Raw genomic sequence first — 68,071 nt, forward strand, 5'->3', positions numbered from 1 at the left:
AGTGCAGTGGCGCAATCTTGGCTCACTCCAACCTCTTGGCGGGGTACAGTGTCTCAAGCCTATAATCCCAGCGCTTTGGGAGGCTGAAGTGGGTGGATCACTTGAGACCAGGAGTTCAAGATCAGTCTGGCCAACATGGCAAAATGCCGTCTCTACTAAAAATACAAAAATTAGCAGGGCATGGTGGTACACACCTGTAGTCCCAGCTACTTGTGGGGCTGAGGTGAGAGGATCGCTTGAATACAGGAGGTGGAGGTTGCAATGAGCCAAGACTGCACCACTGCACTCCAGCCTGGGTGATGGAGTGAGGCTGTCTCAAAAAAAAAAAAAAAAAAAAGGCAAGAGAGAGAGAGACGAAAGAAAGAAAGAAAGAAAGAAAGAAAGAAAGAAAGAAAGAAAGAAAGAAAGAAAGAAAGAAAGAAAGAAAGAGAGAAAGAGAAAGAGGAAGAAAGGAAGGAAGGAAGGAGAGAGATCGAAAATAGAAAAACAATAGAGAAAAATTCAACAAAATGAAAAGTTCATTCTTTGAAAAGATTAGCAAAGTTGACAAACTCTTAACTAGACTGACTAAGAAAAAAAAAAGAGAAAGAGTCCAATTAAATCAGGAATGAAAGAGGGGACATCATTACTGCTCTTACAGAAATAGAGAGGATTATAAGGAAATATTGTCTTCTAATAAGTCCAACATCTGAGCTTTCTCAGAGTTCTCAGAGAAACAAGCCCATTGATTGCTTTCTTTCTTTTTTTTTTTTTTTTAATTGAGACAGAGTCCCGCTCTGTCACCCAGGCTGGAGTGCAGTGGCATGATCTCGGCTCACTGCAGCCTCTACCTCCCAGGCTCAAGTGATTCTCTTGCCTCAGCCTCCCAAGTAGCTGGGATTACAGGCACATGCCACCATGCTCAGCTGATTTTTTTGTATTTTTAGTAGAGACAGGGTTTTGCCATGTTGGCAGGCTGGTCTCAAACTCCTGACCTCAGGTGATCCGCCCACCTCGGCCTCCCAAAGTGCTGGGATTACAGGTGTGAGCCACCGCTCCTGGCCAACATTTTATTTTCTAATCATACTGTATTATCTTTGACTAAATGCAAAGACCTTTCCAACATGTCACCTAGAGACCATTTTACCCACTGCTCTGTTTGACCATCAATCAGTCTCTTGTCCCTCTCTTTGACAATGGTGAGGTGGATACATTTTCCTTAGGGAAGAGAAATCTATGGTTTGTTGCCTTTGCCAGTAACAAAAATGTTGGACAGCTGGATGGCAAAGCTGTTGCCACTGGCATCTTTCACAGGAACCACAATTTTTTTTTATTATTACTTTATGTTCTAGGGTACATGTGCACAATGTGTAGGTTTGTTACTATGTATACATGTGCCATGTTGGTGTGCTGCACCCATTAACTTATCATTTACATTAGGTATATCTCCTAATGCTATCCCTCCCCCCTCCCCCACCCCACAACCAGCCCCAGTGTGTGATGTTACCCTTCCTGTGTCCAAGTGATCTGATTGTTCAATTCCCACCTGTGAGTGAGAACATGTGGTGTTTGGTTTTCTGTTCTTGCGATAGTTTGCTGAGAATGATGGTTTCCAGCTGCATCCATGTCCCTACAAAGGACATGAACTCATCCTTTTTTATGGCTGCATAGTATTCCATGGTGTATATGTGCCACATTTTCTTAATCCAGTCTATCATTGATGGGGATTTGGGTTGGTTCCAAGTCTTTCCTGTTGTGAATAGTGCCGCAATAAACATACGTGTGCATGTGTCTTTATAGCAGCATGATTTATAATTCTTTGGGTATATACCCAGTAATGGGATGGCTGGGTCAAATGGTATTTCTAGTTCTAGATCCTTGAGGAATCGCCACACTGTCTTCCACAATGGTTGAACTAGTTTACAGTCCCACCAACAGTGTAAAAGTGTTCCTATTTCTCCACATCCTCTCCAGCACCTGTTGTTCCCTGACATTTTAATGATCGCCATTCTAACTGGTGTGAGATGGTATCTCATTGTGGTTTTGATTTGCATTTCTCTGATGTCGAGTGATGATGAGCATTTTTTCATGTGTCTGTTGGCTGCATAAGTGTCTTCTTTTGAGAAGTGTCTGTTCATATCTTTTGCCCACTTTTTGATGGGGTTGTTTGTTTTTTCCTTGTAAATTTGTTTGAGTTCTTTGTAGGGAACCACAGTATTTTAAGTAATACACTGTGGCAACTTCGGAAAGCAGATTCCTACTCCCTCAGGACTTTTTGTTGTTGCTGTTTGTTGTGGCTGCTGCTGCTGCTATTGCTGCTCTCGTGTGTGTGTTTGTTTAGTGACTTTCCTGGACTAAGTCTGTAAATTTTGTATTCTTTGTCATGTGTGTCAGCTTGGTTAGCTTAGCAGTCAGCTACTGCTGAAACAGAGATTTCCTTAAATGCCTTTGACCATTAAATCTCCCACCCTTTGTTGAGGGGCATGTGTGTGCGTGTGCGTGTGTGTGTGTGTGCATGATGCCTTCAATACTCCAGCAGTTCATTAATCTGACCTAGCCTTCACTTGCTGCTTGCACAGGGCTTTAAGGTGAGCCAGAAGTGAGAAGTGCACAACCTTGCGCATGTGTGTTGCCTTCTAGACCCCCAGGAATAAGTGAGAGATTTGCAAGTTCCCTATGAACATCCCCAGATTTTCTCTGTAAGATTTTGGCCAGCCTGATTTTGCCCCAGTGTGTATCACTATCTCAGGCAACTGCAATTTGTAAATTGCCACTAATTATTTGACCAGTGCCCTGGGGAAAGGGCTTTCCTCAGTGACCAAATAAAGATAAGCCCTATGAATGAGGCTTTCCCAGGGATCTTCTAGACAGGTCGAATAGTGACAATTCTCTGGCAACCGGGTCTTTGGGGATCTTGAAACCCACTCTACCACGTCCAATGGCTGCTAGGCCTCTGGTTTTCAGTGACTATGGTTCCAAGGCTGCTGGTTTCAAGGCCACCATAGAGCTAGGAAGAAGGGGTGGAAATAGGACAAGTTAAAACACCACAAAGCTCACCGTTCTTATGAAAGCCAACGCTTTTCTTGAAAAAACTCTTCAGATTGCTGTAAGCCTTTGGTTAATTTCTAGAGTTCTGAAAAACTTGATATTGACAACTTTTGCCGATGTTCTTGCTGCTGTTACAGAAGAGCAGATTTTCAGAAGTGTTTATTCCACCATTCCAGAAGTGCTTTCTCCTGATATTATGTTTTAACCACACTTCCTTAAGAGTCCCCTAGGGCCTCAGGAGAGAGTGAGTCCTGAAGAAACAACCCAATAATCAAATATAAATTGGTGTAGGCATTATGGAAAACAGTAAGGAGGTTCCTAAAGAATTAAAAACAGAGCTATCTGCAGGGTGCAGTGGCTCATGCCTGTGATCCCAGACTCTTGGGAGGTTAAGGTAGAAGGACTGCTTAAGGTCTGGAGTTCAAGACCAGCCTAGGCAACCCCCTCTCTATTTCTTAATTAAAAAAAAAAATACAACTACCATCTCCTCTGGGTCTTTGTAGTCAGGGAAAAAAAAAAAATTTTCAGGATCTTTAACTTTATTACCGGCTACTGAGCTACAGAATAAAACCAACCAAAAACATTAAAGAAAGGCTGCTTGAAACAGGTATGTACAGGTGTACTACACGGACGCGAAAGCTGTAGCATCCAATCCCAAAGCCACCCCTATGGGGAAGGATGACCTTAGCTAAGGGCCAAAGGAGGTCAGAAGTTACAACATCAGAGTCCCATCCATCCAGAAAAGCAGTGAACAACTATAGCCGCATGGGCACCAAAAATTTATCTGAGATTAGGTTTGTTTGCTTGTTTGTTGGTTGGTTGGTTGGTTGGTTTGTTGTGAGATGGAGTCTCACTCTGTCTCCCAGGCTGGAGTGCAGTGAGGCAATCTCGGCTCACTGCAAGCTCCGCCTCCAGGGTTCACACTATTCTCCTGCCTCAGCCTCCCGAGTAGCTGGGACTACAGGCGCCCGCCACCACACCCAGCTAATTTTTTGTATTTTTAGTAGAGACGGGGTTTCCCCGTGTTAGCCAGGATGTTCTCAATCTCCTGACCTTGTGATCCGCCGGCCTCGGCTTCCCAAAGTGCTGGGATTAAGGCGTGAGCCACCACGCCGGCCCTGAGATTAGTTTTAAAGGTTTAAAGGTTCCATGAATCAAAATTTTCAAATGAAAATAGGTGCCCGTCTTTTCCTGTAGGCTTTCCAGCTCACCACCCAAAAGACTTGAGTACTTCTATTAAGGCAGCTGGAAGCCTACCCTAGACTTGAATGGCAACTTGTCCTTTCTCAGCCAGTAATGCAATCCAACAGAATATGGTACAGGGAAAACAGGAATTTCCACAATGCTGCCCTCCGGTAAAAGGGAAACACAGCACTCAAAGCCAAAGGCCACAGAGGGCTCCCTGAGAATCCAGTACAACTAAGCGAGGCCTTCAACCGTCCAGACAAACTTTGGAAGTGGATCCCGGTGGGACTGTGCCCTGCGGCGAGGAGCAGTGTATATGCCAATGAGAGGGTCCAGCTTCCAGGAACCATTACAATGGCGTCCTGAGTCATTTTCTCTCTTCCACTTGCATTCGAGAGTGAGAAAACACCCACCATGGCCTTGACTGTCACTCACCACAATCCCCCTGTACAGAGGGGTTTGTTTCTAAGTTTGGAACCTCAACACGAGGCTGGGATGCTTCATGACGTGCTCTCTCCCACTGTCCAGCCATCTTTGGTGGTCTCCCCGCAGTGCTCCCCCATCCTCTCACGCTCCTGTGGAGGCACCGTGGGACGGGTCCGGAGGAAACTTGGGATCACTCTGACAGGAAACGGACAAGCACAGCTGCCAGCTGCTCCGGCCTCAGTCTCCAGTTGTTAGTCTCAGGATCAACAGAGAACTGGAAAGATCTCTGGGTCTTTGTAGTCAGGAAAAAAAATTTTTTTTAAGAAAAAAAATAGAACTACCATAAGACCTAGCAATCTGTCTCCTGGGTATATATCCAAATGAAATGAAATCACTACCACATAAAGATATCTGCACTCCCACATTCACTGCAGCATCATGCACAATAGCCAAGATATGGAAACAAGGTACAAGTCCATCAACAAACGAATGGAGAGGGGGAGTCGGAGGAGGCAGCAGTGCTGGAGCTCCTCCTGCGGACCAGCTACCCGGGGAGCAAGCACATTGCTCCGCACCGCTCTTCCTCCAGCCGCTGAGCAGTCCCTTCTCGCCATGTCCCAGAGCAGGTACCCGCCGAGGCTCTGCCGCTGGAGCGCGAGGACAGTGGGACCTTCAGTTTGGGGAAGATGATAACAGCTATGCCAGGGAAAACACCGATTCAGGTATTACACGAATACGGCATGAAGACCAAGAACATCCCGGTTTATGAATGTGAAAGATCGATGTGCAAATACACGTGCCCACTTTCACCTTCAGAGTAACCGTTGGTGACATAACCTGCAGAGGTGAAGGTACAGGTAAGAAGCTGGTGAAACATAGAGCTGCAGAGGCTGCCATAAACATTTTGAAAGACAATGCAAGTATTTGCTTTGCAGTTCCTGACCCCTTAATGTCTGACCCTTCCAAGCAACCAAAGAACCAGCTCAATCCTGTTGGTTCTTTACAGGAATTGGCTTTTCATCATGGCTGGAGACGTCCTGAATATACCCTTTCCCAGGAGGGAGGACCTGCTCATAAGAGAGAATATACCACAGTTTGCAGGCTAGAGGCATTTATGGAAACTGGAAAGGGGGCATCAAAAAAGCAAGCCAAAAGGAATGCTGCTGAGAAATTTCTTGCCAAATTTAGTAATATTTCTCCAGAGAACCACATTTCTTTAACAAATGTAGTGGGACATTCTTTAGGATGTACTTGGCATTCCTTGAGGAATTCTCCTGGTGAAAAGATCAACTTACTGAAAAGAAGCCTCCTTAGTATTCCAAATACAGATTACATCCAGCCGCTTAGTGAAATTGCCAAGGAACAAGGTTTTAATATAACATATTTGGATATAGATAAACTGAGCGCCAATGGACAGTATCAATGTCTTGCTGAACTGTCCACCAACCCCATCACGGTCTGTCATGGCTCCGGTATCTCCTGCGGCAATGCATAAAGTGATGCAGCTCACAATACTTTGCAGTATTTAAAGATAATAGCAGAAAGAAAGTAAATTTGGAGCAACTTTAAAAATCTTTCAGTAGCACATAAAAAGTTCCCCTCTGGCCCCCTCCCAAGTAAAACTTTTACCATAGTGTTTGAGTTTATGTCTTGTTTCTAAATCTCTTCATAGATTCCATCAGCACTCCAGATGTAATTGTCTCCTCGTGGTTGTTATTAAGCTCTTTTTAATGGCTTCAACTTTGTATCGGTATATTGTATTTATAAACTTTGTACCACAAGACAGAGTGTAGCACCCATTTTACAGTGCCATGCACATCAGAGAAAGAAACTGCATGTTTGTTGTTGACGATGAAATAAAAATGCTAGCAACAGTCTTTCTTACTGGTGCTTAAGCTCTTTGCACAAAGCTTTATAAAGGGAATTCAAAGGAAGCCCTTTAGAATTAGAGTCTTGAGAGACAGCACTAACAGGCCTTTAAGTATGATTGTTAAATTTCAGGGAACATGATTGGTCTGCTGTGTATTTGAATTCATGTAACAAAGAACTGTCATGATGGGATTCTGCTTATTTTATTAAAAAGTTACTGACTTGAGAAAAAAAAAAAAAAAAAAAAAAGCATGGATAAAGAAACTATGGTGGCCAGGCACAGTGGCTCACACCTGTAATCCCAACACTTTGGGAGGCCAAGGCAGGTGGATGGATTGCTTGAGCCTAGAGTTCAAAACCAGCCTGAGAAACATGGTGAAACCCCGTCCCTATAAAAATAAAAATAAAAAATTAGCCAGGCGTGATGGCATGTGCCTGTGGTCTCAGCTGCTTGGGAGGTTGAAGTGGGAAGATCACTTGAGCCTGGAAGGTCGAGGCTGCAGTGAGCCATGATTGTGTTACCAATGGAGAGAGTCCAGATTCTTGACATCTTGAACAAAGAATTGGACAAAATGCACAAACAAGGCAAGGAAAAAATGAAGCAACAAAAGCAGAGATTTATTGAAAATGAAAGTACACTCCACAGGGTGGGAGCAGACCTGAGCATAGGGATTCAAGAGCCCCATTACAGAATTTTCTGGGGTTTAAATGCCCTCTAGAGGTTTCCACTGGTTACTTGAGGTATGCTCTATGTAAAATGAAGAGAATGAAGTAAAGTTACAAAGTCATTTACTCAGCGTACACCCTATGTAAATGGAGAGGATATTTCCTAACATAGCTGAAGTGTTTCCATCTGATTTAGTTCAAGGAAGTCAGCATGAATTGGCCTTATGTTCCCTGCCTCCAGACTCTATTCTCCTGCCTCAATTGTACCACTGCACTCCAGCCTGGGCAACAGAGCAAGACCCTGTCTCAAAAAAACAAAGATTAAAAAGTAATAATAATAATAAACACAGGCCGGGCGCGGTGGCTCAAGCTTGTAATCCCAGAACTTTGGGAGGCCGAGACGGGCAGATCACGAGTTCAGGAGATCGAGACCATCCTGGCTAACACGGTGAAACCCCGTCTCTACTAAAATACAAAAAAAAATTAGCCGGGCGAGGTGGTGGGCGCCTGTACTCCCAGCTACTCGGGAGGCTGAGGCAGGAGAATGGCGTGAACCCGGGAGGCGGGGCTTGCAGTGAGCTGAGATCCGGCCATTGCACTCCAGCCTGGGCAACAGAGCTAGACTCCGTCTCAAAAAATAAATAAATAAATAAATAATAATAATAATAATAAACACAATAGAGTACTATACAGCCTTTTAAAAAGGAGATCCTGTCATTTGCCACAACATGGCAGAACCTGGAGGACATTATGCTATGTAAAATGAGCCAGACATAGAAAGAAAAATATTACATGATCTCACTTACATGTGAAATCTATAAAAGTGGTCAGGCTAGGCGTGGTGGCCCACACCTGTAATCAATCCCAGCACTTTGGGAGGCCAAGGCAGGGAGATCACCTGAGGTTGGGAGTTCGAGACCTGTCGGACCAACATGGAGAAGTCCCATCTCCACTAAAAATACAAAATTAGCCGGGTGTGGTGGCGCATGCTTGTAATCCCAGCTTCTCAGGAGGCTGAGGCAGGAGAATCGCTTGAACCTGGGAGGCGGAGGTTGCAGTGAGCCGAGATTGTACCACTGCACTCCAGCCTGGGCAACAAGAGCAAAACTCCATCTCAAAAAAAAAAAAAGAAAGAAAGAAAGAAAGAAAGAAAGAAAGAAAGAGAGAAAGAAAGAAAGAAAGAAAGAAAGAAAGAAAGAAAGAAAGAAAAGAAGGGGAGAATGTCATTTTCACACTGTTTCAAAGCATACAGAACCATGAGTAACTTTCTGCAACTGTCGTAGCTGATTTCACTTTCTACCTATCACCTGGGTGCAGCAAGCAGGGCTACTCAGAGGGATGGAGGTAGGAGGCAGGACTTGACTTCAGAGTGGGGGCTCAGACACTGAACCACATTGAGTAGGGCTAAAATAGGGACGGGTGGAAGCAGCTTTCCTTAAGACACGCCCACCCGTGTGCCTTGTCAGTTTACCACTAACATGGCAACACTCGGGATTTACTGCTCCTTCCCATGGCAATGACCTGATGACCCAGAGGTTTCTACCGTTTCTCTAGAAATTTCTGCATAAATCACCCCTTAATCTGCATGCAGTTAAAAGTAGGTGTAAACATGACTGCAGAACTGCCCTGAGCTGTTAGTCTCAGCACACTGCCAATGGAGAAGCCCTGCTCTGCAGAAGCAGTCACGGAGTTGCAACACCGCCTAGGCTGTAACACTGCCACTTCAATAAAGCTGTTCTCTTCTATTACAGGCTCACCCTTGAGTGTTTTCCTGGGAGAAGCAAAGAATCCTCCCAAGCTAAACCCCAATCTGGGGCTCGCCTGCCATGTATCAAGAGGACTAGACTTCTAGTTTTCAGCCTCTGGGTATATTTTAAAATGAAGAAATGCCAGAAATGAGTCAATATAACAGTGATATGATTTAAATGTTTGTTTTTAACCAACCAAAACTTTGAGTTCAACCAATAAATACAATGACAGTGTGATCTTATATGGCAATAATAGCAAAGGCCCTTCATGAATACCAGGCCCAGGCCATGGTCCTTCTGCTTCCCTGAGTGATAATAAGACCCTTCCTTTCCTTCCTACTGGGAGTTCTTGACTCTCCTATGGACAGAAGGGAATGAGAATTCAGATAAATCAGCCTTATGTTCTCTCTTGCTAGGAGAGCCACTTGCAGCTCAGTAGATCAAAAGTTGGCCCCTCCTAGCAAACCCAAGGTGATGGGGAGAGGGGCATCCCCTCCCTAACCACGGCCATCGTATCTCAGCCCCTGCCACCATCCTCTTGCCTCTCCAGGCTTCCTCAGGGAGAAAAAAAAAAAATCACTCTCACTGCTTTAGTGGATCTACACTATTTTATTTCCTGTCACACCAGGGAACTATTACAGAGAATTGTAGAGTAAAAGGACTAGAAGTTGCTGATTTATTTAAATAACTAATTCCCAGGCCAGGCGTGGTGGCTCCTGCCTGTAATGCCAGCACTTTTGGGAGGCCGAGGTGGGTGGATCATTTAAGACTAGCCTGACCAACATGGTGAAACCCCATCTCTACTAAAAATACAAAAATTATCTGGGCGTGATGGCAGGTGCCTGTAATCCCAGCTGCTCAGGAGGCTGAAGCAGGAGAATCGCTTGAACCGAGGAGGTGGAGGTTGCAGTGAGCCAAGATCGTGCCACTGCACTCCAGCCTGGGCGACAGAGCAAGACTCCCTCTCAAAAAAAAAAATAATAATAAATAATAATAATAATAATAATAATAACTCATTCCCTTGTATCACATAAGTAACAGCCCTTTTAGATCTAGGTTTTAAGAAGAAAAGAATTTCTCGTGGATGCTTCCTTTCTCTCAACCCATGTTAAGCTTCAGATTTTAGCCAAATAATAACAATCTTTCTTCTTTCCAAATTTTATCAGGTCCAAAGTGGCAAGGAACTATCTCTGATTCCATGAATCCAGTTTCCTCACAGATTACCAAAGAAGCAAGTACACCTCACCATAACAAGGATTAATTTTTCTATCAAGTCAAGACAATCTAGTTTCATATTAAGAAAGCATAGGCCAGGTGCAGTGGCTCACGCCTATAATCCTAGAACTTTGGGAGGCCAAGCAAATGGATCACCTGAGGTCAGGAGTTCGAGACCAGCTTGGCCAACATGGTGAAACCCCATGTCTACTAAAAATAAAAAAAAAATTAGCTGGGTTTGGTGGTGGGTGCCTATAATCCTAGTTACTCGGGAGGCTGAGGCAGGAGAACTGCTTGAACCCAGGAGGCAGAGATTGCAATGAGCCAAGATGGTGCTGTTGAACTCCAGTGTGGGCGACAGATCAAGACTCTGTCTCAAAAAAACAAAAAGAAAGAAAGAAAGCCTATATTGCTCCTAATGTTAACATTTTTACCATATTCCTTGCAAAATGATAACACTAATATGACTGCACTAAGGAATAACTGAGTTCCTGAGCCTGCACTAGCTCTAACAGGTCACTCAGTCCCTCCCAGACCACGGGTGCAAGCTCCAAATTCTGATCCACAACTCTCTCTCCTGACAGAAAGAAAAGAGAGGTCTTAGTACTTCTTACGCATTTAGTAGTTCACATTCTAACGTCTATCTGGATGGCTTCAATTATTTTTGCTGTGAAATATCAAACCATCGTATTTGAACACGAGAGTGACATGCAGGAGTCACACAACAGATACATATAACAAGAGCACATTAGGGTGCTGGGAGGGCACATGCTCTTCTTCAACTTCACCCCATGCTCCCTGTGAGATGTCCTTAGAACCAGAGGCCTGAAAGTCTGCTAACTTCAGTAAAAAGCAGTACATTTTAACAGCCACCCCTTCAAAATGTAAAAATATTGCTTCAGATTGCCAAAAACCATTTCACACTGAACATTCTGACCCTTACCCCAACTCTGAGCCTCACCCCATTCCTGAAGCTTGCCCTATCCCTGACCTTCTGAGCTGAAGGCCCAGCCCCAGTCCTTGCCCCAACCCCAGGAACTGCCTCATCTGATTCTTGCCTTGACCCATGCTTGCTGACCAGGCCTCTGACTATCTGGCCTACCAGTTCCATCTAGGCCCACTTCCTGCCACACCTAGCCAGCCTGATTTTGGCTAGTTCTATTTAGACCTGTTTAGCCAAGCCCAGTCCCAGTCCCCAGACAGCTCCTGTTTAACCCTGCCTGTGAGGTTCTGAGTCTCCAGATCTGCTCATCTGGTCACACCTACTAGATTCAAGTCCCTTGCTCTATTTCTCCTGAAGTCCGGCTCTAACATCCATCAGCTGAGCCCCACAGAGCCCTATATCCTGAGGAGCAAAAGAGACCTGAGACCCTGAGCTCACAGGTTCCATCCTTTCCTGGGCAACAAAGTCGTCTTCTTGGACAGTGCTTCTCAAAATGGAATGCACATACGAATGACCGGGGAGTCTTGTTAAAAATGCAAATTCAGATTCAGTAGATCTGAAGTGAGGCCCTGAAGCCTGCATTTCTAACAAACACCCAAGTGAAGTCAATATTGTTGGTCCAGAAAGCAAACTTTAATTAGCACAGTTCTGGAATACCAATTATAGTTTTGCAAAATTTAAAAAAAAAAAAAAAGTTTACAGTAACAACAGCCCTGATTTCTACCAAGGGAAGAGAACTCATTCCCCCATAGAATGCTCCAGCCCACAGAACTTGGAGTCTGTCCCATTTCTATTGTACACTAATCACATAGTGCTTTGAATTTCACTCAATAGTTTCCTATATGTGTGTTTTATTACTCATTCATTTGGTTCCTTTACAGCATTTGTTCATTCTGCAAACATTATTGATCATTAATCTGTTAGGGCCATAAGAATATATAAGGCATAGTCTCTGCATCCGATAAGGCAACAGGCCATTAAAGAAGATAGATATGGGCCAGGCGTGGTGGCTCACCCCCGTAATCCCAACACTTTGGGAGGCCGAGGCGGGTGGATCACCTGAGGTCAGGAGTTCAAGACCAGCCTGGCCAACATGGTGAAACCCCATCTCTACTAAAAATACAAAAAATTAGCTGGGTGTGTTGACACATGCCTGTGATCCCAGCTACTCCGGAGGCTGAGGCAGGAGAATCACTTGAACCCAGGAGGTGGAGATTGCAGTGAGCCAAGATCATGCCACTGCCCTCCAGCCTAGGCGACAGAACAAGACTTCATCTCAAAAAAAAAGATAGGTAGATAGATATGTAAGCAGATCTCTTCAGCACAATAATAGTATCTGTATATAGTGTGGAGGAAAAAGAGACCTGTAACCCCATCGGAGTTGGGGAATCAACAGGAAAGCCATTCTGGGCAAAAAAGTAGCCTGAGCTGAATCTAACAGAGGAGTGAGTCAAATGAAGTACAGGGGACCCACCAGGCAGAGGAGCAGCCTGGCAGAGGCCCCGGGGTGAAATGGCTGGGTCGGAGAAGAGCTGCACGCACCCGGGTTGTTGGAGAACAGTTAGCAGGGAGGAAGCCTCCAAGAAGAAGCTGAGGTGTTGGCCAGGGCCAATCACAGGGACCTTGCCTGCCACATTAAGGATCTTGGACTTTAGCCTGTGGACAATGAGGAAACAGTTTAAGTTTTTAAATAAAGCCAAGGCACATTTGGGTTTTAGGTAAATCATGTTTGGTGACTGTGCAGAAAATTAAATTGAAGTTGCCAAAACTAGAAACAGGCTAGGCAAGGTGACTCACGCCTGTAATCCCAACACTTTGGGAGACCAAAGTGGGAGGATTCTTGAACTCAGGAGTTCAAGACCAGCCTGGACAACATAGCAAGACTCCACTAAATATAAATGTAAAAAATTAGCCTAGCATGGTGGTGCATGCCTATAGTTCCAGCTACGCTCTGTTGCCCAGGCTATAATGCAATCATATAATCATGGCTCACTGCAGCTTCCACTTCCTGTACTCAAGCAATCCTCCCACCTCGACCTCCTAAGTAGCTCAAGCAATCCTCCTGCCTCAGCCTCCCAAAATGCTGGGATTACAGGTGTGAGCCACCACATGCAACCAATGCTACCTTTCTAACACCTGTATAAATATCCTCCTCTCTGTCCCCACCACTATTGCCTCCCTTCTCATTAGCCCTTCCTTGTACCATAGCAATTCATCTCTTAACTGATCTCCCAGCCTCCAGTATCTTTTCCCTTAAGTCAAACATCAGAGAAATGTTTCCAACAGGCTAATCTGACTGTCTTAGTCTGTTTTCTGCTGCTATAACATAATACCACAAACTGGATAATTTATAAAGAATAGGAGTTTATTTTGCTTGTAAGTCTGAAGTCTGGGGTAAGTCCAAAAGACCATGTTGCCAGTGTCTTGTGAGGATCTTTGTGCTGTTTTATCCCATAGCATAAGGGCAAGCAAGTCCATGAAACAGAGAAAAAATTAAGCCTATTCTCATGATAACTAATCCGCTCCTGTGACAATGGCATTAATCCATTCCTGAGGGCAGAGGCTTCACAACTTAATCACCCCTGAAAGGCCTCCTCTCTCAATACTATTATATTGAAAATGAAGTTTCAACATGAGTTTTGGAGGGAACATTCAAGTCACATGGCACTGACCATATGACTCTTGTCCATTTCCTATAGGACAAGAGGCAAACCTCTTAGATTAGTGGATAAGATCCTCAATGACGTAGACATTTCCCAGTGATATGGGTCCTTTCTCAATGATATGGATCTTTTATTAATACATCTACTAAATGCGTATTGAGTGGTCCCTGAGACAGGCACTAGAAATGGCCCTGAGGATATTACCATGAAGAGAAAAATATACTCAGGTATTGTAGAGCTAACATGCTAGAGGAGACAGCAGATTTTAAAATACAGACAAGCCAGGCATGGTGGTGCACACCTGTAGTACCAGGTACTCAGGAGGCTGAGGCAGGAGGATCTCTTGAGGGCAGGAGTTCGAGGCCACGGTGCTATAATCATGCACATGAATAGCCACTGCACTCCAGCCTACACAACATAGTGATACCCTATCTATAAAATTAAATTAAATTAAAATATAGACAAATTTAAAAGCTTAAGTGTGATAAAACTATTCATCATTTATTTGACACACATTTTTAGTGTCTACTACTTGTCAGGCACCATGCTAGATGCTAAACATGTGGTGATAAGGGAAAAAGACACAATCCTTACTGCTATGGAGCTCATGGGCAGACACTAATACCATAATAACAGTCATGAACAGTATCACAAACTGGCCTAAGTGTTGTTGACCAAAGTGAAGAAGGGAAGGAATGCTTGATACAAGAACCAAAAAATGAGTTAAAAAGTTAACTAGGCAGGAGGGAGGAGGGACTGCTGAAAAGAAAGCAAGCATATCAGGAAGGTGAAGACAAGCTCAACAGCACTGAAGCTAAAAGGAGTGAGAGTATGAGGAACTGAAAGAAGGTTGTATGGTTGAAGCATGGGGTTAAGGGAGGGTAGCCTGAGAGGTGGGCAGGGGCCAGATCACACAGGGCCTTATGGGCTACAGTAAGGAGTTCAGATTTTGTACCAAAGATAATGGGAATCCACTAAAAGGTTTTAAGCAGCGGGTGAAAGTAGAGAGATAGTTAATGAGGCCCTTGCAGTGGGCAAGGCAGCGGAGGGTCATGATCTGGTCTAGGGTTATGCCGGTGGAGATGAAAGAAATGCATGAAATTAATGAACTGGGAAATCGAGCTGACAGGACTTGGGAGCAACTTGAAAGTTACATATATTTTGGCCGGGCGCAGTGATTCACGCCTGTAATCCCGGCACTTTGGGAGGCCGAGGCAGGTGGATCACGAGGTCAAGAGATCGAGACCATCCTAGTCAACATGGTGAAACCCTGTCTCTACTAAAAATACAAAAATTAGCTGGGCATGGTGGTGCATGCCTGTAGTCCCAGCTACTCGAGAGGCTGAGGCAGGCGAATCGCTTGAACCCAGGAGGCAGAGGTTGCAGTGAGCCGAGATCGTACCACTGCACTCCAGCCTGGCAAAAGAGCAGATTCTGCCTCAAAAAAAAAAAAGAAAGAAAAGAAAGTTGTATATATTTTATAGAGAGATATAGATGGAGGTGAAATGACATGATGTTTGGGATTTGCTTCAAAATGACACACAGGAGAAGGAAGCAGAAAGTAGAAAAGGATGTGGACAGGGAAGGATTAGCTGTGGGTTGATAGTTGTGGGATGAGTGATGTATACATGGGGGTATCTTATACTATTCTGCCAACTTTTGTGTATATTCAAAATTCTCCATTATACAAAGTTAGAAAGGAGAAAAGAAAAGGAGGAGACAGAGAAGAAATAGAATAAATCCTAGGTTTTTGGTTGAGCAATCAAGAAGCTAACGGTGTCATTCACTGAGATGATGAAGAGGGGCAGAGTAAGACAAGAGACTTGGGGAGTACCATAAGGGTGATTTTAGACATGTTAAGTTTGATACGTCCAGAAGATATGCTGAGGAGGAGGATGTCGAGTACACAACTGGGTTTAAAAATTTGAAACTCAAAGGAAGGATCTGCACTAAAGAGATAAATGTGTGAATAATTTGCATACACATGGCATTTTAAACCATGAAAATGGATGGGATTTGGTAATAATTATGTGTCAATGTAGGTTCATCAATTGTAATAAATGTCCACTCTGGTGGGGGATATTGATAATGAGGAAGGCTACTCACGTGTGAGGACAAAGGGTATGTGGAAAATCTCTGTACTTTCCTCAACTTTTCTATGAAGCTAAAACTGCTCTAAAAAATAAGGTCTATATTAAAAAAAAAAAAAAAAAGGATGGGGTTACTTAATGAGAGAATTTAGACAGAGAAAGACCCCAGACTAAACCCAAAGAAACAAAATGTAAAGGTTGAGTAGATGAGAAAGATCTATAAAAAGAAGTCTCTAAGAAGTAACAGCCACGGGAATGTTATAGAAACAAGAAGACTGTTATGTTAGGACAGCCTAGATGAGAGAATTTTTCAAGGAAGAAATAGTAGGCAACTATTTCTGAAGCTGTTGAAAGGTCAGATAAGATGAGAACACGGAATATTTGCTGGGCCTGGCAACGTGGAAATAATTAACAGGCTTGATAATAATAGTTTCGGGTTTCTTTTGTTTTGTTTTGTTTCATTTTGTTTTGTTTTTAGAGACAGGGTCTCTCTCTGTCTCCCAGGCTGGAGTACAGCGACCCAGTCATGGTTCACTGTAACCCTGAACTTACAGGCTCAAGCAATCCTCTCGCTCTGCTTCCTAAGCAGCTGGGGCTACAGGCGCGTGCCACCACACCCGGCTAATTGGCTAATTTTTTTTAATTTTTTGTAGAGAAAAAACACAGGCAACAGCCTATGTTGCCCAGGCTGGTCTCAAACTCCTGGGCTCAAGCAATCCTCTCCTCTCAGCCTCCCAAAGTACTTGGATTACAGGCGTGAGCCACCACGCTGGCCCAAAGTCATAATTCTTGAGTTATCTGCTCATGTTGTCTTGGTTTCCTCACCTTCCATTCACTCTTTCTCCCACTCTAATCCATCACTAATAAAAACTTCTTGGGCTTGGCACAGTAGCTCACACCTGTAATCCCAGCACTTTGGGAGGCCAAGACAGGAGGATCGCTTGAGGCCAGGATTTCAAGATCAGCCTGGGCAACCCTGAGAGAGACCCTGTCTCTACAAAAAATTTTAAAAGTTAGTAGGCATGGTGGTACACACCTATAGTCCTAGCTACTCAGGAGGCTGAAGCAGGAAGGGCAGCATGACCCCAGGAGTTTGAGGCTGCAGGGAGCCAGAATGGGTGCACTCCAGCCTAGGCAACAGAGCAAGATTCTGCCTAAAAAAGAAAAAAAGACTTTGACATAGATTTGTAAAATGGAGTTTTAGCTAAAGTGACTTGTGGTGTCAAGAGGGTCAGTTTATTATTAACCTGAAATGTATTAGAGCATATTCATACTTTGAAAGATCCATGGAAAGGCAGAGATTAATGATTTAGGAGAAAGAAAAGATAAAACAAACCCAAGAATTCACAGCAGCATTGTTTATAGCACCCCAAAAGTGGAAACAACCCAAATGTCTATCAGCTGTTGAATAAACAAAATGTGGCATATCTATACAATGCAATGCTACTTGGACATAAAAGGAATAAAGTATTGATACATGCTACAACGTGTGTAAATTTTGGAAGCATTATGCTGTGTGAAAGAAGTCAGTCACACAGGCCACATGTAGTGTGATTCCAATTACATGAAATGTGAAGAATAAGTAAATCCATACAGACATAAGTAGAGTAGTGATTGCCTACAGAAAGGAAATTGATGGTATTGGGGTCGGGGTGGGGATGGGGGAAATGGGAGTAACTGGTAAAAGCACAAGTTTCTTTTGGTGTAACGAAAATGTTCTAAAATTGATTGTGGTAGTGGTTGCACAACTCTGAATACACAGTCACATGTTAAGTCATGTGTTGCTTAACAACAGGAATAAGTTCCGAGAAATGCATCGTTAGGTGATTTTATCATTACGGGAACATCATCATAGAGTGTCCTTACACAAGCTTCGATGGTGTAGCCTACTATACATCTAGGCTACATGGCATAACCTGTTGCTCCTAGGCTGCAAGCCTGTACAGCATGTTACTGTACTCAATACCGTAGGCAATTGTAACACCATGTTAAGTGTTTATGTATCTAAACATGGAAAAGGTACCATAAAGAAAACAGTATAAAAGATGTAAAAAATGGCGTGCCTATATAAGGCACATATCATGAATGGGCCTTGCAGGACAAGAAGCTGCTCTGGCTGAGTCAGTGAGTGAGTGGCGAGTGACTACACTAAATTTATTTTAAATTATTTTTCTTTTCTTCAATAATAAACTAGCCTTAGCTTACTGCAACTTTTTTACTTTATAAACTTTTTAATTTTTTTAACTTTGACTCTTGTAATAACACTTAGCTTAAAACATAAATATTCTACAGCTGTACAAAAATATTTTCTTTCTTTATATCCTTATTCTATAAGCTTTTTTCCATTTTTTAAATTTTTTTAACTTTTTTGTTAAAAGCTAACACACAAAGACACACATTAGCCTAGGTCTACACAGGGCCAGGATCATCCAAACATCACTACAGGACAGGGATTTTTCAGCTACATTATAATCTTAGGGGACCACCATCATATATGTGCTCTGTCTTTGAGCTAAATGTGTTACGCAGCACATGGCTGTAGAGTTGACCCTTCAACAACTCAGGGCCTAGGGGATTGTCACCCCTCACAATTGAAAATCTGTGTATCTGGCTGGGCGCAGGGGTTCACGCCTGTAATCCCAGCACTTTGGGAGGCAGAGGCGGGCAGATCATGAGGTCAGGAGATCGAGACCATCCTGGCCAACATAGTGAAACCCCATCTCTACTAAAAATACAAAAATTAGCTGGGCATGGTGGTGCACGCCTGTAGTCCCAGCTACTTGGGAGGCCGAGGCAGAAGAATCCATTGAACCCTGGAGGTGGAGGTTGCAGTGAGTCGAGATGGCACCACTGCACTCCAGCCTGATGACAGAGTGAGACTTCATCTCAAAAAAAAAAAAAAAAATTGTGTATACATTTTGACTCCCTAAACACCTAACTACTAATAGCCTACTGTTGACCAGAAGCCTTACTGATAACATGAACAGTAGATATATGTTTTGTATGTATTAATAAAATCATAAGGAACATGTATTTACTATTCTTTAAGCGGACGTGGACCATCATAAAGGTCTTCATCCTCTTCACATTGAGTAGACTGAGGAGGAGGAGGAGGAGGAGGAGAAGTTGATCTTGCTATCTCAGGGGTGGCAGAGGTGGAAGAAAATCTGAGGACAGGCATGATGGCTGACACTTGTAATCCCAGCATTTTGGGAGGCCAAGACAAGAGGATTGTTTGAGGCCAGGAGTTCAAGACCAGCCTGGGCAGCATGGAAAGACCCCATCTCTAGAAAAAAAAAAAAACACTTTAAAATTATCAAGGTGTGGTGGTGTGTGCCTGTAGTCCCAGCTACTCCAGAGGTTGAAGTGAGGAGATCTCCTTAGCCTAGGAGTTTGAGGCTGCAGTGAGCTAGGATTACACCACTGCACTCTAGCCTGGGGGGGCAGAGTGAGACCCTATTTCTCAAAAAAAAAAAAAAGAAAAAGAAAAAGAAAAAGAAAAGAAAAGAAAATCTTTGTGTAAATGGATCCACGCAGTTCAAACCTGTGTTGTTCAAAGGTCAACTGTATTAAATATCACTGAATTGTATAATTTAAATGGGTGAATTTTATGGTATATGAATTATATCTCAATAAAGTTATTCTGTTGCCTTGGTATCCATTTTTAACTGTAAGTTTCACTTTCTCATATCAGAAGCAACATTTAGTCACCCTTAACAGTTTTCTATATTATAATACACCCAGATGGTTCAGCCAGTGGCCAGAGATAAAACTCAGAAGCATCTCTCCCACCTAGCAAGCTGGGCACCCCTACCACTTCATGTAAACAGACCATTCAAACATTTGCCCAAGGCCGGGTACAGTGGTTCATGCCTGTAATCCCAACACTTTGGGAGGCCAAGACAGGTGGATCACCTGAGGTCAGGAGTTCAAGACCAGCCTGGCCAACACAATGAAACCTGTCTCTACTAAAAATACAAAAAAAATTAGCCAGGTGTGGTGGCAAACACCTGTAATCCCAGCTACTCGGGAGGCTGAGGCAGCAGAATCACTTGACTTCAAGAGGCGGGGGTTGCAGTGAACCAAGATCACGCCATTACACTCCAGCCTGGGCAACAAGAGCAAAACTCCATCTCAAAAAAAAAAAAAAATTTCGCCCAAGGACTGAAAGTAACCACATCACAGTCACAGTGTGACCTCCTGGAACTAGTGCCTGCTTTCTTTTTTTTTTTTTAAATTTGACAGTCTCAGTCTGAAGGGGTTGGCGGAGTGGGAAGTTTTCGCCATGTTGGCCAGGCTGGACCTGCTTGCTTCAAACCAACCAATTAAAGCTCCTCAAGAGAAACCTGTTTGAATAACACAGTGGACCCAATAAAGACGTTGGCCCACAGATCTCTTCTGTCTTTCTCTGCCTGTCCTCTCTGACCTGGGTACATATGTGCGTGTGTGTGTGTGTGTGTGTGTGTATGTGTGGCTGGGCAGGCCACGTACCCTCCAGGATCTGAAAGTACTAAAAAGTCTTAAGCTCTCACATTGTGGTTGTGTCATTGAAGCTGTGTCTGCAATCTGACCCCTGACAGCGAGCAGGTAGGTCCCCTGTTGGTCCTCTTTTGTCTGGGCCTCTCAGATGCTGGGGATAGTAGTTACCAGCTAGGTTGATAAAGTTATATTCAAGAGTTCTCCCTAAAATATAGTTAATATAATCTCAATAAAATGCCAACAGAATTTTTTTAAATAAAGAAGCTAGTTCTAAAATTTATGTGGATAGGAAAAAAGAAGAAGCAAGAAGACCAAGGAAAAGTCTAGGAAAGAATAGTGGGATGGAACTAGCCCTCTCAATATTAAGACGTATCAATCTGACAAACAGAGATAGAAATTTCAGCGAAACAGAATAAAAAGTCCATAAATAGACCCAAATGTATGCCAAAAAATACTACATGGAACACGTGACATTTCAAACCATGGGTGGGGTTGGGAGGAATGGATTATTCAATAAAAGTGTTAATAAAACTGAGTAGCTACCTGGAACAAATCAGATTGGATTCATAGTTCACACCTTACACCAGGATGCTTTCCACACAAATCAAGGATTTAAATGGTTAATAATAATCCCAACGCTTTTGGAGGCCAAGGCAGAAGATCGCTTGAGCCAGGAGTTTGAGATCAGCCTGGGCAACATAGCAAGACCCCCATCTCCACAAAACAATTAAAAAATTAGCTGGGCATGGCCGGGCGCAGTGGCTCACGCCTGTAATCCCAGCACTTTGGGAGGCCGAGGCAGGCAGATCACAAGGTCAGGAGATCGAGACCATCCTGGCTAACACGGTGAAACCCCATCTCTACTAAAAATACAAAAAAAAAAAAAATTAGCCGGCCATGGTGGCGGGCACCTGTAGTTCCAGCTACTCGGGAGGCTGAGGCAGGAGAATGGCGTGACCCCAGGAGGTGGAGCTTGCAGTGAGCCGAGATCACACCACTGCACTCCAGCCTGGGCAAGAGAGCAAGACTCCATCTCGAAAACAAAACAAAACAAAAAAAATTAGCTAGGCATGGTGGCACATACCTGTGGTGCCCACTACTCAGGAGGCTAAGGTGGGAGGATTGCTGGAGCCTAAGAGGTTGAGGTTGTAGTGAGCTGTGATCGCACCACTACACACCAGCCTGAGTGACAGAGCAAGGCTCTGTCTCAAAAATAAAAAATAGTCCAGGCACGGTGGCTCACGCCTGTAATCCCAGCACTTTGGGAGGCCGAGGCGGGCGGATCACAAGGTCAGGAGATTGAGACCACGGTGAAACCTCGTCTCTACTAAAAATACAAAAAAAATTAGCCGGGCGCGATGGCGGGCGCCTGTAGTCCCAGCTACTCAGGAGGCTGAGGCAGGAGAATGGCGAGATCCCAGGAGGCGGAGCTTGCAGTGAGCCGAGATCACGCCACTGCACTCCAGCCTGGGGCACAGAGCGAGACTCCGTCTCAAAAAAAAAATAAAAAATAAAATAAATAAAATAAAAAAATAAAATGAAAATTTCTAGAAAAGGAAATACAGAGTCTCTTAATTGTAAGAAAAAAAAATTCAGCCTCATGCAGAAAAGAGTAAGTAAGCCAGAACTTACTTACTGAACTGAGAATTTACTTACTTACTGAGAACTATGGCAGCTCATACCTGTAATCCCAGCACTTTGGGAGGCCGAGGCCGGTGGATCTCCCGAGGTCGGGTGTTCGAGACCAGCCTGGCCAACATGGTAAAACCCTGTCTCTAAAAAAAATGCAAAAGTTAGCCGAGGGTGGTGGCACACACCTATAATCCCAGCTACTCAGGAGGCTGAGGCAGGAGAATCACTTGAACCTGGGAAGCAGAGGTTGCAATGAGCCAAGATCACGCCACTGCACTCCAGCCTGGGCCACAGAGTGAGACTCTGTCAAGAGGAGAGGAGAGGGGAGGGGAGGGGAGGGGAGGGGAGGGGAGGGGAAGGGAGGGGAGGAGAGATTAATCTGTACTGACAGAGAGCAGATAGCAGATCAGTGGTTATCTGAAGATGGGGATGAAAGAGGGGAGAATGGACTACAAAGAGGCACAAGGAAACTGATATAGTTTGGATGTTTGTTCCCTCCAAATCTCATGTTGAAATGTAATCCTCAATTTCAGAGGTAGGGCCTGGTGGGAGATGTTTGGCTCGTGAGGTCCCATCCCTCATCAGTGGCTCAGTGCCATCCCCTTGGTGATGAGCGAGTTCTCGCTCTGGTAATTCACACAAGGTCTTTCTTGCTCCCTCTCTCGCCATGTGATACACTGCTCCCCTTCATCTTCCACCATGATTGTAAGCTCCCCGAGATCCTCACCAGAGGCCAAGCAGATGCTGGTGCCATGCTTCCTGCGCAGCCTGCAGAACTATGAACCAAGTAAACTTTTTTTCTTTATAAATTAACCAGCCTTAGATATTTCTTTACAGCAATGCAAAAGCCTAACACATAGACATGTTCATTATCTCGACTGTGGTAATGGTTTCCCAGGTATATACTGTGTCAAAACTAATCTAATTATATACTGTAAGTATGTAAATCTTCTTATATATATTATACCTCAAAGAAACTGTAAATAAATAAATAGGGTATTAGGTTACAAATCAGTGAATAAAATAGGAATCTATTCATCAATATTAATATGAACACATAAAAGACACATAAAACCAAATATTGCTGATGTAAATGGGTACAATCACTTTGGAAAACCATTTGCTACTATCTACTAAATCCAATACATTGTTAAGAAGGGGGGGAAGCAAGGTATACAAGACTGTGTACAATATACTACCATTTGTAAAAGAAAAGGGAATATGGATACATATATTATATGTACATGGATCTAAACACGTGGTGTGTGTGCTCCCTGCTCATTCACAGGTCATCTCTGGAAGGATTCACAAGAAATTGGCATTTAGTGCCTCCAGAGAGGAGATCTGAGTGGTTGGGACACAGGAGTAGATGAGAGAATTTCCCCTGTAATCTCTTTAGTATCTTTTTAATTTTGTACCGAGTAAATGTACTGCCTCTTCCAAAAAAAAATTGTTTAATAATGTTTTGTAAAAAAGAATTCTTCTCGGCCCGGCCCAGTGGCTCACAACTGTAATCCCAGCACTTTGGGAGGTCGAGGTGGATGAATCACCTGAGCCCAGGAGTTCAAGACCAACCTGGGCAACAGGGTGAAACCCTGTCTCTAAAAAAACAGAAAAAAACAACAACAACAACAACAAAAAACAGCCGGGCTGGGTGGTGTGCACTTGTAGTCCCAGAAACTGGAAGGCTGACATGGGAGGATCGCTTGAGCCTAGGGAGATTGAGGTTGCCGTGAGCGGAGACTGCCGCCACTGCACCCCAGCCTGGGCTTCAGAGACCCTGTCTCAAAAAAAGGAAAGAAGGAAAGAAGGGAGGAAGGGAGGGAGGGAGGAAGGGAAGGATCTCTAAAAAGTGGCTACTCTCTGACCTCCCTTCCCCCTATTTCTCCAACTCACCCCATTCCCCACAGAACTAAACTTCTCACCCTTTCCAGGAGAGGGCATGCTGTCTCTGTCCTGTACACCTACTTTTTCCTCTGCCAAGAGCACCCTTCCTTTCCTATGGCCCCTCTGAAGTGCCGGACCTGAGGACCGAATGAGGTCAGGACATGTCCCATGAGTCAACTCTGTCCCCAGCATTCCCTACTACCCACCCCCAACGCCCTGCCAGCGCCCGCCCCCCCCCTCCCCGCCTCTCCCGCCATGAGTCTGTCATCTGCAATTTATCCCCTCACCCCCTCCCACTCCCTCTGAGATGACTCAGCAATCCCTGCCCCCCTTCAGCTGGGCGCAGTGCCCCAGAACCCAGGAACATGGGTACCATCTGTCCCTCCGCCCGCATAAAAGTCATTGAAGAGCCTGTGGGGCTGTGGGACCTGCGCCCTCTGGAGGAATTCCATACACCCACTCAACCCTGGCAAATAGGAAATTGTCAAGTAGGAGACAAGGAGCAAAGTCCTATCACAGCGGGAGGGGACGCCAGTGCCTGCAGGGGCTGAGCAGGGAAAAAGCCAGTGCCCCAGCGGAAGCACAGCTCAGAGCTGGTCTGCCATGGACGTCCTGGTCCCACTCCTGCAGCTGTTGGTGCTGCTTCTTACCCTGCCCCTGCACCTCATGGCTCTGCTGGGCTGCTGGCAGCCTCTGTGCAAAACCTACTTCCCCTACCTGATGGCTGTGCTGACTTCCAAGAGCAACCGCAAGATGGAGGGCAAGAAACGGGAGCTCTTCAGCCAGATAAAGGGGCTTACAGGAGCCTCCGGGAAGGTGGACCTGCTGGAGCTGGGCTGCGGAACCGGAGCCAACTTTCAGTTCTACCCACCGGGCTGCAGGGTTACCTGCCTAGACCCAAATCCCCACTTTGAGAAGTTCCTGACAAAGAGCATGGCTGAGAACAGGCACCTCCAGTACGAGCGGTTTGTGGTGGCTCCTGGAGAGGACATGAGACAGCTGGCTGATGGCTCCATGGATGTGGTGGTCTGCACCCTGGTGCTGTGCTCTGTGCAGAGCCCGAGGAAGGTCCTGCAGGAGGTCCAGAGAGTACTGAGGCCGGTAAGCAGAGTGGGAAGGAGATGGGTGTGAGGCAGGCAAACGCAGCATCAGCCGCCCCAGGGTTCGGCTCCCAGAATGGGGCGTCTGAGGTAGTAAGCAGCACATTAGACACCCCATCCATCCCTACCTGCTGGTGAATAGGAGACATGACCAGTGCCACGACAGGGAAAAATTGGGTGCTGTGGAAGCAACAGGAGAACCTACCACCGTGGGACAGGGAGGGGAGCAGGGAGGACACCTAAGGGACTGAAGTTTAAATCGAGATCTGTGCTTGGGAGGCCGAAGCAGGAGGATGACTTGAGCCCAGGAGTTCGAGACCAGCCAAAGCAACATAGTGAGACGCCGTCTCCACAAAAATAATAATAATAATACAAAAGCTAGCCAGGTGTGATGGCGCATGCCTGTAGTCCCAGCTACTCAGGAGGCTGAGGTGGGAGGATCACTGGAGCCCAAGAGTTCAAATTATAGTGAACTATGATCACACCACTGCACTCCAGCCTGGGCCACAGAGGAGGCCCTGTCTCAAAAAAAAAAAAAAGAGAGATATGAGGGATTAAGCAGAGTGACAGGGTGGGGAAAATAAAAGAGCGTTCTAGATAAAGATAGTAGGGGAAGTAGAGTAGAATTCATCAGATTGTGGAGAGAACGTTCAGGATAGTTTCCAGGTTTCTAGCATGAGCAACTGAGGGGAGAGCCGATGAAAGTGCCATTTACTGAGATGGAAGAAAGCTGTTTTTGTACTTACTAGGTTTGAGATCGCCTAGGGAGAGTATAGTGAGGCGAGGAGCTTGAGGAACCCCAGCTTCAGTCAAGAGTTGGACCTGAGGTTTCCCTGGGATGTTCACAGTGATGTCCAGGAAGCAGTTTGTGTATGCATCTGGGTCTCGTGAGAGAGTATCTCTCTCATTGTATCTCAGAATACAATGAGCCCAGCTGGGCGAGGTGGCTCACACCTGTAATCCAGCACACTGGGAGGTGAGGCAAGCAGATCTCTTGAGGCCAGGAGTTTGAGACCAGCCTAGCCAACATGGTGAAACCCTGTCTCTACTGAAAAATACAAAAATTAGCCAGGCGTGGTGTCTCATGCCTGTAATGCCAGCTCCTTGGGAGGCTGAGGCAGGATTATCACTTGAACCCGGGAGGTGGAGGTCACAGTGAGCCGAGATCACGCCATTGTACTCCAGCCTGGGCAACAGACTGAGACTCCATCTCAAAAAAAAAAGAATACAATGGGCCCTCCACTCCTGTTTCTCAATTTCCCCTTCTGCCTGCCCTGGGCTATTCTGGTCAGCCTTTAAAGATCTCCCACCAGCCATGTCCCTACAGTTATGAGGTTCTTTACATGCACTTTGAAGGTGGTAGCAGGGGACGCAGAAAAGGTCAGGGGCACAACAGTTTGCTCCATGACTCTCGGACCAGCAGCTCCCATTTCACCAAGAAGTTTGACTGTCTTGATCAGTGCGATAGGGAGCGGGGTCAGAATGGAGCCAAGTGACACTAACTCTCTCCTCCCTCCCAGGGAGGTGTGCTCTTTTTCTGGGAGCATGTGACGGAACCACATGGAAGCTGGGCCTTCATGTGGCAGCAAGTTTTAGAGCCCACCTGGAAACACATTGGGGACGGCTGCTGCCTCACCAGAGAGACCTGGAAGGATCTTGAGAATGCCCAGTTCTCCGAAGTCCAAATGGAACGACAGCCCCCTCCCTTCAAGTGGCTACCTGTTGGGCCCCACATCATGGGAAAGGCTGTCAAATAACTTTTCCCAAGCCCCAAGGCACTCATTTGCTCCTTCCCCAGCCTCCAATTAGAACAAGTCACCCACCAGCCTACGTATCTTCCACTGAGAGGGAACTAGCAGAATGAGAAAAGCCATTCCTGTCCCATCTCCTAGTCCCTGTCTCCCCAACCTCTGCCAGGGCAATCTCTAACTTCAATCCCTCCTTCGACAGTGATAAAGTCTACTTCTACCCTGACCACAGGGAGTAAACATTTGTACCCTGTTGTATCCTTAACTGCAAGTTTCTGGACTAGTCTCCCAATGTTTGCCTCCCGACGTTGTCCCTTTCCTTTGTTCTCATGGTAAAGCTCCCCTTGCTGTCCTCCTGAGGTGACACCCATGTGTCTCTAGGAACTGGTCACGAAAGTCATGGTGCTTGCATCCCTGCCAAGCCCCCCTGACTCTCTCTTCCCCCTACCACCTTCATCCTGAGCTGGGGGCGCCACAGAGAATCAGAGACGCTGGGGATGAGGGAGCAAGACTCTAAGAGGCAGAGGTTTTGTTCTCAAATATTTTTTAATAAATAGACAAAACCACAAAACCACTAGACTGATGCAGCAAATTAAGGTCAGATGAGAGGGGAAACTAGAGAAGAGGAGCCCCTGAGTCAGTGACACAACCTCCTCCCCAACCCTCTAGGCTAAGGCACTTCTGGGGAGGCAGGTCCTTGGGGTCCTATTACACAGAGTGAATGGGAGAGGAAGGGATTAGGATCCCTTCTCCCCACCTTTGCATGAGGACACCCCTGCCCTTCTCACCCTACCCCATGGCCCTATCCCTGATTTACCCTCTCTCATCTCACAGCACTCTAAGGGGAAGTTGGGTGGGAGGAGTTCTTGTGGGTGGGGGAGGTCTGTGCCCCTGAGGAAGCCAATCCTGCCAAATCTTGATGCGACACCAGCAGCCCACTCTACCCTCTTCATCCCAAAGAGCCATCTCTGGGGAAGGGGTGGAGGGTAGCCACAGGCCAGGCTGGGTCATGGGAACCTAGGCAGTGCCTGGCCCCGCATGCCCATCGGGGCCCAGCTCGGGATGCCCATCGGCAGCCAGGATGGGGTGTGCATCCGGGCCCTCCCGCCGGGGGCTGCCCCAGTTGTTCCTCAGGATGGTGCCCGTCTTCTCCTCCTTGAACTGCTGTCGGTCTTCCCGAGGAATCTTCACCGCATGGTACTGGGGCACGGTGGCCTCGGGGTGCTTCGCCCGTTTGAAGAATCCCATCTGTAAGGACACCAGGCCGGACCATGAGGAGCCTGAAGAGCTGTGGTCCCTGGAGCAGACGCCTGGCACGGCACAGCTCCTCACCCTCACCATCCCTGCTGCGGCAGAAAGGAAACAGGCTGAACAGCATCTGGTGCAGTGGGCAACACCCACGGTGCTCCCATCAGTGCCAGGTCCCCAGGTTCTCATTCACAGCAAGAGAGAGACCGGGAAGGCATCCAAGAGGCAGGACCAAGGGCATCTCCCTTGGCCCCTGAAAGAGGGTCTTGAGGGTGGAGCATCAGGACCTGACTCAAGATTTCTACCCACTCTAGCTTCTTAAGAGACCCAGTAGTGTCCCCCAGAACACAAACAAGACCTGAGGAAGAAAATGGCTTCCTAGTCCCCTGCGTCTCTAGAATGATGCCTCTCAAGCCCCATAAACATGCACCCTGTGTACTTGTACCTTGGGCAGCATGCCCCTTACAGCAACGCCCTCTTGTCCATCAATACAGTAGTCTAGCCCCACCCTAAATCAGGACCATGCTGGCCCTTACACACGAGGGTGGGAATGTGCCCCTGCACACTCACACTCAGAGGCCCAAGACTCCTACATGCTCAGACTGCATGGCATCTCCTTACACATTCATCTCCTTGCACACTCATGCCCCTAGAAAAAAGCATGCATGCGACCTCCCCACACCCACATGCACACCCCATGAGCCCACCAACCCTTTGTGCACGCCTCAGGCTGTGTAGACTTACCCTTATATCTGCACCCTTCTAATTACCTCTCACCTCACATCACTCTCATGCAATCTCATTTTTCACCCTGAACATTCCTGATCCCCTGAGTGCTGGGAATTCTCCTTATATTCACACACATACATACCCACACACATATATACACATGCACACACACAACAGTTACCCCACAGTCCCTGGACCCCCAACTTCCATGGCTGAAGGCTGCACAGCCAGACAGGCCCGGTGATAGTTGGTGGGAAAAGGTGAGCTCTGACTGCTCCGATGGAAGAAGCCACACTGGGATGTCGAGGGAGAAGCAGGGCAGAGGAGGCAGAGGAGGGAAAGATTGAGGAAGGACGGGAGCCCCTATCTCTGCTCTGTCTTCCTTCCATGGAAGCAGGGAGCAAGCATCCTGGGGCCAGTTTCAGAGAGGCATCAATCTCCCCTAAGACTGGGAAGGTCCCCAACAGCTTGGATACCACTCCAGAGCCTGGTCTACTGATGACTCACACTTGCCAAAGGGTGGCTTAGTCTGTGATTGGTCCCAAAGAGCAGGTGCAGGCAGGGGCAGTTCTCCAGAGCCCCAAGGACATGTATGGTTCTGAACACAGCCCTAGATGTGGCAGATGGCTCAGCATATGATCCCTGGTGATGTAGGTGATTCCCTGTACTGACGTGTGCATGTGCATACTTTTACGTTGAGCCCTGGATGATAATATGATTCTGTATACAGCTCTGGGTGTACAAGAATACTTCCGTGCAAAGCCTGGTATGGGGAAGCTCCGAGTTCCGCCCTGAGGGCAGTTCCCTGGAGGCTGTTCTCCACGCTTGTTGGCCTTCTTGGCCACACTTACCTTTCCAGTTTTCACTGCCACATTCTAGTTAAGTCAGATCACACTTCTCTGCCTCCATGACTTTGCCTGCCACGGTCCTGCTAGACCCCACCTACCTCATATTCTTACATCCTGACCCTACCACCCAACCTTCCTCTAAGGACTGGTTTCAGTGCTACCTCCTCTCAAGCTTGTTTCCCTCTAAACTCCCACTGCCTTTTCTCAACTCAACACTTTCTGCCTTGTCCTTGACTACAGGCTCACCACTCCTACCCCACTAGACTATAAAATCCCTAATGAGGTCTGCATCTGAATTTTTTTTTTTTTTTTTTTTTGAGATGGAGTCTAGCTCTGTCACCCAGGCTGGAGTGCAATGGTGCCATCTTGGCTCACTGCAACCCCACCTTTTGAGTTCAATCGATTCTCCTGCCTCAGCCTCCCAAGTAGCTCGATCTACAGGCACACACCACCACACCCGGCTAATTTTGTATTTTTAGTAGAGATGGAGTTTCACCATGTTGTCCAGGCTGGTCTCAAACTCCTGACTTCAAGTGATCCACCCGCCTAGGCCTCCCACAGTGCTGGGATTCCAGGCATGAGCCACTGCACCTAGCCTGCATCTGATTTATCTTTGAAACATCCAGGGACTAATAGAGTTCCTGAGACATGCAGGTTAAGTGTTCAGTGCAGATTTGCTGAATACATGAGTGTATGGGTGGGTGACAGAACCACAGTACAAAAGGCTGCCCACCCGACCAGGAAGTCCACCCCCATCAGCCCCACCCTCTCCAAGCCTCACCTTCCACAAGAGCAGCACCAGCAGTGCTAGCACCAGCAGCCCAGCCAGTACAGCCAGGAGGATGACCCACCAGGGCACTCCTTCTGCCACCACAGCCATGGGGTCCAAGTATACCATCACCGGGATCTGGGGAGCAAGAGGTCAATGGAACACGAGCTGGAGGGAGCAGGAAAGAAGAGAGTCCTCCCCACCCATCCCCTAGCCCTGCAGCTCACCACTATGGAGGCATCTCGGAGCATCAAGTTCTTTATGGAGGACTTCACTGTGATGTTGGCCCGGACAATGACTTCCAGGGACTTCACAGCTGAGTACTCCTAAGGGAATAGGAAAGGAGACCCGTCTTCTAAATGCCCCATGTCTCCCTCCCTTCCCCTTACCTCCTGAAATTATCAGTGTAATGGTGCCCAACACAGAGGATGTTTCTGCCTGCTTTGGGTTAAGAGTTTGCTGCATTTTGGCTGGGCACAGTGGCTCACACCTGTAATCCCAGCACTTTGGGAGGCCAAGGAGGGCAGATCACCTGAGGTCAGGAGTTTGAGATCAACCTGGCCAACATGGCAAACCCCCATCTCTATGAAAAATACAAAAATACCGGATGTGGTGGCACGCGCCTGTAATCCCAGCTACTCAGGAGGCTGAGGCAGGAGAATCTCTTGAACCCGGGAGGCAGAGGTTGCAGTGAGCTGAGATCGCACCACTGCACCCCAGCCTGGGGGACAAAGGAAGACTCCATCTCAAAAAAAAAAAAAAAAAAAAAAAAAGGATGCTGCATTTGGACAGTGAGGAGGGAGGAGGAGAAGTGAGTCCCGGAGGGGCTTTTGGGGAAGAAGAAACAGACTAGAGCCCCAGTGGTATCCTCACCTCCAGGAAGGTGCTGTTCCAGAGACGGCCCCAGACATGCAACACAGCCGCGCGGTCAAAGCTGTAGAGTGGGCAGCTGAACACCACACAGTTGGCCGTGCCCCGGGCGCAGTCCTAGGGATAAGGACAGACAAGGGTCTAAGCCACTCAGTTTGACCCTGCTGAGACTGCCATCTCTCCCATTTTCCTTACTTGACCTCAAACTCCCCTCCTCCAGGAAGTCTTCTCAAACTAATCTTATATCCAAAACAGCTGCCTACCCTAAATCTGAGCTATTCAGCTTTGAAATGCGTGGAGGGGGCAGCATGGAGGGGAATCTCTTACTTGACAGCACAGGCAGAGTAGCTTCCCCAAGTGATGCTTATGTTACCTAATGACAGTCCCATTTATTGAACACCTACTACTTGTCGGGCACTTATCTCATTTAAGCTTCGCAACAGTCCTGCAAGGTGCACGTTATTATCATCCTCATTTTTCAAAGGAAGAAACTGAGGAGGCCCAAGAAGGCCAAGTGACCTGCCTCAGGTCACAACACTAGCAAAGCTAATAAGTGGTGGAGCAAATATTTGAACTCAGCTCCATATTCGATACAGCCACACCCCTGCCCTAAACCCAAACTCACTGAAGCAGGAGGAGGCTGCCTCAGGAGCTCCTGGGGGGGCAGGGGACTCAGGCTCTGTTCTTTCCAGGACTGACCTAAATCCATTTGGCCCAATCACCACCTCTTGACCCATTTGCCTGAAAGTTATATCATCACACCACAATCCAGATACAGAAGAATGGCTTTGAGAGTGTCTGAATTCTTTGAGTCATCTTTTCTTGTGCCACTTTTGAGCCATTCAAGAATCCTCAGCCAAGCTGTCTAAAAGCAAGGCCTTCTGCCTTTTTTGTAAAAGAATCTACTTTAGACATTATGTTAAGCAAAGTAAGCCAGACTCAGAAAGATAAATGCTGCATTATCTCACTTATATGTGGAATCTGAAAGTTGAACTCATAGAAGTAGAGAGTAGAATAGTTGTTACCTAGGGCTGGGGTGAAGGCGGGGTGTGGCTGGGAGCTGGAGGAGGTGGTGGTCAAAAGGTACAAAGTTTCAGTTAGACAGAGGGAAGAGATATCTATTTAAGAGATCTATTGCACAACATTGGGACTCTAGTTAATTACAACATAGTGCATTCTTGAGAATCACTAAGAGAACAGATTTTAAGTGTTCTTACCACAAAAATAAGTATGTGAGATGATGTGTATGTTAATTAGCTCAATATAGCCATTCCACAGTATAAACATATTTCAAAGCATCATATTATACATAAATATAATTTTTGTCATTTAAATAAATAAATACATTTCAACATGAAAACAAAAAGAATCTATTTCAAAGTTCCCATTTAAAAGGGAGACCTCTCAGGGGAAATTGGTCAGGTGGAGAAGGGAAGACTATCCATGTAACAGAGCAACAGCTAAGACACAGGTTCCTACATCCCCTGACATTCTTCAGTTTGCCTCATGCCATGCTCCCAGGGGAGCTGAGGGCCCAGTGCAGGGACTGCAGCAGCTGCTAACATTCCCCTGCAAAGGATCTTCTTGGCTCTACCTGAGGTTTACCTCCACCTCCTTACAGTCAGGCCACAGACCCTCCCCTAATCTACGTCCCCACCACATTGTCACTGCAAGCCCCATCCTAGCAGGGAGGGGCACAGAGCATGTGCGGATCTGCTCAATCCCTTCACCTAAACAACACAACTCTGCAAAACAAGCAGAAAAGGGGAAAGCAAAACTGCTCAAAAGGGGTAGACTTAATAAATCACATCTAATATGCTATCATCTTCATTATTAGAACTTTTAGAATTTAGTGTTTTTGCCAAGCACATGGCTCAGGACTGTAATCCCAGCACTTTGGGAGGCCGAGGCAGGCAGATCGCTTAAGGTTAGGAGATCGAGACCAGCCAGCCTGGCCAACATGGTGAAACCCATCTCTACTAAAAATACAAAAATTAGCCAGGTGTGATGGCATGCACCTGTAGTCCCAGCTACTCGGGAGGCTGAAGAAAGAGAATTGCTTGAACCAGGGAGGCGGAGGTTGCAGTGAGCTGAGATCACACCACTGCGCTCCAGCCTGGGCGACAGAGCAAGACTCTGTCTCAACAACAACAAAAAAGAACTTAACATTTTTAATACTGTAAACATCGAGCAAGTGTCCTTACACAAATTGACTTTTTTATGTTATAAGAGTTCAGAAGAACGACCAACAGACCTCAAAGTGTGAGGATGGGCTAACCCCATCCATCACCTATAAAATGTAATGCTTTATATAAATGTAAGGTGAATCAATTGCTTGGCTAACTAACTTGCTTCAGGTGGAGTGACCTGTTCTAGAGTGAGCAATTGCAGGGGCTGAGCAGGAAGGAGGTCTGCAGTGTCAGTAGCTGCCTCCCGGGCACCCCCTCCTATGTACTGTGATGGGAACATCTGGTCAACTTGCACCCAGGCGTTTGACCATCACGTGTCTCAATAGGCTACCCTTCCTGGACACACAGTACCCTGGAGCTCTGTGCCCCCACAGCCCACACTCCCATTCCGGCTGCACCAAGTCCGGCCTGCCCTCACCAGGGTGATGTTTTTCTTCTTCTCAGCAGAGGACACTGGCCACCAGGACATGCTGGGCTCCTGCCGCTCACCAGGCTCCTGCTGCTCAGGCGGCTCCAGCTCCCGCCGCCTCCTATCCCTACTGTCCACATCCTGGACACAGAAGGGGGGTCTCAGTGAGTGTCCCCCCAATCACAGCCGTCCTGAGATAGAATCTCCTCCCCACCGCCTTCCTCCTGCCCCATCACTGCACTCACTACCCTTACTCCCCATGACATCTCTCCGAACATCTAACCCCCACCCCCACCTAAGCCTCACCAGGTGGAGGATGTTGGGCCTGGGAGAGCAAAGCCCTTTCTGCCCAGGCCCCTGCCCGCCCTCCAGCTCCACCCGCATTGGGTACAGCAACCACTTCCCATTGGCAATCTCATGAGGCCACATGATGTTGAGGAAGGCAGAGCCCAGGGTTTTGAGCGACTGGCCTTGATTGGAAACCTGTGGGAAAAAGAGAGTATGAGGGGAGGGACCTCAGTTTTTCGTTTTTCTTTTTTTTTTTAATTTTTCGTAGAGACAGGATCTGGCTATGTTGCCCAGGCTGGTCTCTAACTCCTGGGCTCAAGCAATCCTGCCACCTTGGCCTCCTATAGTGCTGTGATTACAGGCATGAGCCACCATGCCCAGCCAAGGAACTCAGTTTTCAAGTGGATCGTAAATCCACAGAGATGGAAGGAACAGGGGCTGAAGAGAAGGCCCTCAGGAAACATAATTTCAACAAATACTCAGGATCCTAGACCCCACCAGGCACCATTCTTCCCACCCACCAAATCCAGGGAACCCTAGAAGTGTCCCTGGAAGGTGTGAGGGGAGGCCCCAGCCAAGCAAAGGCAGAGTTCTAGGGAGAGACATTAACTCCCACCCCATGTTCCCATCCCCCAGCTGAGGCCTACAGCAGAGAAGCTTCCCTGGACTTTCATGGCCTACCAGACCAGCAGGTGAGACAGCCAGACAGAATGACCAGGAAAGGTCAGGTGAGGCCCCAGCAGAAACACCTTACCGCAGCCAAGGTCCAGATGCAGACCAGAGGCCTCAAACTCACTAGACCAGCATGCTGCCACATGGTAGAAGAGCCCCAGCCCTGGGGACACAGCTCAGCCTCTCCTCTGTGCCAAGGAGGGAGGGCAACCATGGAGGGGCCTCATCCCTGACACTTACCGTGACCTCATACTTGACCTTGCTGCCCACATCCCGCTCAGACTGCATGGCTCTCTCACCCCTCACCACGCCAGAGAAGAAGAGTTGCTGGGGAGTGGCCATCCTGGTGTGCAAAGGTCAGAACAGGGGTAAGAAGGTCTGGGGCCTGGCTTAGTGCAGGCAAGGCCCTGGTCAAGGTTTGGAAGTGGCAATGCCCCTTCCCTCCAATGGAGGTACCCACTTGGGCCAGGCTCACCCTGCAATGGACAGTGGCAGCTCAATGAAGACACGGGCTCGTGCAGAGACTGGATGCAGCTCCTGCTCACTGATCCTGGTGAGTGGGCAGGGGCAAGTATGGGCATCAGGCACAGGCGCCTCCCAAGGGGTCAGATGAGGTCAATATGACAACCCCCACCTCACCCCTCCGGCCCCGCCTGGCTTACGTGGCCAACAGCAGCTCTACCTCCAGTTCCGTGGTCTCAATGCTGATCCCTGAGGTGCTAAGAATGAGGTAGAAGGTGACCTAGGCCAAGGGTGGAAAGCGATTAGAGTCAGGAGTGGCCTATGGGCTTACAGAGAGGCTACTCACATAGGGATAAGGGCAGATGTGCTAACCTGGGCACCTCTCTTCATGGGGTTCCCCAGCTCACACTCAACATGGGAGGCATTCTCGTTGGACAGGCAGAGTGGCTTCTCCTGGAATGGGAGAGAAGGCAAGGTCAGTCTGAGTTACTGGAGCCCCTCAAGACCCCACCCCATCCTGCCCCCAGGTCCTCACCGCAGGGTCCAGGGCCCGGACTCCTGAGTAGTGCAGTGAGTCAGGAAGCATGACCAGGAGCTGGGCTTCATGGGCATCATCCCCATCAGCCTGGGGCTGGGCTGGGTCCGATGGCAGGTTGGTGACCATCAGCTCCAGGCCAATGACTGGCTGCCCACTCAGTGCAAACAGGGCTGTTGTTCCATCCGCATCCCTGGAGAGTCAGACCCCACTCCCGCTAAGAACACCTCCCCCTACCACTCCCCCTCCCAGTCTGCTCCCCGCAGTACCTGCCTTCACTCCCTGAGCCTCTCTTCCCACTCCCAGGTCCCCATCACGCCCGTCCAAGCCTCAGGCCTCTGTACACACAACTGGGAGTCAGAGGACCTCCATTCTCATCTCAGCTCCACCATTACTTACCTTGGGCAACTAACTTAACCTCTCTAGGCCTCAGTTCTCCATCTATAAAATGAGACTAATATAATTCCTACCTCACAGAGGTTTGAAGACTAACCAATGAGATGTATGTAGACTGCGTATTATTAGTGTACTGTGAAGGATTGCTATCCCTTGCCATGGGAGCCCCCGCGGCCCCATCACTGACCCTCATCGCAGTCTCTAAGTCATCAGCAGGTCCTCTTCCACCTTCTGCCCTCTCTGCAGGCTCAGCCCTCCCTCTGACTGGTCCTCCTGAGGGGGCTTTCTCTCAATCCTTGAACTCTTGCCCTCCCACCCCACCCTGCTCTCTGCCCCCCTCACATGGGCAGAGGCTGGAATTCCGTGTCGCTGACCCGGGCACAGAAGCGGGCGCGGACCAGCTGCAGATTGCTCTGGCAGATCTTGTCTTCACCACAGCCTTGCTTCAGGAAGTGGATCTGGGGAGAGACATGAGATAAGGGGCATTCCTAGGGGACAAGGCAGGGGGCAAACCTGTCACCATGGCATACAGTGGGTTAGAGTATCACAGGATTAAACAACCTGTGCTCAGCTCTCATCTGCTGCTTACCAGCGTGTGATCCTGAACTACGTCCTCTCCTCTGCAGTAAAATGATGGGAGCACTACCATGCCATGGTAGAGACTAACAGCAAGTCAAGAACTGGACCACACTGCCCCAGCTCACATGCATGTAACTGAGTTCCAGATTTAGAACCGGAAGGGATGTCAAGGGCACCACTTCTGGGCCGGCCATAAAAACCACACAAGGGGCCTCATGTCCCCCGCTTCCAGCTGAACGGGATGAATGTGACTTCAAGAGCTTGAAGGCCTCATTTGAAGATTACAGAATCCCATCAACCTGAGCCCCTGAATGACTACATGGAGTGGAGGAGCTCTGTCCCCTTGACTAGGAACACATGGTCATTTGGGCACCTAGAGATATGAGGAATTACTGGAGTAGCATACGTGAAAGGGCTCTGTGAGTTACGAATGGGTGTCACTGGGGAGGGACTATGATCTCTGCCCTCCCAGCTCCTCCTCCTGGGCTAAACCAGAACCCATGCTCACCTCTGCCCGCTGGGTGCTGGGCTGGTGGGCATTGAGGATGGGGGCCACTGGAGGCAGCCCCTGGCCAGGAGCCTGTCGCCGGAGCCGAGGGGTCTGGAGACTGTAGGACAAGGTCACTACAATGGCCCGAAGCTTGTCTTTGACATTATCCTAGGAAGAGGAAGGGCTGTTCCTCACTGGAACAATCCCCAGGCCTCAGCCCTGCTCTGAGCCCCAGCCAGACCTAGGACCAATTCTAAAACTTGGAAAGAAGCTTAGGGACATGAATGAGAGAGGTGGAGAACTGAGCAAGGAGGAGGGAGAAAGACTGGGGTAGGGGGCAGGAGAAACCCAGGATTTAAGGCTTTGAGGACCAGATGTGATGATAAAAGCTGCCACCTCCTCCATTCAGCTGGAAGGGGGGACATGAAGCCCTTGCACCTCCTCCTCCTCCAGGGAGTGCAGAAATGACAGGAGAGGGCAGCAGATGAGGAGAAAGTGAGCTCAGAAGACAGGCTTCCCACGTGTCTAGGTCTTAGAAGGAGGCACAAGTGTGTTCGGGAAGAAGCAGCTAAGAGGAATCACGGAAAAGAGATGGAGCCATGACAATGACCCTCAGAAGCCAAGGGGTCAGTGTCCACCTGGAGCTGGAACATGGCATCTCCACAGACTCGGTCATGCTGGTGCTTCAGCCACACGGTGCCTGAGGCTTGGTGCTTGGGTTCATCTGGGCTACGGCTCAGGAAGGTCACACGGGGAACCTGGCCCCGGAGTCTCCGGTCTGTGTCCGCGTCTAACACGTAGTCCAGGGCTGTGGCATGTTGGGAGAGGAGTCGTCACTGAGCTGCAGAGCTGCTCCAGCTCACCCTATTCCCAGGGTGACCTTGAAGTGACTCCCCCTCCCTGGGAAACCCAAAAGGGCGAGCCGCAGAGCGGGAACTGCACTCACCCACAGTAGGGCTGTAGCTGCTGGGGACTGCAATGTAGCTGAAACAGACCCTTAGGTCCACGCTGCGGGGGCAGAGGGTGGCTCCTGAGCCAAACGAGGCCAATGGGCCAAGGCCCCCACCCCCACCCCATCTGTCACATCCTGTCACAGCCCCAGCCCCAAACTGGGGAGATAAAGGGATCAAAGGGAGGGCAGGGGAAGCTGCCAGGGTCCAGGTGCCACCCCATCCTGCCTCACCAGACCGAGTGGCCGCCAGCACAGTTGGGCTGCTCCAGGTCAATGCTTCGTGGAGCAATAGAGACCTCATGGGAGACATGGAGGACGGGTCTGGCCCTGGAATTGGGGAGTCAAGGGCACCAGAAATGTGAGAACGTGAGGCTGGGAAACAATCTTGAGCATTAGATTTGGCACCGGGATGGGGGTCAGAGTCACAGGGAGGGGCTGACACCCTCAGGGAGGGAGAAGTGGTGGTGAGGGGCTCACCTGAAGAGCACGACAGTGTCAGCCAGGGAGCCCACCAGCAAGTCAGGGTATTGATTCCCATCCATATCCAAGCTGCCTGACAGGGAGTAGCCGAAGCTCTTGATGCCCACAGCCTCGCCCTCCAGCACCTAGAGAACCGGCTGTCAGCCTCCCTCGATCCCAACTCCCTCAGGCCTCTGCCTCCCCGATGCCTCTGCTGATTCCACCCACACCCATTCCCTCATCCCAGCGACTCCCCTCACCTGCGAAGGTTTGGCGACAACCCCCAGGCTGCTCCCATGGTAGATGAAGACTTTACCATCACCATCAAAGGGGGCGCCCACTGCAATATCTGCAGGGCACAGGGAAAAGGCAGTCACCCTGGCTGGGGGCCTTGCAGACAAGGTCCAGGCCTCAACTTTTCCCCAGTCACTCAGGTATGTTTTCTATTTTATTGAGAGGCTACAAAATCCCAGGCACTCTACGTACATCATCTTTAATCCTCTTGGCCACTCCCTGCAGACATTACTAACGCAAAAAGGTTAGGTAACTTGCCAAGGTCAGAAAGCCGGTAAATGGTAAAGCTCAGACATAAGCCCAGGAACCCTCACTCCCGGAGTCCTCAGAAGACCGCACCCTGACCTCTGAGGGGCTTCCCCATCCCTCCTGCGGCCCCTCCCTCCCCTGAGCCTTTCAGTTCCCAGTCACACCTGGAAAGCCATCTTGGTTGAGGTCCCCCAGGACAGCCAGGCTGATCCCGAACATGGAGTCAGGGGAGCCGCAGAGCCGGAGAGGGGAGATCCCAGCCCAGTGACCCCCCTGGTTCAAGTACACATACACGGCACCCCCCAGCTCTTCTTGGCGCTCAAAGAAGTAGGGGGCACCCACTATCAGGTCTGGCCAGCTATGGAGAGAGGGAAACATTCAGTACGGGTCCTCCCTGGCCAGAGGAGCCAGCAGGAGGCTGAGTGGCCTCAGCCAGAATGGGGCTACCGGACCCAGCCTCCCTCAGGTGGCACGGCCCTCTACCCACTCACCCATCACTGTTGAGGTCAGCCACAGCCAGCGAGTAGCCGAAGCCGGAGGTCAAGCGCTCCCCAGACAGCATAACCTCAGGCACCAGGCGACTGGCGCTGTCCTTGCGCAGGATGACCACAGCACCCTTGTGGTTGGCACGGGGGGCCCCAGCCACAAAGCTCAGCTCTTCTGCACGCACCAGACCTTTCCCCGAGTCAATAGAGAAGCCTGGGGAAAGGGTGACTTACCCCTAAGTCTTCACCCCAAGACCCAGAAGCTGGGGTTTGTCACAGCTCCCCCATCCCCTGCCCCTCCCCTAGGTTAACAGTCAAAAGATAGGTTCCCCAAGTCATCAGCACCACAGCTGGATGGCTCTTCCTTCCCGCAGGGCCTGGCAGCCCCCCACACCCACCAGGCCCAGAGACAAGCTTGGCACAAAAAGTGCAGTGAGGTCAGCCTCAGGGAATGGGCAGGAGACAGAACGGTGATGGCTGAGAAGGCCAGGAGCCCAGGTAGGAGGCTGAGCACAGTGGCCTGATCCTGCCCACACCCAGGGAGCTAGAAGAGCTAGAGGTCCCTCTCAGGCCCGAATCCCACCCAGTGCACCTCTTCTCCCCACTCCCTCATCCTGACAGGAATGGGAAGTCTTCACATGGATGAGGGGGAGACAAGGGGGAGTGAGAGAGAGCCTGCTTCACCCAAACATCTCCCAGGCCTGGTTTCCTCCTCCTCTGCAGAGGGAGGCAGATGAGACAAGGAGAGGGACTTACCAACACCACTAGCCCTTTCCTCAATATGTGCCCACCATCCATCCCTCAAGGAAAGTCCCCCTAGAAGGCAGGACTGTCCTTCCCAGGATATCCTCAGCCCTGGCCCTCTCACTCCACCTGAATCTTCCTCCCTGGAGATCCCTGGCTCACAGCCCCAGAGGCCATCACCCTTGGGGCCTCCTCTTCTTAGGCCTGGTCACTGGACCCGGCTCTTCTCTGCAATTTGGGCCCAATGTGTGTCTCCCTGGGTGTGTGTTGGGGGAGGAGGAGATTATAAGGCACCAAAGGTCAAGTTCCCTGGGGAAGGAGGGGAGGCCAGGCCATGCCCCTAGAGTCCAGGAGGTGGGAGCTTACAAACCTAAGTAGCTATTCAGGGCCAAGTCTCCGGCTGGTCCTGGGAGCCGGTCAGCAGGGTCCAAAGTTTTATACACCAGCTGGTCAGGGTCTGAGCTATCAATGTTGGTCACAAAAAGCAACCCTGTGGGGGGTAGGGGCAGACACCAGGGACGGGACATCCAGAGGAGGGGCCACAGAGTAGGGAGACAGAGCCACAGAAAGGCCAGAAAAAGGTGGAAGAAGAAGAGGTAGAGAGAGAAAAAGAGACCAGAGAGATCACAGCCAGAGACAGAAAGACAGAGAGAGACAGGGTGAGAGACAGAAACAGAGACAGAAGGATGGGAGCATGGAGAGGGAGGACAAAAGAGAGGAGCAGAGGGTTAGAGCAGCTCTGGGCCGGGGAGGGGTCCCTACCAAAGTAGCTGTTGGCAGGGACCGGGATGAGGCGGGGGTCCTGCTCCTTCTCACCCCCCGCCTCGTAGGGACCGTCGTCCAGGTGTGCCAGGTCCGCTGAGCCCTGAGCACAGAGCTCCACCCTGGCCGTGCCTGCAAGGACAGTCCTGTTAGTGCCCAGGGCAGGGTGCAAGAAATACCCCTCAAGCTGGACACTGAGTTAGACAGGCACACGGGGAAGCCCCTCCTCTTCTTTCTAGCCCTCTCCCCACCCTGTTCCCAACCCAGGCTTCCTGGGGTCCCCCAGATGTGGCATCACACTCACCGAGTGTCAGCTCAGCCAGCAGCAGCGTGCGGAGACGGGAATGGCAGTGATGAGGTGTGGGCTAGTGTGTTGGAGCATGCAGGCCCCAGCTGCAGGCCCAGCGTGCACTTGGGGCCCATGCCAGCACGTTGAGGAACACTTGGCCGTGCAAGGGAAAGGAGGCACCCCCCACTCACGTGTGCACTAGCTCAGTGGGGGTGGAAGGCATGGCAGTGCCCTGGGGCCATACAGCAGTGCACATGTGGTCATGCTTGGCCATTTCTCCGAGGTAAGAGGAGGTTTCGGTCCCCTTCTCCCCTCCCCGAGGAGTGACTCACCCTTCCAATTATAGGTTCCTGGGGCCCCAAAGAGGAGGTAGTGGCTATCAGGGGAGAAGGCGGCAGCTGTGCCCTGCTGGCAGAACCCAAATTGTTCATGGCCTTGGGGGCGCCCCTCACAGAACTTCCATTCCCCACCATCCAACTCATCCCGGATGGCCAGGTCCTGGCTTAGCACAAAGCAGCGACCAATCATATCCCGTGTCTCCAGGATCTGGTCCACTCGCTGCCTTGCCTCATATCGGTGTGCACAGGTCTGGGGGAGGAAGGGATGGGGATCATTTCACTCTGTGGGCCAGGGACCTGCTTGAGGCATGCTGCCCACATGCAGAGATTTGGCAGACACTGATACGTGTGTGCTCACACGCACACGCACATGCACACATACACACACATACCGCTATGCCGGCACCACTCAAGCACCATTACCCTGCCAATGTTACGAAGGTCCGTGCATAACCCAGCAACCTGTCTGCACCCACTTCCTTGCCCTCAAATGGACATCTCCTTGTTCCACATTCTGCCTGGAGCCAAAAGACACGACTAAGCCACCACATAGGATGTGTGTCTCCCTGATCATTTCACAGTCCTCCAAAATGCCAAGCTTGGCCCTTTCCCTGGAGCTTTGTAAGTGTTAGCACCTCCTCTGCAAAGAACTTGCTGTCCTCTTCACTCTCCAAGTATTACTTTGTTTTTTTTTTTCCTGAGGTAAGGTCTCACTCTGTCACCCAGGCTGGAGTGCAGTGGCACGATCATGGCTCACTGCAGCCTCGACCTCCAGGGCTCAAGTGATCCTCCCACCTCAGCCTCCTGTGTAGCTGGGACTACAGACATGCACCACCATGACTGGCTAATTTGTTTCTATTTTCTGTAAAGATGAGGTCCCACTATGTTGCACAGGTTAGGTATTACCTATTGTTAAAGCCTGGCTCCAATCACCCCATCTGCAGAAGTCTTCTCTCTACTCCTTCTTTGGATTTTTATAGACTGGAGACTAGACCACTCACTTAACATTAACCAGCTTCTGCCCCACAGTGATCTGTATTGGTAACTGTGTGTCTGTGCGTCTTACTAAAAGACACAGCGAGAGTGAGAAACAGAGAGCCCTGTCTTTTTTTTTTGAGACGGAATTTTGCTCTTGTCTCCCAGGCTAGCATGCGAGGGTGTGATCTCAGCTCACTGCAACCTCCTCCTCCCAGGTTTAAGTGATTCTCCTGCCTCAGCCTCCCGAGTACCTGGGATTACAGGCACCTGCCACCACGACTGGCTAATTTTTTTGTATTTTTAGTAGAGACAGGATTTCGCCATGTTGGCCAGGGTGGTCTCGAACCTCTGACCTCAAGTGATCCACCTGCCTCGGCCTCCCAAAGTGCTGGGATTACAGGCATGAGCCACCAAGCTCAGCCTTCCCCTGTAGTAACTAGCACAATGCCTGATGCTTAAAAGGTTCTCAGTAAGACTTTGACAAATGGATGGATGAATGAATGGACAGACGTTTTTACATGTATAAGGACAAGGACCAGGCCTCACACCTTTTTATATCTCCCTGATGTACTTGGTATCATACCATATTCCTAACTTATGTTCTCTAAGCACACCTGTGCATATGCACACACCATAAACACACACCATCCTTGCATTCAGTCATGAGAAGCAATACTCACAACAATCTTGCCCCCAGGCCCCTGGCTCCGAACACTGACTCCCAACCACTGGTTCTCCTTGCTTTCCTTTTGCACATCAGCTGGAGGCAGAACACTGGGAATTAGGGGAGGGAAGAGGAGCCCAAGTCCTCTCCTCCCTGCTCACACGCTTCCCCCACTCCGCTCATGCAGGGCCACACCTCCCTGGTCGATGTCCACTCTGTAGCAGTCGGTCTCCTCCAGACTCAAGGGGCAAGCGAAGAGGCCTCCAGTGCGATTCGCCTGCTGCCCAGGAAGAGCCAGGGCCTGGGGAGCACCCACCAGCAGCCTACAAGATGGGGCAGGGACAGGGACAGGAGTTAGATGTCAGAATGATCCAACCTCCTTATTGCTGCCCAGGCCCAACCCCTCAGTACTAAAGAGAGTGTTCAAGGACTAAAGAGAAGGGGCAAATGTCAGTTTTCTCAAACCCTGGCAAGGACAAATTAATATACTTGGTCATGCAGTCATCATGTTGCATGTACATACCAGCTGGATGAGGAATCAACATGCACAGTAGATACACACACACACACACACACACACACACACACACACACCCCAACCCGAGCAGCCAGGCCAGCACTGCTGGTTTGAAAGAACCGCCTATTCCCAGCACCTGTTCCTGAGTAGGCCTTCCCTACCCCCTCCTTGGCCCCATCCCCAAGCTCTGCCCTGCTCCCCCAACCCAGTCTAGTTGAAACCCAGCCAGAAATGCCAAGAATGCTGGGAGCAAAAGTAACAGGGCCCCACACCGGCATCAGACTGTGGCTCAGGGACCAGCTTCAGAGGACAGGCAAGAGGCTAGATACAGATCCACTTCCCCCTCATCAGGGACCCAGCAAAGACCTCATCTCCCAGAAGCTGTGCCAGCCCAGGATTCGATCAGTCACTCTGGCTGGCATGGAGGTAGGGACAAGTTTCTCCTTCTGAGTCCAGTGCTACCCCATTCTCTTCCCGACATCCTGAATCCCCTTCCCCATCCTTCCTTCCCCCCATGTCTATGATTTCTCCTTCCCTTTCACCCCCACCCAGTCTTCTCTCCTGCCTCCCCCTCAGCCTCTTTCCCAGCTACAACTTTCTTGGCAGGACAATTTTCCATGATCACAGCCAAGACGTCTTCCCCAGGGAAGCACTGTGCTGGGAATGGAGGCTGCCTGGGTCCCCCGGGGCTGAAGCCCCAGGCCAGAGTGAAGGCTGGGATGAGGTGAGACGACTGACACCCAGCTGGCTCCATGTGTCCTCTCTTTGCAGAAGGAGAGACTCAGAAGTGGCAGTGGCACAAACCTCAAGGCCTCTCTCCCACACTCTTCTCCTCCATCTCCCTTCCTGGGGGGGCAAAGCCCAAAACCATGTTAGGCAGTATTACAGATAGGCATCTGTGGGACACTGTGCCAGGTCTGCTGGGGTGGAGGGGGAGGGCAGAGAACCATTCTTCCTTCCCACAGCTCCTCCTCGTCTCTTAGCAGCTGCCATCCCTTGTCAGGGCCAGTGTCAACAGAGAGAAGGGGTATAGGGAGTAGTAGAGACGAGAAGACACATTGGACATTCAACTACTTATTGAGAGTCTATCATATGCCAAGCCCTGTGTCAGGTGCTGGTGAGACAAGGAAATCATATTTATTCAGCACCTACTATGATGTCAGATCCGAAGCTAGACACCAGGGATATGAAAAACTAACATTCATCACTGTCCACATATGTGCCAAGCACCAGGATAGGCAAGTCACACGCATTATGTCATTTAATCATCACAACAGTCCTACGAGATAAGGATTCTCTTCTTGTCTTTCAGATGAGGAAACTCAAAGACACTAAGCAGTGATGCTGGAATTCAAATCCACATGGGCCTAACTCCAATACTTTGTCATTCCACTCAGTGACTGACCTGTCTCTAGAACACTGAGACCACCCCAGAAAGGGAAGAAGGGAGAGGGGAGATGAGGGTACCCTGGGCAGAAAATGAAACGAGGTGATACAGCCCTGTGCAAATAAACGGCAACCTTCAGGCAAGTCAGCAGTCCCCCCAACCTCCAAATATAGAGGTGACCATCTCACTGAGGGTTGGGGCTGTCTTTTCATCTTTGTGCTTGCCCCATAGGGAGTGTCAGGATGTGTTTTACTGAACACACACATTTTGTGGACTCATAGAGATATCCAGTGTCACAGCTGGTCAGTGCATAGCTAAGCACCCAGACAAGTTAACTTTGTTCTATGTTCACATCTCCTCTGGAGGCCAAAAGTAGGGAGGAGGGGAGGGGCCCATGTGGAGGAAAGAAGCTGAGTGCATAGATATGCCCAGTCCGCTCTTGGTGGAGAAGAGACCACTCGATCCCTAGTGGAACAAGAGCACCCAGCCGCAGCCTCTCTAGTCCCTCCACCTGTGGTCCAGCCACACACACACTCCTTCCTGACCTCATGCCATAAGCCCTAACTACCCCAGGCTTCTGGACAGCCACAGTGCAGCCACTGCCGAGAGAAAGGCAAAAAAAAAAAAAAGTGTTGGCAGCTGGGGGCAGAGGAGCTCAGCTAAGTGAAGACAAAGGAGTAGCCCACGACCACCGCACTTCTCGATTCTCCACACACTCCAGCGCCCCAGCCCAAGTCCAGCCCCTCTTTGGCCCCTCTCAATCTGGGTGGCCCTCTGGAGAGGATGCTTGGCCTGGAAGGCTGGCTCAGCAGGGGAGGCCCTCTAGCCAAGCCTTTGGATCCAGAATCTCTGTAAAGCGCTCTGTGAATCACAATACAAGAATAGCAGTACTACTAACACTTTCACAGCACTCACTGTGGGCTATGCACTATTCTAAGCATTTTACATATATTAAGAACTCTTAATCTGCACAACAACTGTATGTAGTAATACTATTGTTTATATTCATTTTACAATTGAAGGAAATAAATGAGGCTGGAACCACACAGCAAAGGTTAGACCTCAAAGTCTCATCCCAGAGCTAGACTAAAAGACATCAAAACAGGCAAGAAGTTGTTTTCATCAGGGCGTGCTAAGGCAGGCAACCTGCAACTAAAAAGCTAGGGACTGAGCAGGTGCCTGGCCTCTCACATGCCCCCCTCCCTCACCCCCCCCCCCCCCGGCAGCAGAGCACCCCCTGCTGGAGCAAAAGCAGGGTGAGGCAGTCAGGCCCTCTGGGAATGCCCCCAGCTTGGCTCTGGGAGACAGAATCAGGGACCACCTTCAGAGAGGAGGGGGAAATGACAAGAGACCAAGCTATTAAAAATAACCTAGAATTTGCCTGGAAATAGCTTAGAGAGTTCAGCATGTCCTAAAAAGGTCTCCAGTCCTCGAACTCTGGCAGATGGGGGAAGGAGGGAGGAAGGGAGGAAGGGAGCAAAGGTGAATGAGGAAGCAGATGGTAAATAGAAGAGGAGATGAAGTCCATTGCTTTCTATCTCTCCCAAAGTTTTGGGGACCACAGCCCCTGCTACCAGATGATAGGGATAATGGAGGAAGAAAGATTAGAGCTAGGCCCCCACTCCCCAAGCAAGTGAGGAGAAATGAGCTCTTGTCTCTGCCCCCTGCCCCCAGACCAACAGTAGAGGGAGAAGACAGTCCCAGTGGACAGCATTGATCCCAGTAATGGATACTTAATGTGGCTTAGGCACTGGTTGGAGAGAGAAAAGCCCCCTAGCAGGAGCGGGTGAGAAGCTTTCTTCATCTCTGGCCTCTCTTTTTACAATCGGACATGTAGCGAGAGCCAAGGATACAGGCAACATGACCAGTCACAGGCCCCTCACAAAAGTATATCCATCTCCCACGGGTCCTGAACTGATTAGAAAGAATTAGAATTGTCCTCTACCCCTTACTCCTCCTGTCTTTGACCTGCTACTGAGATTCCTGGAGCTGGAAATTTGCTAAAGAGGAGGAAGGGGAGCAGCCTGGCCAGCATCCTTCCTGGATCTCTCTCACTGTTACAGCTGCTGTGGCTACTACTACTACTGCTACTAGTACTTTGGGGGCTCAGTTTTCTGCCACTGTCTATCACCAAGCCACCTACTGCAGGCTGCCAGACCTACAGATCCTCTCCCAATCTTCCCATGGTCTTAAACCACAGAAGTGGAAGCTCTCTCCTGGCCTTCCAGTGCCCTGCTGCCCTCATTCCATCCATGGCAATGCTCTGGCAGGAAGTTATTTCTGGAGTCTGCCCTGCATGCAGCCCTCTCATGGCACCCTCAACCTCTATGTCCTTTCCATCTCCTCCCATTCTAAGCAGAGACAGACAGTCTCCCTCCCTTGGGGAATCCAGCCCTTGGAAGAAGCAGGGGAGCCAGAGGCCCTGGGGCTGGATCAAGGATGCAAGTTGGGGGAAAGGCCCAGAAGAAGGAGATGGTTCGCTGCCAAGACAAGAACCTTCCTTTCCAACTCATCCCTAAGGCAAAATCCTGGGTCTCAGTGCCGGGAAGTGCAGCTTCAGACCCAAGTCAGATGAGGCAAGGCTCCAGGTTGGGGTGCGAGATGTCTGTGGGCAGTCAAGGTCTTGGTGGGGCTGGAAGACAAAGAAATGAGGTGCCCCGCAGAGTGGGGAGGAGGACGATCTGTGGCTGGAGCATGGGGACTCCGGGCGGGTGCGGTGACTCACCAGCTCTGGGGTCCGGGCTGCAACTGCCGGTGCAAGGCCACAGAGAAGCCGAAGAGGCTGCCTGGCTCGCCCTCCTTGCGCAAGGCACCCATCACGTCCAGATTGAAGGCGACAGCCCGTGAGAAGAGCAGTTCGACGAGCAGGGAGCCAAGAAGGTAGCAAATCCAGGAGGCCCCCCAAGGGTCGCGGCTCCGAGCCCCGGCCATGGGACGATCCCCGCGCGCTTTCCCAGCGAGTGCAAGGGAACTCTCGCACGCCCCAAGCCCCAGGTCCCCCCAGGCCCGTCTCTGGTCTCCAAAGTCTCGTTGGTCTTTCAGAGGTTTCCCAGTCTTTCGCCCCGCTAGCCTTCCCTCCCGCCGCTCCGCCGCCCCAGCACGGGCTAGGATAACTACAGCAGCCGCAGCTCGGGCGTCCACTCCGGCTCCAGCCTCCTCTCCCGGGAACACCGCGCAGGCCCCGCCCCCTGCCCCGCCCCTCGTTCCCGCAGCAGGTGGAGACCCAAACGCGTCGCCAAGGGAATGCCCAGGCTGGTGGCTGGGGTGGAAACTAGCCTTGCTGACCCCCCACCACCACGCCCCCCAAGCCCAGCACCGGCTCCGGCTCCGCCCCTGCGCGGCGCTCTCCTCCCCTTCTCCCCCCGATCCCATCCTCAGCCCGGGAGTGGTGGAGGCGGCGCCTTGGAATGCGGTGGGAGAGAAGCACAGATAGAAAGAGAGGGGCGGAAACAGAGGAAGGAGGGTAAGAGATGAAAAGTGGGAAGACGCTAGAAGACAACCTGGGAAGAGAAATTTGCAGAGAGAGAGGAAACGTAAGGGGAGCGGTCCGGGCCTGGGTCCAGCGTGGCATCTTAGTGCTCCCTGTTCCCCATGGTCACATAGAGCACTCTTAATGCTGTTGGGATCAGATCGCTGCCCTCCCCCATCCTATCCCATCCCCCGCCCCCAGCCCGGTAATGACCACAGCAGTGCTAGCCACATCGTCAGGATTCAAGGGAACAGAGAAAAAGAGGCAAGAAGAGAGAGAAAAACTCGGGAGATATGGGGAGCAAATGGAGAAATGGAAAAAAGGAAGGAATGGAGAGGAAGAAAGAAGGGCAAGAGGTTAATTGACAAGGGATGGAATGAAGGGAGAAAAGAAAACGACTGGGGATGATTACAGGAAGAGGAAATTAAGCAGTGGGGACAGGAGGGGGTGTCAAAGAATGCAAAGATGAAAGAGACTGGACCCGAGAGGCAGAGGGATGTAAAGGGTGTCCCCAGCTACCAGACCCTTCCCAGGACTGCACATTTCGCATCCATGAAAGGGGATGGGAGGGGGCAGAGTCGTGGGCTGGCTCAGGAGGACCTGGGTGGGGCTGAGATGGGATCTCCACAGGGACCCAATGGCCTGTCCCTCTTCCTCTCCCTTTCCCTCAGGCCGGGACAGAGGCAAGGGGGTGGTGGGACACTTTCCAACTCTCTGCTATTTATTACTCCGATAAAGAAATGGGGCCAGGAGGAGAGACAGGAAATAATTTGGCATAATGGGAACCTCGATTGCTCCCACTTCCCCTTCCTACTCCTCTTGCTTACTGGTGTTGGTCTTGTGAATATACATCTGTCCATCTTCCCTTCTCTCTCTCACTATCTGATTTTGTCTCATCCCAAATTCTATTTTGTCATCATTCTTGTCTCTGTCACACTTGGAATCTTTCTCAGAGTATTTCTCAATGTTTCTAATATTGTCTCTGCCCCTCAAACACTATCATATTCTTATGATTCTCTCTTCTCCTTCCCTTTCTGAAAAGTTCCAGTATGTGTCCTACCTCCTTCCTCTTCCTGTGTTCTCTTTGTCTCTCCTACTTCATTGTTCAGGATTGTATTTCTTTAAAAAAAAAAAAAAAAAACACTGGATTCTCACTCTGCTGGCCCTGGGACAGTCTTTGCCTTGGATAAGTTAACAGACATTTGGAAATCTGGCCCTCTGTTTTCCAATACTACACCTGTAGATATCCCCTCCAGAGCACTAACACATCTCTAAACAGGTACTATAAGGAAATACATATGCTGTCAGCAGGGCTGGCACCAGGATTCTACTTTCACCACGCCCTCCCCATTCTTTTTAATATCTCAGAGCCCCAGACAGTAGAGAAGAGCTGACATGGGAATGCAGAATTGCAAAATCAGGATAGAAAGGGGACTACTGACTCCCTGCCCAGGCCTCCCCGACCCCAGCTCAAAATGCCTTTAGAGCCCAAGCTGCCTCCTATCGGCACCTGCAGCTTCTGCCTGCCTCCATTCCCACTCCACTGGCTTCTGTGATCGAGGGCTGAAATCAGATGCCAAGAATCTGCTTCTGACCTCCTCTGCCCAAATATTTGAGAAGTCGCCTCACCACCACAGGAGGAAAGATCAGGAAAGAAGAGAGAGAGAGGCCACCCAAAATTAGCCTGGCTATAAATAGAGGGTCAAGGGAGGGAGGGGAACACACAAGAGCACGCTAGACCAGCCTAGTAAATTTAGACATGTAGATTTCTCTCAAGGAGAAATGAGACCAGAATGTTGGAGTGGAAGATAATATTGTAGGTGAAGAGGGAAATTAAGAAACTAGAGGGGGCCGGGCACGGTGGCTCATGCCTGTAATCCCAGCACTTTGGGAGGCCGAAGCAGGTGAATCACCTGAGATCAGAAGTTCAAGACCAGCCTGGCCAACATGGTGAAACCCTGTCTCTACTAAAAATACAAAAATTAGCCGGTGTGGCGGTGGATGCCTGTAATCCCAGCTACTCTGGAGACTGAGGCACAAGAATCACTTGAACCCGGGAGGTGGAGGTTGCAGTGAGCTGAGATGGCACCACTGCACTCCAGCCTGGGTGACGGAGACTCCATCACCGAAAAAAAGAAAGAAAAAGAAACTAGAAGGATCCAGAGAATGGGGTAAGCTCAATATTAAAATAAACTGTTAGAGAACTTCTTGTATTTCAGTCAAGAACTTAGGAATTAGTTAAATTAAAAACTAATGCTGAGCTGGGCACAGTGGCTTATGCCTGTAATCCCAGCACTTTGAGAGGCCAAGGCATGAGGATCACTTGAGCCCAGGAGTTGGAGACCAGCCTGGGCAACATAGGGAGACCCCCATCTCTACAAAAAATACAAAAATTAGTCAAATCTGTGGTCCAAGCTACTCAGGAGGCTAGGTGGGACCATCGCTTGAGCCCAGGAAGTCAAGGCTGCAGTAAGCCGTGATCTTGCCACTGCACTCCAGCCTGGGCGGTAGAGAGAGACCCTGTCTCCAAACAAAAAAATGCTGAAACTGTATTATTCCACTCGCATATCATTCTCAAAATGACAAAACTATAGAGATGAAGAGCAGATTACTGGTTGCCAGGGGACAAGGAGGGAGGGGATGGGGACAAATACAAAGGAATAGCACAAGGGGGTTCCTTTGTGGTAATGGGTTTTGTATCTTGATTATGGTGGTGATTATCCAAATCTATACATGATTTAAAACTGCACAGAACTACAAACAAACAAATAAATGCATGTAAAAAATGGTGAAAACTGAGTAAGGCCTGCAGGCCAGTTAACAATACTGTACCAATATCAACTTTTTGGTTTTGATTTTGTGCTATAGTTATATAAGATGTCATCATTAGGGGAAATTGAGTGAAGATACACAAGATTTCATGTGCTATTTTTGCAACTTCCTCTATAATTATTTCAAAATAATTTCCAAGCCAGACATGGTGGTTCACACCTGTAATCCCAGCACTTTGGGAGGGAGGGAGGCGGATCACTTTAGGTCAGGAGTTTGAGACCAGCCTGGCTAATATGACAAAAATCCATCTCTATTAAAAATACAAAAATCAGGCTGGACGCAGTGGCTCACACCTGTAATCCCAGCACTTTGGGAGGCCGAGGTGGGAGGATCACGAAGTCAGGAGATCAAGACCATCCTGGCTAACACGGTGAAACCCCGTCTTTACTAAAAATACGAAAAATTAGCCAGGCGTGGTGGTGGGCACCTGTAGTCCCAGCTACTCGGGAGCCTGAGGCAGGAGAATGATGTGAACCCGGGAGGCAGAGCTTGCAGTGAGCAGAGATCGTGGCACTGCACTCCAGCCTGGGCAACAGAGCGAGACTCCATCTCAAAAAAAAAAAAAAACAAAAATCAACCAGGCATGGTGGCACACGCCTGTAATCCCAGCTACTCAGGAGGCTGAGGCACAAGAATCGCTTGAACCCACAAGGCGGAGGCTGCAGTGAGCAGAGATAGCACCACCGCACTCCAGCCTGGGGGACAGAGTGAGACTTTGTCTCCAAAAAAAAAATAAAATAAAATTTTTTGTGCTTCTAAGGATACCATTAACAAAGTAAAATGATAATCCATGGAATCGATTATCCACTCCACTCCATGGAATAGATTAATCCACTGTACTTCAACCTGGGCAACAGAGTGAGACTCTGTCTCAAAAAAAAAAAGAAAAGAAAAGAAAAGAAAAGAAAAAGAAATGTGGCTAGTATGACTGAGAAACTAAATTTTTAAAATAAATTTAATTTAATTTAAAAATGAAAGATTAATATTTTTTATTAAAATTTCCAAAATTTTGGAAGTTGAGAAATGCCCAGATCCAGCCAAGATTTTAGCCCTTTAGCTCCTGTATGAGTGGAAGCTGAGGTTTTCTCTAGCTCCTTCCCTTGTTAACATCTTCTTCCCTTCCATTTGAGATCAGTATTTTTCAACTCCCTCAAATCACACTTTTTGCACCTGTTGTCTCTAGCTTACAAGCAAACACTTCCAGAACACACACTTCAGGGCTACCTTCTCCCTCCACCTCATCTGGCAACAGAGGCTTGGAGCTTATGTCCCAGGGTCAGGCTTTTCCATCCCAACACGCACACCGTGAGGACTTTTCACTTCACTTGCCTCTCCAGCACTAGAATCCTTCTGCCTGCCTCTGAATTCTGGTTGTAGTCAAAGCTTGAACTATGGGAGTGGCTGGGAGGAAAAGAACATAAATGTGATGAGGGAATTCAGTGGGGAAACAGCTTGACTGCTCCGGTCTTTGAGGGTCCAAAAGAAACCCTTACACTTGAGAAGGACTAGGAGGTCACTCACCAAAGGGAGCCATTTAGACTGTCTTGAGGGCCCCTTTTCTTTGAGCACTGGCTTCAGGCCAACATTTGGAGCTTAGCCACACCACCACCAACCCCCTCTCTTGAAGCCCAGCCAGATTTCCCAGTATGTGAAGCCTTCTCTACTCACTCTGTGTCCTCCCTCAGTCCTCATCCAACCCCTAACAACTCAGCAGCTTCCAGCCCTCTTTGGCCCAGCCAGTCAGTTTGGAGCTTGCTAATTAAAGCTAACTCTGAAAGAGACCTCAAAAAAAAAGGGAAATGAGTGATGAGTGTGGAGTTGCATTCATTCAGTCTAAGGGAAAATAATCTGAGCAGGAAATTGTTAAGGAGAGGTGAGCAGAAAGTGACTTCAAATTTCAAGAGTCATCCTCCAGATAGATATGTATGTGAATTGTGTCCATCTCTACCAAGGACAAGTGAAGCTGAGCTTCAACCACAGCAGAAACTAAGGTTAAATAGTGGATAATAAAGGCCCAGAAAAAGAACAGATGGAGGATAACCCTAGAAAGATCAGATGGGGACGCTAGATACAGATACCCCATGTCCTCTGCTCAACTCTAGGGCAAAGGAACAGCCAGTGTGCGGGAGAGGAGGGAGAGGTTAATGTCTGCAGAATCCTGGCAGTCTCTATACCGATTGTGAAAATGTCAGGCAGTTGTGCCAAGAAGGGTGAGGGTAATACAGGATGGGCCTGACACTCTCCCTGAGTCAGCCTAATCTTAACATTTAGACTCACCCTTGAGAGCCCCCCAACACCAACCCCCCCACATTAGCCCTCACCCTCTGTTTCACTTATCCCATGTCACCATTATCTTGACACTTCCAGCCCATGTCCTTCTCTCCCAGGCCTCACAGCTCTGGAGGTGAGGCACCAGGCATTTCCAATCTGCCTCTATTTTGCTTGCTCACTGCAGTTGGAAGCTGGAGCCAGAGAGGGGGAAGGACTGGGCCAGGCTGCCCTGTGATGTTCTCACTCTTCCCGCTTCTATTGATTAGCCCTTCTCTGGAGCAGAGCCTCTTCCCAAACACTCCTCCCCTGCCAGGATTCCCTACAGCTCATGCCCAGCAAGCTAGAGGGGTGTAATGATTAGAGATACGGAGATTCCCAGAAAAGTGCTCTGGGTCTACCCTCCTGGGGTCTCAACTATGGTGTATGCAGTATACAGTGGTAATACTCAGGCTCTGGAGTCAGATAGCCTGGATTTGTATCCTAGCTCTACCACAAATGAACTCTATTACTTAACTGCCTTGTACCTCAGATTCTTCATCTGCAAATTTGGGATACTCATAATAATATTTCACAGAACTGTTCTAGGGATGAAATGAATTAATGCATGGAAAGTGCTTGACCTGTGATGAGTCCTCAGGAAATGTTTAAAAAGAAGGCACAGTACACATATAATTTAGACGCATACACACAGTATCTCACGTTTTTATTAGAATTTTTATTTTGGCACTTAAAATGTTTTGCTTTATCTACCACTTAAGCATTTCATGTGCTTCTCCTCACTAATCCTTTGACAGCTGCACATCTCCCAGGATTTGGGATGCTATTCTGCAAACAGCTGAATGAATCATTCATTGATCAGTAATTCTCAAATCTTACTCAGAAAATTCAAGAATGTTTTCTTCTAACTCAATCAGCACCCATTTCTCCCCGCCGCCCCCGGCAAGTAAATATAATGAAGTCAACTTCAACTATGCCAATGAATCACAAAATGAGAGAATGTCAAAGTTGGAAATAGTTTTAGATATGGTTTAGCCCAGTGAGTCTCAACCCCGAATACACATTAGAATCACCAGAACAGCTTTTAAAATATACTGATGAGGCCTGGCGCGGTGGCTCACACCTGTAATCCCAGCACTTTGGGAGGCCGAGGCAGGCGGATTACCTGAGGTCAGGAGTTCAAGACCAGTCTGACCAACGTGATGAAACCCCGTCTCTACTAAAAATACAAAAATTAGCCAGGCGTGGTGGCACGCGCCTGTAATCCCAGCTACTCAGGAGGCTGAGGCAGGAGAATTACTTGAACCCGGGAGGCGGAGGTTGCAGTCAGCTGAGATCATGCCACTGCACTCCAGCCTAGGGGACAGAGCAAGACTCTGTCTAAATAATAATAATTATTATTATTATATACATACACACACACACACACACACATACACAGATGTTTGGTCTGCACTCCTTAGATTCTATTTAATTAGTCTGGAATCAAGGCTTTTTTTTTTTTTTTTTTTTTGAGACAGAGTCCCACTCTGTCACCCAGGCTGGAGTGCAGTGGTGTGATCTCCGCTCACTGAAACCTCCGCCTCCCAGGTTTAAGCGATTCTCCTGCCTCAGCCTCCTGAGTAGCTGGGATTACAGGCGCGCGTCACCACGCCCGGCTAATTTTTGTATTTTTGTATCTTTAGCAGAGACAGGGTTTCACCGTGTTGTTCAGCCTGGTCTGGAACTCCTGACCTCGTGATCCGCCCGCCTCGGCCTCCCAAAGTGCTGGGATTACAGGCGTGAACCACCGCGCCCGGCTAATCAAGGCATTTTTATAAGCCTTGTGATTTTTGTGATTCTAATGTTTAGATTCTAATGCTTAGCTAGGATTGAGAACCACCGATTTAATTCAATCCCTTCTCCTAGTTTTACTAAAGAGAAAACTAGAACCCAGAGTGGTAAGCAACTTGCCCAAAGTCACCCAACATGTTAGTGCAAAGTGCACCAAAAGAGATTGTACCAGTAGCAAGAATAGGCTGATGATGTTTATATTTGTTCTCGTTGGAGTTAATCCCGGAAGCATTTCTTTTTAGTTCACAGAGGCCTTATATAAATTACTTTTTACTTTGGCACAGCACTTAAGCTTCTGCTAAAACTGAAATGGGTTCGCATTCCTGACCACAAAAGGACAGAGATGAAATTCGACATTCACACCGTCCGCCAAGTTAGCCAAGCTCCCTAGGAGGCTGTCTGAAGTGCCTAAAATGCTTCCCTACAATGATCACCCAGAGTTGAGAGACTTCAATGGGGTAGTGAGAAGAAAGAGGGTTGGGAGAGACAGGAAAGCATTCTCTCCCTGAGGGAAGGAACTGGGAATCAACTGAGAACCAGCTAGCACTGCCAGGAGGTAAGGAGAGGGAAGGAGAATAATTTAAATAAGCCCAGGGAGCTTCTGCTCCCTCAACAACCAAACGGTGATAGACGGCCTGGCACCACCAGCCCTCGAAGCCTGAGAGCCACAGAAAATGTTAAAAACTGGCTTGGCAATATGAGTATTAAAAAATACTTCTTCCAACACTCACCAAAAAGTAAGCTCCCAATAAAGAAGAGTTCGGCCGGGCGCGGTGGCTCAAGCCTGTAATACCCAGCACTTTGGGAGGCCGAGACGGGCGGATCACGAGGTCAGGAGATCGAGACCATCCTGGCTAACACAGTGAAACCCCGTCTCTACTAAAAATACAAAAACTTAGCCGGGCGAGGTGGCAGGCGCCTGTAGTCCCAGCTACTCGGGAGGCTGAGGCAGGAGAATGGCGTGAACCCGGGAGGCGGAGCTTGCAGTGAGCTGAGAGATCCGGCCACTGCACTCCAGCCTGGGTGACAGAGCGAGACTCCGTCTCAAAAAAAAAAAAAGAAAAGAAAAGAGTTCACCTGCCCTCCGCAACCCTCTACCTCCCTTCCCCGCCAAGATCTTCACCCAATGTCTCAAAAGAGGGCGGGTCCCAACCTCACGTGACACAGCGGTCACGTGACATGGCCCCGGGGAGCCGAGGTGAGCTTTCCAGCTTCCGGAGCCGGAGGGGGCCCGGCGTACCCAGCCCCCAGCCCGACGTGACCATGCTGTCCCGCCTCCTAAAAGAACACCAGGCCAAGCAGAATGAACGAAAGGAGCTACAGGGTGAGCCAAATATCCTGTCGGCAGTTTTCTTTCCGGCCGCGGCCTAGCTTCAGCCCGGAGCCTGGATCTCGAGTGACTACCCATATCCAGGGAAGGACGCTAGCTAGCGGGCAACGGGCATGGGGGAGAGGGAATTTCAGGGCGGATTTTTTTTTTTGAAACTCCTTTCCCTTGCCAACTGGCTCTGGTCCCTTGGGCAATACTCCGGTCCCCTCGGCAACGCCCCTAACCCCCGACCTGCCGCTCCTCAGCCCCGCCCGTGCCCCGGAGCGCCCTGCCTATTGGCCCTGGGAGCCTCTCGTCCTGGCGGTAAGAAGGAGTGACTCTGTAGGGAGGAGGGTGTGAGGAACCCTCCAGAGATGGCCTTCTTGGAGGCCTGAAACCCCCGGAACGGAGGTGGGGCACTTGTTTCCTGAGTCCGGGCTGGAAATCTCGGAGTTACCGATTCTTCGGCCAAGATAATGGAGAAAGAGTGTCTGGGAGTCAGGAGTCCTGGGCGCTGCCGCTGACTTCCTGGCGTCCCTGAGTGAGTCCGTTTCCCTCCCAGGGTACCAGTTTCCTCATCTCTAAAATGAAAGAGGTTGCGCTATGTTTTTGCAAGGTCCTTTTCAGCTCCGGCATTCAGAGATTAGTTAAGAAATTTCGGCAACTAGCAAAATAGTAATGGGTGGGTAAGGAACCTTTAACACTACTCCTCAAAAACCCAAGTCTCCCCTCCAATTCCTTTACCCCCTCTCCCCAGAGAAGAGGAGGCGAGAGGCTATCACTGCAGCGACCTGCCTGACAGAAGCTTTGGTGGATCACCTCAATGTGGGGTATGAACCTGTTTCTCATCAACACCAGTTTCCTCCTTCCCCAACCCGCCCAAGTTTAAGCACTGGCCAGTCTGGCCCTCAGACCGCTGTTGAAGGGGTGGGATGTTCCACTAATTCGCCTATCCTACCCCGCCCCTCCCAGCTCTACGTAGAGAAACTTGAGTCAACTCTGAGTCCTAGCACTGGGCAAGGGAGGAACAGCTGCAGTGGTTAGAGAAGCAGCCAGATTTCCTCTTCCCCACATTAACTTCCCTGGCATTACAACTTGATGCCATCTGCCCACCTCCCTTCACCCTTCCAAGTCCAGCTGTCATTTCAGCAGGAGGGAGAGCACCCTCCTTCATTACAGCTTACCACCCTCTCCTTGCCTCCCACCCTCTGGCAAGCCTGGGGAGCAGCTGGCAGGAAAGAGATGGCACAGCTGGTGGTGGTGAGAGTAGAACCTGTTCCAGGAGCTATGGCAGAGCCAGGCTGGCTGTTACCTTCCTGCTGGGTCTCTGGGGACCACACCCTGCCCCAGCTCTAAATGAGAATGCCAGTAACAGCCAAAGACTTGGGAAAAAGCAAAGAACATTGTCTCTTGACCCTGAGTGACCCAGAAGCATGCAGAGATGATGATTTGCTAGTCTGCCTGTTGGAAGAAAGGCAGTATGGTACCTTCCACCCCAGGTCAAGTAGAGCAGCTTGGTGTGAATCCAGAGACTGAGTCATCCAAGTGATCCATGCAGGGGCTGGGGTCATCTTCATTATTCATCATGGGGGAAGGTTGAGAAAAAGAAAGTTGCGGTTGGGGCCTCTGATCTTCCTTCGCTCCAGACACCTCTCTTTACTCAGTGTGAATATAGAAGCAGGTGGTCAATGGGGAAAACCAGGAGTTCAGGAACTCTCAGGGGAGTCTGTTTCAGTTCCTACCCCACCCTTGACAGTGACCCAGCTGTCTCCCAAAAAGAAGGGACAGGGTCTGCCCTCCCACATTGGCGCCTCCTGGGCTCTGCTGTGCCCATCATTAGTGAGATTGGCCCCGGCTTCTCCCTCTTCTTTTCCTTTGCTAGAGGCCACCCCACTTTCAGCTTAGAGGGCAGCTAAGCCAAAGCCAGATTAGAAAGGGTTTTGTGTTGCTGCCCACAGCTCCCTCATTCCCAGGAAAGGAAAACAAAGGCTCAGTCTATCTTGGCCCCTGTCAGGTGTCCTGCCCACTCCCTCAGCCCCCACCAACCCCTTCCCCGCTCCAGCCCGCACACATTCCAGTGGGTAGGGGCACCGGATGTGGAATCTCCTGGCTAACTAGAGCTTTGGGGTGGGAAGTGAAAAATTCAGCAGCCAATAAAGGAGAACAATTATTGCGGGGGTGGAGGAGGGCAAAAAACATTGGCAGAAGGTTGGGGACACCAACCCCATGGTAGTAATGGTAACCACAGCCCGTACCTTGATTGAAAAGAAAAACTAGTGTCTAAGGCAGAAGGGAGGGAGCGTGTGTGTGTGTGTGTGTGTGTGTGTGTGTGTGTGTGTGTGTGTTCCTTGATCTGTGTGGGCGAAGGCTTGGGAGAGCAACTGAGAGCTGAGGAGAAACCCCTGGGATGTCCTCTTTTGACCCAGGGTTTCTGGGGAGGGGTTTGCGCTCCCATCCTACCCCAGCTTCAGGGAGGGGCCCAATTTCCCTCTCCAACTTCTTGCATAGGTCCCTGGGCTTCCAATCACTGCCAGATGTGTCCCTCCTGCTGGATTTTCCCAGTTTTTCCATGCCCCTTTTTCCCTCCCAGCTTTTTCCTCAGGGATATCACCCCAGGTTTTCCCTCCCTTCCCCCACTCAGCTGCAGGACCTCCTTTTTGGGGGTTGGAGCTGGTATGTTTCTAGTCAGCTCCGAGCTTGGCTCTCCTGGGAATCCTGGGAGTGAGAGGAAGGAGCTGGGTTTATTTGCATGTACTGGTAGTCATTTGCATCACATCCAAAAATGGCCAAAATTATGAGCCCTGATTCTTGGCTGAACTCCCACTGCTGCAATGGAATATGAGTCCTGGAGACCACCCCCAACTAGCTGGGTGAGCTCATCTCCTCCCTCCTCCAACCCCCCAGTGTGGCCCAGGCCTACATGAACCAGAGAAAGCTGGACCATGAGGTGAAGACCCTACAGGTCCAGGCTGCCCAATTTGCCAAGCAGACAGGCCAGTGGATCGGAATGGTGGAGAACTTCAACCAGGCACTCAAGGTGGGCCATACTCCCTACCTCACCACCCCAATCCTGGGTCCCCATTGGCTGCCTCAAGTCAGGTTACCTCTGGTTTAGGTCAAGGAGGAAGTAGGGTGGTCCCAGAAACCCCATCTATAGCCCCAGTGTCAGAAAAGGTAGAGAGAGAAAGAAAAGCGGTTGGTGGGTCCAAGTAAAGCCTTTTCCAGGAGATGAATAAAACGTATTCCCCAGACTGGAAGCCATACTCTACCCATTCTGATTCCTGGGCTCCCACCTCCTCTCCCCCTTCCCAGGAAATTGGGGATGTGGAGAACTGGGCTCGGAGCATCGAGCTGGACATGCGCACCATTGCCACTGCTCTGGAATATGTCTACAAAGGGCAACTGCAATCTGCCCCTTCCTAGCCCCTGTTCCCTCCCCCGACCCCATCCCTCCTACCTCACCCACAGGGGGAAGGAAGGAGTCTGACAAGCCTTGAATAAAACACAAGCCTCCATTTCTCTGTGGTGTGTTTCGAAGAGCTACTAGCTCCTGTGTTGGGGGTGGGAGTGGAAGGTTCAAAGGTGGTTTCCCTGAGGGACAGGTATCTTTTGGGTAGAGGGTGGAACTAGCTTCCTCTTACTGTCCCAACTCTCTTCTCCTCCATGGCATTTGTGCAGGTGTCTGTTACGCAAGCAGAGGGTGGGAGTTCCCATCCCTCCTGTGAGAAGGTCCTAGCAGCCCTGCCCCAAGCTTCCTAATTCAGGACTTATTTCCTACAGAAGAGAAACAAGGCAAGGTACAGGCCTGGTCCCCAGCTCTGGCTCTCTGCCTCTCCACATGCTCATGGCCTCTCCCAGGCTAACACTAAGCAGTGTCATGAGTCTGAGCCAGGTGGGAGATTAATTCCTGGGGGCGCTTCAGGGCTGAGAAGGGGGAGGAATGACAGGTCCAGTAACCGTTACCAACAGAGCAGTGCAGCTGCCATCCTTGACAGCTCCCTCCTCCTCGGAGACCATGACATAGATGGTCAGGAACCCAGGCTGAGAAAGACAGCCAAGGGGTGGGGGGAGCCTAGGCAAATCTGGCCTCTGCCAAGTCCTGGCTTCAGCCAGGCAAGCTCCAGCCTCCCTGGCTCCTCCTCCTTCCCAGCCCTATCCCCACCCTGTCACACATACACTTAATATGCCTGGCATCTAAGTCCACCCACTCCAGACTTTGGCCTTAGCAGTAGCTAGTGTGGGAGGCTGGGAAGACTGGGAGGAGTCTCTTAAACAAAAGCAAAAGAATCAGCTTCGGGTGCTGTAGTACCTGCCAGCTTTCCCCCGAGGAGGTAAGTAGATACTGGGAGCTGGGGGAACTATGAGAAGACTAGCTAGATATTACATGTATTGCCAACTCAAAACTTTCAGCTTTTAACATGCTTCCTCACACATTGTCCCCTTTGATCCTCCACAACTCTGAGGTGGACCTGGTGGGTCTTAACCCCACTTGGTAGGTGAGAAAATAGGTTGAGAGAGACAGCGAGATGCTCAGCATCACACAGCAAATCTGAGGCCACCAGGACTAAATGCAGGGTTCTTGGCCCTATACATCATTCAAACACAAGACCCAGGTTGCATATAGAAGGTTCAGTGTCCCTGGTTTAGTAGGAGAGAGAGTGAGAGGCAAGCAAGGAGATGCCCCTGCTCCATACAGCAGGTCTGTACACAGGACCTGGCTCATGTGGCTTCAGTTAAATTAGCCACAAATACAGGGTCTGCCCACATCTTTGCTTTGCACAGATGAGCCATAGTCGGCCAATTATCTGCCAACCAGATAATTTCTCAATATGCTCACACCAGATGCTTCCAGCTAGGGAAGGTATTAGGGGAAAGGGCTTGAGGGCCGCAGTAAACTGGACAAGTTTTTCTGCCCAGCCTAGGCTGCCACCTGTAGGTCACTTGGGCTCCAGCTATGTGGCTGCCTCTGCTGCTGGGTGCCTTACTCTGGGCAGTGCTGTGGTTGCTCAGGGACCGGCAGAGCCTGCCCGCCAGCGATGCCTTTGTCTTCATCACCGGCTGTGACTCAGGCTTTGGGCGCCTTCTGGCACTGCAGCTGGACCAGAGAGGCTTCCGAGTCCTGGCCAGCTGCCTGACTCCCTCTGGGGCCGAGGACCTGCAGCGGGTGGCCTCCTCCCGCCTCCACACTACCCTGCTGGATATCACTGATCCCCAGAGCGTCCAGCAGGCAGCCAAGTGGGTGGAGACGCATGTTAAGGAAGCAGGTAAGTATGGTAGACCACTAGGAATATGGTGTGGGGTATCCTGATCCCCACAGTGACCCCAGGAGTCACCTGCAAGGGCTGTGGTAAGCTAAAGGGACTATTTGAGGAGGAGCAGTTGTTTTCAGATGCTCCCAGGAAGAAGAGGGGGCTGTGGGAGTGCCTTACTTACCCCCAGCATCCTTCTCATCTCCCCACAGGGCTTTTTGGTCTGGTGAATAATGCTGGTGTGGCTGGTATCATCGGACCCACACCATGGCTGACCCGGGATGATTTCCAGCGGGTGCTGAATGTGAACACAATGGGTCCCATCGGGGTCACCCTTGCCCTGCTGCCTCTGCTGCAGCAAGCCCGGGGCCGGGTGATCAACATCACCAGCGTCCTGGGTCGCCTGGCAGCCAATGGTGGGGGCTACTGTGTCTCCAAATTTGGCCTGGAGGCCTTCTCTGACAGTCTGAGGTGAGGGGTACAGGGCTCTGGGTTCCAGGACTAAGAGCAGCCCACTCAACAAACATGGGCCAGCAGAGATGGTTAAGATACAGCATATTGGAATAGTTAAGACAGTTGAAGGCTAGACTTCATGAATTCAAACCCCACCCTTATGTAAGCTTTGTGACCATAAGTAGATTACTTCTCTTTACCCATTTTTAACGCATTAGTTTTTTGTTTTTTTGTGATGGACTCTCGCTCTGTTGCCAGGCTGGAGTGCAGTGGCGCGATCTTGGCTCACCACAACCTCCGCCTCCCTGTTTCAAGCGATTCTCCTGCCTCAGCCTCTCAAGTAGGTGGGGCTATAGGCACGTGCCACCACGCCCGGCTAATTTTTGTATTTTTAGTAGAGATGGGGTTTCACTGTGTTGGCCAGGTTGGTCTCTAACTCCTGACCTCGTGATCTGCCCTCCTCGGCCTCCCAAAGTGCTGGGATTACGATGTGAGCCACCACGCCTGGCCTTGCCTCTCTCTCATCTTTAAATAATAAGGTTCAAAGTTCCATGGGAGCACAAAGGAGACATGATGAGGACAACAGGGGAGCAGGGCCTGAGTTCTTTTTGTTTGGTTTTTGTTTTTTTTGTTTGTTTGTTTGAGAGTTTTGCTCTTGTTGCCTAGGCTGGAGTGCAATGGCAAGATCTCAGCTCACTGCAACCCCTGCCTCTCAGGTTCATGCAATTGTCCTGCCTCAGCCTCCCAATTAGCTGGGATTACAGGCACCCGCCACCACTCCCAGCTAATTTTTTTGTATTTTTAGTAGAGATGGGGTTACACCATGTTGGCCAGGCTGGTTTCGAACTCCTGACCTCAAGTGATCTACCGGACCCAGCCTCCCAAAGTGCCGGGATTACAGGCGTGAGCCACCACACACAGCCCAAGGCCTGAGTTCTTAGCAGAAGTACAAGGCGCCTAAGCTTAGTCCACCTTCTAAGGAAGCCTGCCTTTGTCACCATCACTCAGCAAATAATCTGAATGTCTCCTTTTGTCCCTGTCTCTCAGCCTGAATTTTCCAGGCAGCATCATGGAACACAGGCTTTTTTTTTTAGTTTTGAGACAAGGCCTTGTTCTCACCCAGCATGGAGTGCAATGGTGCACTCACAGCCCACTGCAGCTTCAAACTCCTAGGCTCAAGCAGCTCAAGCGATACTTACGCCTCAGCCTCCTGAGTAGCTGAGACCACAGGCGTGTGCCAGCATGCCTGGCTAGTATTTTTTTTACAGATAGGGTCTTGCTGTGGTGACCAGACTTGTCTCAAACTCCCGGCCTCAAGCGATGCTTCCGCCTGGGCCTCCCAAAGTGTTGGGATTATAGGCATGAGCCACTGCATACTGGAACACATACTTTATACTTGGATTTTTTCTCCCCTCCCCTCCTGCTCCTTTCCTATACTTGGATTTCTACATCTATGCCAGAGCAATGGGATGTATCCCCACTTTCCCCATCAGCTTACCCTCCAGCAAATATGAGACTATACCCTTCAATATCCAGCACTCAGGGCTCAACCCTGTGTTTCAGGAACAAGGGAATGGGGTTCCCCTAGGTCAGGAATTGGCAAACTCAGTACTCAAGCCAGATCTGGCCAGCTGCCTACAAGCTAATAATGGTTTTTAGATTTTTAAATGGTTACATTGTAAACTGTTATATAAGTACCTGATAATATCATTAATTTTGTTTCTTGGCCTGTCACGCTTAAAATATTAACTCTCTGGCCCTTTAAGAAAAAAATGTGCTGACCCCTGCTCTAGATCAAAGAAAACAAACCACAAAAATACTTTCCTCCCTCTACCCCACTTGACCCTTGTCCCAGGGCAGTAGGTATCTCCGTCAAAACTCTTGTCCCTGGTCTGTGGTAACTTTCTCAGCTCCCCAACCCATGTCCCTCAAAGTCCCCTCCCTATAGAGCAAGAACCCAGCAACTTCCCTCTGCCCCCCTTCTAGGCGGGATGTGGCTCATTTTGGGATACGAGTCTCCATCGTGGAGCCTGGCTTCTTCCGAACCCCTGTGACCAACCTGGAGAGTCTGGAGAAAACCCTGCAGGCCTGCTGGGCACGGCTACCTCCTGCCACACAGGCCCACTATGGGGGGGCCTTCCTCACCAAGTGTGAGTAGCCAAGCCCACACAGGGCACATGAAGGGAAACAAGAGTACCAGAAAGGCCAGTCCTGCAGAAGCCTGCTGGGAGGTGGGTGGGGCACCCAGGGCAGGGTTGAGGGTGAGTGGGATGCCACAAGAGTGCCCAGGCCATGTGGAACCTGCCCACTCCCCACACTGAGGAGGGGACTGAGGGTGACAAGCCCAGGGCCCCAGAAGACAGTACCTAAGATGGGCTGGAGTGGGGAAGGGAAACTGATTGCAACCACCTATGGGGTGCAGACCTGAAAATGCAACAGCGCATCATGAACCTGATCTGTGACCCGGACCTAACCAAGGTGAGCCAATGCCTGGAGCATGCCCTGACTGCTCGACACCCCCGAACCCGCTACAGCCCAGGCTGGGATGCCAAGCTGCTCTGGCTGCCTGCCTCCTACCTGCCAGCCAGCCTGGTGGATGCTGTGCTCACCTGGATCCTTCCCAAGCCTGCCCAAGCGGTCTGTTGAATCCAGCCTTCCAGCAAGAGATTGTTTTTCAAGGGCAAGGACTTTTATTTCTGCCCCCACCCTGGTACTGCCTGGTGCCTGCCACAAAATAAGCACTAACAAAAGTGTATTGTTTAAAAAATAAAAAGAAGGTGGGCAGAAATGAATGTGCCCAGTGGAAGGCTGACCCCATTTAAGTGCCAACTACTCCAAACCGACATGCTCACGGTCTGTGGCCTGTTCAGTGCCTGCAAAACAGCTAGCACCCACAGTGGGGCACCAAGGAACTGCCTCACATCTACAGCTGCACCTCGAGGAGTGGCCATCAGAGGGCACTTTGATACATTTCCCTTATTTTCTGAAGGGGAGTAAGGTTGCAGTTCAGTGTCTGTACTGGGAATGGTCTTTATAAATCTTGGGGGAGAAGAGCAGGTGATGAAGAGGGGTCGAGGCCACGCTGGGTGGCTTCCATGGAAGAAAAGGCAATGTTCACGTAAATTCTCCTGCTAAGGACACTGGCCACACAGGTGTCAAGGCAACTTAACCACACTTTGAAAGGAGCCGCCGGGCGCGGTGGCTCACGCCTGTAATCCCAGCACTTTGGGAGGCCAAGGCGGGCAGATCACGAGGTCAGGAGGTCGAGACCATCCTGGCCAACACGGTGAAACCCCGTCTCTACTAAAAATACAAAAAATTAGCTAGGCATGGTGGTGCGCGCCTGTAGTCCCAGCTACTGGGAGGCTGAGGCAGGAGAATGGCATGAACCCGGGAGGCAGAGCTTGCAGTGAGCCGAGATGCGCCACCACACTCCAGCCTGGGCGACAAAGCAAGAGTCCGTCTCAAAAAAAAAAAAAAAAAAGGAGCTGGATGCCTTGAGGATTGACCAGGAAGGGAGGTGCTGGGCCCTTAGCGGTGCACAGAAGGCCAGGAAGATGTCCAAGGCAGATGTGGGCTGGGCTCTCCCAGGTGGGACCTTTCTGGAGAGCTGCTTTGACTTACGCAGCAGATGGCTTCATGAATGTTCATAGTGAGCCTGGCAGCGTAAGACTAGGGGGCAGAAAGCACTACAGTCTCTGGATCCTCACTTCTCCCACTGCCTGTCCAACCAACACCTTCAGCAAAGTCCTCCTTTCCCAAACACCCCCCAGAATAGACCTTCTCGAAGTACACATGCAGTAAGGTCCCAGAGGACAGGCAACATGGGTAAGGAAAGGAAGGAATCAAGCATCACTCTAAGACAAACTCAGACCATTTCTCTTTTCGGTCTGAAAAAATAATCCGTTTAATTGAAAAACCTGGAGGATACTATCCACTCCCCCAGATGAGGAGGCTGAGGAGACCAGACCCCTACATCACCTCGTAGCCACTTCTGATACTCTTCACGAGGCAGCAGGCAAAGACAATTCCCAAAACCTAGAAGGAAAGATGGGGATGGGGATGGAGAGGAGTCAGAAGGGCCAGCTACCCAAGACCCATGCAAGAGACTCCAAACACACACTCCCAGGTCAGTACCTCCTGCTCAGCACCCTTCTCCCCTCGGCCCCTATCCTCCAGGCACCCTGGATTGAGTCCCAGCCCTCTCTCAGGGTTATCTCTTACCTCAACAAAAGCAATTCCAAGAGCTGCTGCAGCCACCACCAGCACATTTTTCCTCAGCCAGCCCCCAATCTTCTCCACACAGCCCTGAAGGGTGGCAGGCACAAAGGATAAAAGCACCATCAGAAACTTCCCACCCCAATCCCCTCCCCTGGTCCATCAATCTCTTCCCTGCCCCGGTACCTTTCACCCCACCCTTACCATTTCCAGATCCCCTCCCCATCCCTGACGCTGTCCACCTCCATCCTGGGTCTCTTGCCTTCTAAAACATTTCCCAGGTTTTCCAAGTCCCATACACAGTTTCCTCCCTACCTCCTTATGGATCGCCTTCTCGTTGAAATTAATCCCACAGCCCACAGTGACATTAATGCAGCAGGAGTCAGGGACTCGGTTCTTCGACATGGAAGGGATTTTCTCCCAATCTGTGTAGTTAGCAGCCCCACAGCACTTAAACTGGGGTAGGGAAGAAATATGGAGAAGGGAGTTAAGTGAACCTTCACCATCAATATGGAGATGAGATGAGAATTCTTTTTTTTTTTTTTTTTTTTTGAGACAGACTTGCTCTGTTGCCCAGACTGGAGTGTGGTGGCTTGATCTCGGCTCACTGCAACCTCTGCCTTCTGGGTTCAAGCGATTCTCCTGCCTCACCCTCCTGAGTAGCTGGGATTACAGGCACTCACCACCACACCTGGCTAATTTTTGTATTTTTAGTAGAGAAAGGGTTTTGCCATGTTGGCCAGGCTAGTCTCAAACTTCTGACCTCAGGTGATCTGCCCACCTCGGCCTCCAAAAGTGCTGAGATTACAGGTGTGAGCCACCACACCCAGCCTTGGAGATGAGAATTCTCTATTCCCATCACCCCTGCTCCCAGCAACCCCACTCACATCTGCCTGCATCCTGTCCAGGATCGAAGCAGTGTGGTTGTTTTTCGGGTAATTCTCCATCTGCTGCCGGAAGTTGTTATTAAACTCTGACATCACCTGAGGGTACGGAGGAGCACTGTTGCCGTCAGAATTCAAGCACCTGGGTCCCAGACCAGGCTGAGGCAGGCCCTTCCCATTATTCCCTGCTTACCTTATCTCTAAACACATAGCCAGCAATGGCTGCGGCCACCTCCACCAACATGATGAGAGACAGAAAGATGGCAAACTGCAGGA

The 68,071-nt window shown here is 49.6% G+C and overlaps 5 protein-coding genes, 1 long non-coding RNA gene and 1 pseudogene across 18 annotated transcripts in view; 4 read left to right on the forward strand and 3 right to left on the reverse strand.

Annotated features, from left to right (window-relative positions):
• Window positions 1-2,164: 2,164 nt before the first annotated feature.
• Window positions 2,165-23,980, reverse strand: LOC141408065 (uncharacterized). Of its 2 annotated transcripts, none has more exons than XR_012420332.1 (2): window positions 23,869-23,980; window positions 2,165-5,475 (listed from the first exon to the last, which is right to left on the reverse strand). It is a non-coding gene; the product is annotated as an uncharacterized lncRNA (long non-coding RNA). The 2 variants fall into 2 exon arrangements; XR_012420331.1 differs by lacking the exon at window positions 2,165-5,475 and adding an exon at window positions 11,914-12,735.
• LOC102128419 (interferon-inducible double-stranded RNA-dependent protein kinase activator A pseudogene) lies at window positions 5,344-6,182 on the forward strand (annotated as a pseudogene).
• A 383-nt stretch (window positions 23,981-24,363) lies between the features above and the next one.
• TMT1B (thiol methyltransferase 1B) lies at window positions 24,364-26,918 on the forward strand. Its single transcript, XM_005571128.3, has 2 exons — window positions 24,364-24,931; window positions 26,451-26,918. The coding sequence occupies exons 1-2, from the start codon at window positions 24,434-24,436 to the stop codon at window positions 26,685-26,687; spliced, it is 735 nt and encodes a 244-aa protein (XP_005571185.1). The 5' UTR covers window positions 24,364-24,433; the 3' UTR covers window positions 26,688-26,918.
• Window positions 26,919-27,205: 287 nt separating this feature from the next.
• ITGA7 (integrin subunit alpha 7) lies at window positions 27,206-48,421 on the reverse strand. 9 transcript variants are annotated; one of them, XM_074007066.1, is made up of 26 exons: window positions 48,006-48,421; window positions 43,572-43,699; window positions 43,393-43,472; window positions 41,729-41,984; window positions 40,716-40,835; window positions 39,608-39,815; window positions 39,281-39,474; window positions 38,834-38,922; window positions 38,592-38,719; window positions 38,346-38,441; window positions 38,109-38,170; window positions 37,801-37,970; window positions 37,181-37,330; window positions 36,436-36,551; window positions 35,698-35,890; window positions 35,535-35,615; window positions 35,363-35,442; window positions 35,176-35,250; window positions 34,941-35,043; window positions 34,047-34,223; window positions 33,750-33,881; window positions 31,146-31,259; window positions 30,500-30,598; window positions 30,285-30,410; window positions 28,837-28,949; window positions 27,206-27,926 (listed from the first exon to the last, which is right to left on the reverse strand). In XM_074007066.1, the coding sequence occupies exons 1-26, from the start codon at window positions 48,209-48,211 to the stop codon at window positions 27,866-27,868; spliced, it is 3,357 nt and encodes a 1,118-aa protein (XP_073863167.1). In that variant the 5' UTR covers window positions 48,212-48,421; the 3' UTR covers window positions 27,206-27,865. The 9 variants fall into 9 exon arrangements, with proteins under 9 accessions (XP_073863167.1, XP_005571183.3, XP_045221352.2 ...); XM_005571126.5 differs by lacking the exon at window positions 40,716-40,835 and adding an exon at window positions 41,108-41,239; XM_045365417.2 differs by lacking the exon at window positions 28,837-28,949 and adding an exon at window positions 41,108-41,239.
• Window positions 48,422-56,842: 8,421 nt separating this feature from the next.
• BLOC1S1 (biogenesis of lysosomal organelles complex 1 subunit 1) lies at window positions 56,843-60,506 on the forward strand. The gene is made up of 4 exons (XM_015431001.2): window positions 56,843-57,006; window positions 57,749-57,821; window positions 59,896-60,028; window positions 60,304-60,506. Exons 1-4 carry the CDS (start codon window positions 56,862-56,864, stop codon window positions 60,412-60,414), a joined length of 462 nt encoding a protein of 153 aa, XP_015286487.1. The 5' UTR covers window positions 56,843-56,861; the 3' UTR covers window positions 60,415-60,506.
• A 787-nt stretch (window positions 60,507-61,293) lies between these two features.
• RDH5 (retinol dehydrogenase 5) lies at window positions 61,294-65,499 on the forward strand. Of its 4 annotated transcripts, none has more exons than XM_015430998.3 (5): window positions 61,294-61,322; window positions 61,909-62,255; window positions 62,453-62,711; window positions 64,680-64,843; window positions 65,116-65,499. In XM_015430998.3, the coding sequence occupies exons 2-5, from the start codon at window positions 61,946-61,948 to the stop codon at window positions 65,337-65,339; spliced, it is 957 nt and encodes a 318-aa protein (XP_015286484.1). In that variant the 5' UTR covers window positions 61,294-61,322; window positions 61,909-61,945; the 3' UTR covers window positions 65,340-65,499. The 4 variants fall into 4 exon arrangements, with proteins under 4 accessions (XP_015286484.1, XP_015286485.1, XP_045221353.1 ...); XM_015430999.3 differs by having other exon boundaries at window positions 61,914-62,255; XM_045365418.2 differs by having other exon boundaries at window positions 61,294-62,255.
• A 1,076-nt stretch (window positions 65,500-66,575) lies between these two features.
• Window positions 66,576-68,071, reverse strand: part of CD63 (CD63 molecule) — a 3,536-nt gene continuing 2,040 nt past the window's right edge. Inside the window, exons 4-8 of the mRNA XM_005571130.5 lie at window positions 67,989-68,063; window positions 67,799-67,894; window positions 67,227-67,367; window positions 66,918-67,001; window positions 66,576-66,731 (exon numbers count right to left, since the gene is read on the reverse strand). Of these exons, the coding sequence (XP_005571187.1) occupies window positions 66,666-66,731; window positions 66,918-67,001; window positions 67,227-67,367; window positions 67,799-67,894; window positions 67,989-68,063 (462 nt within the window). The 3' untranslated portion in view covers window positions 66,576-66,665. The remainder of the gene's footprint in view (window positions 66,732-66,917; window positions 67,002-67,226; window positions 67,368-67,798; window positions 67,895-67,988; window positions 68,064-68,071) is intronic.

Source organism: Macaca fascicularis, chromosome 11 (genome assembly GCF_037993035.2).
Source record: "Macaca fascicularis isolate 582-1 chromosome 11, T2T-MFA8v1.1".
NCBI classification, from domain to species: domain Eukaryota; kingdom Metazoa; phylum Chordata; class Mammalia; order Primates; family Cercopithecidae; genus Macaca; species Macaca fascicularis.

Bases quoted from the DNA above. Each gene is read 5' to 3' on its own strand.
- TMT1B (XM_005571128.3), top strand. From the start codon at position 24,434: ATGGACGTCCTGGTCCCACTCCTGCAGCTGTTGGTGCTGCTTCTTACC. The intron at 24,932-26,450 runs GTAAGCAGAGTG...CCTCCCTCCCAG, and splicing joins TCCAGAGAGTACTGAGGCCG to GGAGGTGTGCTCTTTTTCTG.
- ITGA7 (XM_045365417.2), bottom strand. From the start codon at position 48,211: ATGGCCGGGGCTCGGAGCCGCGACCCTTGGGGGGCCTCCTGGATTTGC. The intron at 30,599-31,145 runs GTGAGGATACCA...CTATTCCCTTAG, and splicing joins GGAACAGCACCTTCCTGGAG to GAGTACTCAGCTGTGAAGTC. The intron at 27,927-30,284 runs GTGAGGCTTGGA...GTGTCCTTACAG, and splicing joins TGGTGCTGCTCTTGTGGAAG to ATGGGATTCTTCAAACGGGC.
- BLOC1S1 (XM_015431001.2), top strand. From the start codon at position 56,862: ATGGCCCCGGGGAGCCGAGGTGAGCTTTCCAGCTTCCGGAGCCGGAGG. The intron at 57,822-59,895 runs GTATGAACCTGT...CCAACCCCCCAG, and splicing joins GTGGATCACCTCAATGTGGG to TGTGGCCCAGGCCTACATGA. The intron at 60,029-60,303 runs GTGGGCCATACT...CCCCCTTCCCAG, and splicing joins ACTTCAACCAGGCACTCAAG to GAAATTGGGGATGTGGAGAA.
- RDH5 (XM_045365418.2), top strand. From the start codon at position 61,946: ATGTGGCTGCCTCTGCTGCTGGGTGCCTTACTCTGGGCAGTGCTGTGG. The intron at 62,256-62,452 runs GTAAGTATGGTA...ATCTCCCCACAG, and splicing joins GACGCATGTTAAGGAAGCAG to GGCTTTTTGGTCTGGTGAAT. The intron at 62,712-64,679 runs GTGAGGGGTACA...CCCCCCTTCTAG, and splicing joins GCCTTCTCTGACAGTCTGAG to GCGGGATGTGGCTCATTTTG.